Source organism: Pygocentrus nattereri, chromosome 2 (assembly GCF_015220715.1).
Source record: "Pygocentrus nattereri isolate fPygNat1 chromosome 2, fPygNat1.pri, whole genome shotgun sequence".
Classification (NCBI taxonomy): domain Eukaryota; kingdom Metazoa; phylum Chordata; class Actinopteri; order Characiformes; family Serrasalmidae; genus Pygocentrus; species Pygocentrus nattereri.
In genome coordinates, this window is record NC_051212.1 from 9,083,147 (window position 1) to 9,155,235 (window position 72,089).

The 72,089-nt window shown below is 41.6% G+C and overlaps 1 protein-coding gene across 1 annotated transcript; it reads right to left on the bottom strand.

Moving 5' to 3' along the window:
* Positions 1 to 25,948: 25,948 nt before the first annotated feature.
* On the bottom strand, positions 25,949 to 59,161 carry LOC108411289 (macrophage mannose receptor 1-like). The gene is made up of 9 exons (XM_037533693.1): positions 59,065 to 59,161; positions 58,764 to 58,978; positions 58,322 to 58,484; positions 56,493 to 56,855; positions 30,864 to 30,902; positions 30,566 to 30,777; positions 30,004 to 30,166; positions 26,069 to 26,431; positions 25,949 to 25,985 (listed from the first exon to the last, which is right to left on the bottom strand). The coding sequence occupies exons 1-9, from the start codon at positions 59,099 to 59,101 to the stop codon at positions 25,978 to 25,980; spliced, it is 1,563 nt and encodes a 520-aa protein (XP_037389590.1). The 5' UTR covers positions 59,102 to 59,161; the 3' UTR covers positions 25,949 to 25,977.
* Positions 59,162 to 72,089: the final 12,928 nt, after the last annotated feature.

Consider the following 72,089-nt stretch of genomic DNA (forward strand, 5'->3'; position numbering starts at 1 on the left):
CTGGTGAAGACTTACAGAAAACGTTTGACCTCTGTCATTGCCAACAAAAGTTGTTACAAAGTATTGAGTTGAACTTTTGTTGTTGACCAAATACTTATTTTCCACCATAATTTACAAATAAATTCTTTAAAAATTCTACAATGTGATTTCCTGGATTTTTTTTCTCATATTGTCTCTCATAGTTGATGATGAATATTACAGGCCTCTCTCATCTTTCTAAGTAGGAGAACTTGCACAATCAGTGGCTGATTAAATACTTCTTTGCCCCATTGTATGGACATGATTTGCTGCACAGCTCTCTGTGGGCTAATGCACAACAAGGTGCTCTTAAACCCTTAATTAGTAGTAGGGATGCGCCAGGATTTAAATACTGAAATCACTGCTTGGGAACATGTTAAGTTTTACTACAGGAAGGCTAAGAAAATATCCAGAAACCAGGGCTGTAAAATGTGTATTTTCTCTTGTATTTGTGAGTGTGTTATGTTATACTTTGAGTGTTTGAATGTGGGATGTTGACTGAAGGCAAAGATAGCGCAGCTTTTCTCGCTGTACAGACCGGGCTAATATTACTATGTCCAGAAATAGTTTACATAGTATTATTTACTTGAGGATTCAAGTGGTGGGCAGGGCTGTCGCCTCATAGCAAGGAGGGATGGGTTCGAGTCCCTGACCGGGGTCCTCTCTTTGTGGAGTTTGCATGTTCTCCCCGTGTCTGTGTGGGTTTCCTCCAGGTTCTCCGGTTTCCTCCCACAGTCCAAAGACATGCAGTCAGGCCAACTGGACGTGCTAAATTGCCCCTGGGTGTGAGTGACTGTCTGTCTGTCTGTCTGCCCTGTCTGGCGACCTGTCCAGGGTGTATCCTGCCTTCCGCCTGATGACCGCTAGGATAGGCTCCAGCACCTCCCCGTGACCCAGAAGGAGAAGCGGCTTAGAAGGTGTGTGTGTGTGTGTGTGTGTGAGTATGCATACCTGTATACAGCTGCCATATATAGTATTAAACCCTCTTTTGAAAAGGGAATAAAGACCCTCATCGTGGTCAAACCGCTTATCCTTCTAGGTCATGAGGGATGCTGAAGCGTATCCCAGCTGTCATCAGAAGGAAGGCTGGGAGCATTAAAATCACGTTAGGACCGATTACTGATTGGCTGTTGAAAATGTGCCTATAACCTAATCCGAAGGATCGCTGCATTAAGGGAACATAATCTGAGAACTTTTCATGTCTTTGGATCAGTTGTATTTTTAAAGTCATGGGCTTATGTGTGTTTACACTCAATAATGCATGTAAACAGGAAATTTAAAAATAAAAAAGAACTGGACTAAGAAAGGAAAGTGCTGTTGAGGGTCGCTTGAAAAAAATATTTTAGCACAGATTACAGATTACCTGTTAAAATGTGTCTGTAATTTAATCCAAATAAACATACTGTAAATAAAGTAACATATTCTGACTACTTTCCGTGACTTTTGGATCACTTGTCTTTTTAAAGTCACATGTTTATATGCACTTATGTGCATATTGATTAATACATATAAACAGGAAATTGCAAAATTTAAAAAAAAATTGAATAAAAAGGAAAAATGCCACTCAAATCAAGTACAAGTATAAAAACAGTCACCTATGACTTTTTAAAGCCAACAGCATTTGCAGAAACGCTCTACAAAACGTGCCACATGAGGTATAAAATGAGCTCACATTAGCGCTACTGGTGCTGTTGATATTTAATGTTAAATGGCTCAGTGGTGCAGTGGTCCAGTCAGATTTTGACCAGGTCAGCCTCTAAAATACAGCCCTAATTTAACTACGACTGCTGTATAAATACGTGTTTGTGTGTTTATAGTATGTAGTATTCTAAAAGTAATTTTAAACTAGAGAATAAATGACGATCCACATTAGTGGTGGACTGAAGAGCTATGAAGATCACTGTGCAAAGTGACCGCAGTGTCTGTAGGTAAAACTGAGTGAACCTGAAAGTCAAATCTATATCTTCGTTTTTATATTATATGTTTCATTTCAATGATTTTGAGAGGTAAAACCAGCTGTTTTCTAGTTTCCAGTCGTGGGTAAGAAAATCATGACTGTATATTTACAGCTTTCACTTCTTTATGGTGTATGACTATAAATGTTACAGCTATGTCTTAAGCTGAAAATGAAGAATCCAGGCTTTTGACTAAGTGTTTCGAGTTTTTAAAGGTGTTTCTTACCTGTTACGGCTGGTAAAGCTGCTTTGTTTGTGTCTCCTGCGGTTGATTGTGTCTGTAACTAAAGAGGAAACTAAAGCCAATAAGGATCTCTTTGTTTTGTGCTCCTCCTTTTTTATGATGATTTACATGACAGCTCTCTGAACAAATGCAAATCAGTCCATACATACAGCAGATCTGTACAGTAAAGCTGTGCAGGAAACCCTTGAAAATGCTTCAATTTTAATGTATTTCCCAAGTTTTGGATAAAGTGCTTGAAAATGCTTGAAATTGTATCTGTATTGCTTTCACGACAAATAACTATCTGACTGAATAGTTTGATTATTAGATGGAGAAACAAAATAAATCGCAAAGCCTAAAATGAAAACGGCTCCTCCTGTGTTTGCTTGTGTGTCTGCGTGTGTGACAGTGATGGAAATTTCGGCTCTTTTTGGTGAACCAAGATCATTTGGCTCGGCTCACCCAGAAGTGACGACTCTTTCGGCTCCCAAACAGCTCTGCATTATACCCTAATATTCTGCCATGTATTATGTTTCAAAGAAAGAAAGAAAGAAAGAAAGAAAGACATCTCTTGGACGGGAGCCGGCTCCGTCACTCATTTAAAACAGGGAACGGCAACAAGCAGCTCCTTTACTGCCCTGTTGTATGTGTTTTTTTTTTCTCTCCTGGCTCATTAATGCTACTTCTTTCAGTTTTAACAAAGAAGTCTAGCTAGAGCAGCTTTAAATGAAAAGCATATCATCCCAACAATCCAAAAACCTGTAATTGTTTTCTCTTCCTGAAATAATAATGAATGAATTTCCTGATTTGTCTGACTGGTTGAATTAATATGTCTAATATATTTCAGAAAAAGTTGTTTCTAAGATCATTTTTTTGGTTAAAAACGTATTTCACAAAGCAGTAGTGCTCTATATTGTACAGTAAACATAGCTGAAAATAAGTTAACGTCCTTAACTAGTGCGTTTCAATGCACATCTTCTGATTATTTACTCAAAGTAATACACTGTGAGCTTTTGCACTGGCTGCTTTTTTTTATAGGACCAAAGTTTTGTATGTGACTCTGTTTATATCCTGATAACGAGAGACAGCTTGTTGCCCTTTAATGTTACACATACAGGTACAAGGAGTTTTTACATTTACTTTCACATTTACAGCATTTAGCAGACGCTCTTATCCAGAGCGACTTACAAGAAGTGCTTTTGTCTGTCTAGACAAAGTATCTTTGCTACTTATCAATAGGTTAGAGAGAGAGACGGTCCTGAGCTGAATGTGCTATACTCTCTGAACACTAGGTGGCAGCGCAAGCAGGGAAAATGTAACGGAAATAATCTACAGACACAAAGGTGATGTTCATCAGACATATCAATGCAATCAGTGAGTCGGCAACGCAGTGGACAACATACAATAAAAACTTTTAACACTGTGTTGAAATACTACATAGCCAAAAATATGTGGACACCTCTTCTACTTATTGAATTCATAAATACATACATACATACATACATCTCCATAGACAAACATTAGCATTAGAAGAAGTTGTACTGAAGAACTCAGGGAGTTTAAACATGACACTGTAATAGGATGCCACCTTTGCCAAAAGTCAGTTTGTGAAATTTCTGTCCTGCTAGATCTGCCCCAGTCAACTGTAAGTGCTATTACTGTAAAATGGCCATGTCTAGGTGCAACTACAGCTCAGCTCAGAGCAACAGACCATGCAAACTCACAGAGTGGAGCTGCTGGTTGGATAGTGTAGTGGGTAACACCTCTGGCTTCTACGCTGTACGGTTCAATCCCCCACCTGGGTAAGTACCCTACACTATACCAATAAGAGTCCTTGGGCAAGACTCCTAACACTGCCTTTGCCTACTTGTGTAAAATAATCAAATTGTAAGTGCATAAGAGCGTCAGCCAAATACTGTAAATGTCCTGTATATACTGCATGAAGCTCTCTGTGGTAGTTTACTGTACAGTTTTCAGGCTGTTCCAACAGGAGGCTGAAGAGCTGACTGTTTGCCCAAGACTAACTTTAGTAAGTTGTTGTTTTAGTTAACTTTAAGTAGACAAAGGAATCAAACCCACCTCAAAAACAATAAAAAGAAAACTGATAGCACTTCAGTACTGGAGAGAGTGCAGCAGGATTTAGAAAATGTATTTCATTTTGCTGTTTTTAATGTATGGAAAGACTGAATCCAGGGCTATTATAAACATCTAGGCAGTTGTGTCCTCCTGAAATGACCACGTTGCATTTTGGGATGCAGTATATTGTGGAGATAGTTCTAGTTGTGTACTGGAATATTTGGCCAGATTTCATCATCTGGGTGTCTTTGGCGTACTGGAGAAATTCATATTCATCACATACTGGATACTGCTTACTTCCTCTGGGCTCAGTCAGTAGGTGAGGAACATGTAGTAGGCTGTTTCCAACACAGACTAAACTCTGCAGATCTTTTTTTTTCTTTTACACCAAGTACTAAATACAGAGAGAATATATAAACACAACTCAGAATTGAAAGTATAGCTGGATCACTCGCCGCTGGTCCATCTTCTCTGGAAATGCTGTAAAAGTCTTCATGGGTAGCACACAGCAGTGTATCCTCTAATAAAGACTGTCTAATAAAAGATGCAGATGTTTGGAGAAGCCTCTCTCATCATTTTCAGTTTTCAGACTGCCAGTAAGATGGCATCACAAAATTGGTTTCTGGTTCATGGAGGAAAGGAAAAGGATCGCGAGGATGAAGCAGTAACTTACGGTTCACTGATGTATTCTAGGTTTTCACAGTATAGGTTTTGGAGGAACGTATGCTGCCATCTGGACAACGTCTTTTTCAGGGTTGGCCTTGCTTATTTTAGCAAGACAACGTTGTGGCATGTGCCTGCTGACCACCACGAGAGCCACAACAAAAGGCAAGATATACACTAGACTCAATGAGGAACACCTGGGAGAAGAAGATGGGAAGTCCACACAAGTGGAAATAGTAATGGGAGAGTTGGAAGCGCTTGGCACAACAGCCAGGACAGAGGGGCAGAAACAGGTAAACATGGGGAATGTTTTGGGGAATCGGTGTCACCTCACGTTGTACTGCTGCTGTTAAGTATGTTTTCTTTCATGCCAACTCTACCGCTCATGAAAATGGAAATATGTGGAGGAAATATATGGAGGTTCATGTAAAACAACATCAAAAGAGAAACACAAACAAAGAGCTGTACTGTATTTTCATCTGTCATCAGAATGCAGGCTGGCGGAAACAGATACAAAGTCGGGGCATGTGGGGAGTGGGGTGTTCAGGGCTGCACCTCCAAAAGTGGAGGGGAAGACTTTTTGGGAAAAACTGCGGCTGTCTGAGTAACAAAATGCAACCAGGCCAATGAGTGACAAACTAAAATCACCTTTCATGTCATGGTAATGACAAAAACCTCAACATGAACACACACTCACACACACACACACACACACACACAAAAACATTTTCTAAACCGCTTATCCTCCTGGGTTGTGGGAGGGTGCTGGAGCCTATTATATATAAACAGTGTCAGCGTTTGTTTTGACCCCGCACTTCACTGGGTTCAGCTTCAGAGAGCAAACTCTGCTAGCTCACATCTCTGAAGGACATCAAGTTGTTTTATACCTGCTTCATTTTCTGACGTCCCAACCAGAGTTTGGTTTTTGGGACATTGTATAATTTTCATTTAGCTCGGTTGGTTTCACCCTGCAGGGGCTAAGGAGGTATAAACTGTATCACAGTAAATGTTGAAACTGAGACAGTTTATTGTTTTATGAAAAATATTGTACCCATTTTGAATTTAATGCCAACAACACATTCCAAAAAAGTTGGGACAGGGGCCTGAGTACCACTGTGCTGCACCACCTCAACAACACCCTGTAAGCATTGGGAACTGAGGAGACCAGTTGCTGTAGTTTCAAAGTGAAATGTTTTCCTGTTCTTGCTTAATAAAGGATTTCAGGGATTTAACAGTTTGAGGTCCACATTGTCGTATTTTTCACTTCATAACCGAACACCCAGTGTTGACGAACCTCGGGGAGGACGGCAGGGAGAGAGCCAAGTGTGGAGGGGGCGGAGCACAAAATCAGTTCTTCAGGTCATTTTCATCAGGCAGTGAGTGAACTGAGAGAAAAAGCTTGGAGGGCTTTCTTTGTCATTGTCACGATTGGCCCCTCCCAGTCCTGTCCATGTGCGTTGTCTAGGTTTAAGTCCTGCCCCTTGTTTGGTGACTCCTCCCCGATTGTTTTCACCTGACCCTCATTATCCTTGTATATTTAAGCCCTGTGTTTGCCTCTTGTGTTTGCTGGTCTTTGTTTGATGTATTGGTCTCTGTTTGCATCTCTGTTTGCTGTGTTGGTGTTTGTTCTGGTTTAGGTTATGTCTGTCCCCCGTTCTATCCGTGTTGGCTCTATGACCCTGGACTGGACAGCACATGCATCCGCTACCTTGCTCCTCATCACAGTCATATACCGACATATTTTGTAGAAATTCCAATCAGAATTTGGATAAAAATATTTGAGTCAGTAATTGAACCAATTGCCCTTTCCGTCCAGTGACCGCTGGGATAGGCTCCAGCACCCCCCTGCGACAATGAGGGAGAAGCAGCAGTGAAGTGTGGGGTCCACTAACCAATCAGGAATTTCACAAATGGGACTAACATCCGACTGAGACTCTGCATGCAGAGTTTTGCAAAAACATTTTAAAAGTACACAGAAACCCCACCAACAATGCATGCAGAGCATACAGTTAATACCACCTTAGCCCTTGCAGTGTGAAACCAACTGAAGTAAATGAAAATGATACAATATCACAAGAGCCCAAACTCTTTTTGGGACTTCAGAAAATAAAGCAGGTATAAAACAACCTGATGTTCTTCAGAGATGTGAGCTAGCAGAGTTTGCTCTCTGAAGCTGAACCCAGTGATGTGTGGGGTCAAAACAAACACTGACACTGTTCATATATTATAGGCTTCAGCACCCTCCCATGACCCAGGAGGATAAGCGGTTTAGAAAATGTGTGTGTGTTCATGTAGAGGTTTTTGTCATTACCATGACATGAAAGGTGATTTTAGTTTGTCACTCATTGGCCTGGTTGCCTTTTGTCAGTCGCAGTTTTTCCCAAAAAGTCTTCCCCTCCACTTTTGGAGGTGCAGCCCTGACCACCCCACTCCCCACATGCCCTGATTCTGTATCTGTTTCTGCCAGCCTGCACTCTGATGACAGATGAAAATACAGTACAGCTCTTTATTTGTTTCTCTTTTGATGTTGTTTTACATGAACCTCCATTAAGCAAATTAACAACGATGCACAGATATATTGAACATGAAGCAGATTCCAGTCTGTCATCTAATTCAACATTTACATCTTAACATTTTCATGAGCGGTAGAGTTGGCATGAAAGAAAACATACCTAACAGCAGCAGCACAAGGTGAGGTGTCACTGATTCTCCCAGGTGTTCTTCATTGTGTCTAGAAGATATCTTGCCTGTTGTTGTGGAGGAGGGACAATGAGGCTGTTTTTCCGGGTTCAATGAAGGCTAATGACGCAGCAAAGACATTTTAGACAGTTATGTTTCCATCTTTGTGGCAGCAGTTTCAGGACGGCCCTTTCCTGTTCCACCACAACTGCCCCTGTGCACAAAGTGAGTTGCAGAGTTTGGTGTCGAGGAACTCCAGTGGCATTCGCTGAGCACTGACCTCGACTCCCCTGAACACCTTTGGGATGAATTGGAACATCGATTGTGAGCCAGGCCCTCTCATCCAACATCAGTGCCTGATTATACACTCTTTTGTCTGCATGGAAACAAATTCCCAGAGACACACTCCAACAACTTGGGGAAAGCCCTCTCAGAGGCTGTTATAGACACAAAGGGGGGCCATTTCCACATTAAAGCCCATGGTTTTGCAAGTGAATATTCATCAAGCTCTTAAAGGTGTGATGGTCAGGTGTCCACATACTTTTGGCCAAATGGTATTTTTTACTATCACTGTTAATGTCTTGGGTTTAAATAAGCCATAACATGTAAATATCCAAAGTCTGAGTACTGAATTGAGCTTTTTCTTGCTCTTGCACTTACTGGACAATTATTTATTTATTTGTCTGATAAAGTATCTTACAAAGTTGGCAAAATTGAATGGCATTTCTAAACCAGTGTGCGCAGTGGATATATCTTAAAGTATCTGAACTCACTCATTAGAAGGGGTGTCTAGATACTTTTGAGTATGTAGTGTATCATTCTATGTACAACTGGCTGCATTAGTATCCCACTTAAAGCCATTTTAGCCATTTCAAAATATAGTTTACTAGGATTTCCACTGAAACAACTGCTGAAAATAGTACAGGATAAAATCCAAACCAGAGCCCAGAGGTCAGTCAGGGCAGCTTGTGAAGAATCAGTCTATGTTCTGATAACAGACGAAACAGTACAGCTCTTTGGTTTTGTTTTTTTGGTTCTGCTTTACATGAAGTTCCAGTCAACGAAAGCAAATGAACAAAGATCCAGTGTTACAGTAAACAGGCAGCACGCTCAGGTCTGTTACCTCATCCTACAGAACCTGGAATTTACATATCACTATTTTCATATACCTGAAAGCTGGTGCTGACTAATATGTAATCAAATGTCACAAATAAAACGAGAACATAAGTGGCCTGTTAGTTAGTAGGCTTTGTTAGCTTGAGGTAGACTATTGCCTTTAGCGTCTCAAGCTGGATGAAGTACACAATCCATGTACTTGAGTTAAAGTAGAGACACTCAAGGTAAAATATGACTCCAGTAAAAGTAGAAGTTCCTCCCTTTAGACCTCCACTTGAGTAAAAGTACTAAAGTATTTACCTTCAAATGTACTTAAGTATAAAGTAAAAGTACTGAAAGAGTAATTCTGGCTCTGATGTCCTGTTATCATTTTTATAACAAGTTATGTTACTGTTATGGCGTCTATTAAAATGATCATAAGCACAAAACACTGAAGGTAAACAGTTTCCATCAGGGAGAACCGAGTGGCTCTGAAATCACTTTTTACACACAAGCAAAGTTTCAGTTTAAGATTTATTTACAACTTAGTTCCAAGTTTAAGTTGAATAAAAACTGGCTTTAAACTCAGGATCACAGATGAGCTCCTTTACTATGTTGATCTGTAGGCCTCTGTTCATAAACATAAACCAGCCCAAACTAATTTACTATAAAATGAAATGGTGTTTGTAGAAATTCAGAAAAAAGCCGCGTCAGTCTCGACTGCATATGTGGACATATTTCTATATTGAGCTCTATTTACACAAAGTTAGGTTAGTTCATCATTTATGTTGAACAGACTCTCCCAAAGTTTTACGCTGCTGCGCTGACGTTGAACCGTGTGCTGCACTGGGTCGGTATGACCAACAGGTCAAAACCAGCTCTAAACAAAGTGACCGCTGGGCCCTGATTGGTGCTCTGGCTTTGCCCTTCTTTCGTTTTGACATGTTACGTTTTTATACACACAGAAACCAAAAGGAGCGATAGATTTCTCAAAATGTAGCAGAGTGAAAAAGTCAGATATTAGACTCTGAAATGTAGTGGAGTGAAAGGAAAAAGTGACATAAAATGGAAAAACTTCTTTTTCTATACTATTTTCCTTTCTTTATCATTTGTTTTATTCTGTCTTTCTTTTCATTATTTATTTGGCAGTAGAAACCAACATGCCGTCATTTGTAGTATCAGAATCAACAGTGTTGGGGTTTTATTTTAGGCCATTTTGATGTTATTTTGTCTGTCACTGTTTCTTTAAAGAACTATCGAGCTGTTGCAGTGCGACTTTTCCAGCAGGTTACTTCTGGACTAACAGGTCATGGGGAGTAGTAAGAACATAAATTATGGCTGCATGCTGTTCAATAGGACCTTCCACCCAGTGACTGCTGGGCTCGGCTCCAGTTTCCCCTGCGACCTAGAATGGGAAGAGACTTAAAAGATGTGTGTGTGGTCAGTAGGTGTGTAGTCTTCAACACATTATTTATTTATTGGGACAGTCAAGAATAATTACAAGGCACAATCCAGACAATAGGGAACAAGCTCCCTATATTGATACCCTTGATTTCAGAAGAAATGCTGGACGAGCAGGTGTCTACAGACTTTTGGACATCATCAACATCATCATCATCATTAACCGCTAGTCCACATAGGGTCGAGGTAACAGTTGAGAGTGCAGAGAATTCCAGATGACCCTGTTCCCCACAACTTCCTCCAGCTCATTCCTGGGGACCCCAAACCACTCCCAGGCCAACTTGGAGATATAATCCCTCTAGTGGGTCCTAGGACGACCCTGGGGTCTTGTCCAGGTAGGTTGTGCCTGGAACACCACCACCGGGAGGGGTCCGGGGGGCATCCAGATCAGCTGCCCGAACCACCTCAGCTGGCTCCTCTCAATGCGGAGGAGTAGCGACTCTACTCCGAGCTCCTCCTAGATGACCGAGCTCCTCACTCTATCAAATAGCATGCAGTCCGCCACCCAATGAAGAAAGCTCATTTTCGCCGCTTGCATTCGCGATCTTGTTCTTTCGGTCATTAGCCACAGCTCATAACCATAGGTGAGGGTCGGGATGTAGATCGACCGGTAAACAGAGAGCTTTGCCTTTTGGCTCAGCTCCCTATTCACCACTAAGTCCAGTACAGTGACCACATTACTGCTGCTGCCTGTCCCAGCCTGTGGCCAATCTCACGATCCCTCTTCCCGTCACTCTTGAACAAGACCCTAAGATACTTAAACTCCTCCACCTGGGGCAGGTCCTTTTCCCTTACCTGGAGTGGGCATGCCATCCTTTTCTGGGCTAACCCTGGCGAAGTCCAATGCTAACACTGAAAGGGTCTAACTTAATGCCAAGTATATGGACACAGCTCTCACTCCGGGAGTACGGAGATTGGATGGCCTGGAGTAGTAGCCCTGACACCCCATACTCCCAGAGGACCTCCCACAAGATATCTTGAGGAACACAGTCGTAAGCCTTCTCCAAGTCCACAAAACACATGTAGACTGGGTTGGCAAATTCCTATGCCCCCTCAACAATCTGTGAGAGGGTGAAAAGCTGGTCCACTGTTCCACAGCCAGTACAGAATCTGCATTGTTCCTCCCCAATCTGATGTTCAAATATTGGTCGGAGTCTCCTTTCCAGCACCTTGGCATAGAGTTTCCCATGGAGGCTGAGCAGTGCAATACCCCTATAGTTGGCACACACCCTCCAGTCCCCCTTTTAAAAAATAGGTACCACCACCCTGGTCTGCCAGTCCAAGGGTACTGTTCCTGAGGTCCATGCAATATTGCAGAGGCATGTTAGCCATGACAGCCCTACAATATCCAGAGCCTTAAGCATGTCTGGACAAATCTCATCCACCCCTTGCCACTGAGGAGCTTACCAACTACCTCAGTGACCTCCACCAGGGAAATGGAACTTGACACCCAGCAGCCTCTGTCCCTGACTCCTGTGAGGGAGGCATGTCTCAAAGTGCTCTTTCCACTGACTAACAATATCCTCATTCGAAGTCCGAGTTTCTCCACCCTTGCCAAATACAGCTTGGGCGTAGCCACCCTGACTGCTCCTGAATTGTCCAGAACCTCTTTGGGGCCAAACAAAAGTCTTTTTCCTTGGCCTCACCAAACTCCTCCCATGCCCTTGATTTTGCTTCTGCCACAGTTGCAGCTGCCACCTTTTTAGCCTGTCGGTACCTGTCTGCTGAATCAGGAGTCCTTCGGGCGAACCAGTCCCTAAAGGCCTCTTTCTTCAGCTTGACAGCCTCCCCGACTACCTGTGTCCAACAGGAGGTTCTTAGGTTACTGCCCTGACAGGTACCCACAAGCTTTTGGCCACAGCTATGCCTGGCAGCTTCCACAATGGTGGTTTTGAACAGAGTCCATTCAGACTCCATGTCCTCTACCTCCCCTCCTCCAGGACATGAGAAAAGCTCTCCCAGAGGTGGGAGTTGAAATCATTCCGAACAGGGGCCTCTGACAGTTGTTCCCAGCATACCCTCACTATTCGCTTGGGCCTACCGGGTCTGACCATCAGTCTTCCCTGCCATCAGATGGTGATCAATTGACAGCTCAGCACCTCTCTGCACCCTAGTGTCTAGAACATACAGTCCAAAGTTAGAAGAAATGACAACAAAGTCAATCATTGACCTTTGACCCAAGGAGCTCTGGTACCATATACACGTATGAACATCCTTGTGCTTGAACTTGGTGTTTGTTATGGACAATCCATTCCTGGCACAAAAGTCCAATAACAATTCACCATTCGGGTTTAGATCGGGCAGGCCGTTCTTCCCAATCACGCCTCTCCAGGTCTCCCAGTCATTGTCAACGTGAGCATTGAAGTCTCCCAGTAAGACTATGGAGTTTGTAGGTGGGACCCTTTCCAGAACCCCGCCCGTTCACTCCAAGAAGGCCTAATACTCTGACCTGTTGTTTGGTGCATAAGCACAGTTTTCCTCTCTGCGATTTTAATTTGCATTGAAGTGACCCTCTCGTCCACTGGGACAAACTCCAACTGCATGGTCACCAGCCGAGGACACGTGAGTATCCCCAAACCCACCCGGCACCTCTCACCATGTGCAACCCCTGAGTAGTAGTGAGACCAACCCCTTTCCAGGAGTTTGGTTCCAGAGCTGACACTGTGGGTGGAAGTGAGCCCTACTGTATCTCTCAACCTCCTGCACAAGTTCTGGCTCTCCCCAACCCCCGTTGAGGTTACATTTTATTTAAAATAAATAGATGTAAATTAACTTATAGAATGAAAAGGGCCACCTAGGGGACATTAATTGGAATGTTTTTGAAAGGATTCTTATAGATTGCTAATGGATTTAATGAATATGCTAATATCACAGAGAACAGTCAATTTCAGTAAAAGCAGTCAAAGCATAATAATTGTAAAGAAAAGAAAAGGCACACTACTATGAAGTACAGTGTGTAGACCCAGCTTCATTGATGGTTGCCTGAATCCTCAACTAAAGCTCTGAAAGAAGCAAACAAGAAATGTTAATCTCATATCTGAATATGGACATATGCTATTAAATTATACAGAAGTCTTGCTCTCACCCTCAGAGGTGGTGCAGATGAAGTTGAGTCTCCGATCCTCTGGTAGACTGACCCACTGCTTACTCCCAGACTGCACTGCTCCTGATCTTTCTCCTCTACTGCAGTCTTCCACCCGTGTCCCGTTCCCTGGAGCCCAGTTCTGGTAGCAGATGGTTGATCCACTCACCCAGAACCAGAAGCTTTGACCACAGGTGTGACGCAGACCCATCCACACATTAGCAGTGGAGGCATAATAAACAGCTGTTTCTACCCATTTCTGAATTTTCTCAGTGTGAACAGAAACCAGATCCACATGATTCTCTCTGCAGTAGCTCAGAGCTTCCCACCATGTCTTCTTCTGATTAATCAGGATGAGTGGAAGATCTTGAGGTGAGAAAGAACAAGACGTTTCACATTATATTCGATTAATCACTTGGTTTTTCTGTACACACTATTCACTGTAGATTCACTATGTATCACCTCTTGTTCTCTTAGTCTTTTCAGTGTAGCCTGTATTCTACGTAAGTTTTAAAAGGTCTGGCTTCTGAACTGACCTGTAAAAAACAATGCTCCACCTGTTAGTCATGTAACAAACACAAGTGTCTTCCGTCTTTCATTACAGTTTTTTTTTTAATCGTAAAGAGTCTGTGTTTGGTGAATTTCAGGAGAATGTTACCTGCCTGACTGGATTGAGTCAGCTGTAAAGTTTGGTGGAGGAGGGATAATGCTATGGAGTCATTTTTCAGGGGACCTTAAGACCAAGACATTTTGGACAATTGTATGCTTCTGCTGAACAGCTTGGGGAAGGCCCTCTTCTGTTCCAGTGTGACTGAGCCTCAGTGCACAAAGGTCCATAAAGACATGCGTGTGAGTTTGGTGTGGAACAGCTTGACTGGCTCTCACAGAGCCCTGATCACAACCTCATCAAACCTTTGAGGTGAACTAGAACAGAGACTGTGAGTCAGGCCCTCTTCGTCCAACAACAGTGTCTGACCTCACAAATTATCTTCTGGATAAAGGCACCAATATTCCCACAGACACTCTTCAAAATCTTGTAGAAAGCTTCCCAGAAGAATGGAAGCTGTTAGAGAGGCAAAGGGGGACCAAATCCATATTAGTGCCTATGGATTTAGAATGGACTGTCATAAAAGCTCCTGTAGGTGTTATGCGTAAGTGTCCCAGAACTTTTGTCCATATAGTGTAGCGATTTTGTGTGGGCATTTTTTTTCCATTTCAAACACAACTCAGGAGTTTATTCTGTGTGCTGTTTATGTCTTTATGTCTATGAACTCTGTATATATGATTGCTCTTTCTCCACTGCTAGAATATCTCTACCCTACTGCTTTAATGCTTGGTCGTGGGCAATGATGGGTTGTTGGGGAGGTTCTTAGGAGGGAGGATAAATAAAAATGTGTCAAAGAGAAAAATGAAATGTATCCTCTCAAATTTCTGTAACTTTAATATAACTTCATATAGGTATGGCTGCTCAGGGGTAAAAAGCACATTCATCACCCAGAGATGAAAAAAAAATGTGCTGGTAGTAAAAAAAAAAAAAAAAAACTGTTTATATAATAACCTAAGAAATAAAACAGCACAAATGAATAGTAGAGTAGAACTTTTATACCATTTCTAATTATATGGGGGCTAGAATTATCAAGCAATTATCTCTACGAGTTTTATAAATAATGATGATTATTAATCAGTAATAATTAATACATAAATAATATTCTCTAACTGTCTGTTCTGACTCCTTTACTTTTTATTTCTTCTATTTATACTTGAAGTAAATTTGAATTTAATTCAATCTTAAATTGTATGCAAAGGTTTGGGCACCCTTGATCAAATGAGGTGTAAATAAGTCAACACAACCTTTCCAGAGAAATCAGAGAACACAAGAAAATATATACTAAAATATGATGTTTAATTTTCCTGTAGAAACAGGTCAAATCTATGATTTTACACACAATTATATGAATCTGATTGTAGTGGTATTTATAAAAGTGGTCATTTTAAGAAAATGCCAGATTTATTTTTTGCTTTTTACACTGTAAAGAAAAAAAAACATGTTTGGGCTGCTTTTCCCTGCAGTGTGAACACAGCCTATAATTCACTATTTAGATCTGCTTACATCAAAGCACTGAGTCAGTGTAACTGCTGCAAAACACAGACATTAGAAGTGATAATCTGGACGTGTAACAGATGTTCTGCAGTTCAACGTCTGACATTACTCACCTTTATAGCAAATAAATGGATTTGAGTGAGTGCAGTATTCATCATTCCACCTGTATTCAGGGCTGTACCATAACTGCACACAGACATCACCCACAGGGTTGTTTGGCTCTCCAGTGTTCCAGTATCTGTATGAGGAGTTACTCCCATCTGACCAGATCCAGACCTAGAAACACATTAATACCTGATCAGTGAACTGTTTAAACGCTGACCTCTCACATGAATCGTGTAGAGAGTAAATTAGTAAATTGATCATATATTCTACTGATTTAGTCTCTTCTCAGTTATGTCCTCTAAATTTACATTTCTTACAGCAGGGCTCTGTTGAACTTTCTGTCTCAGTCCTATCCAGGAAAGGCCTCCTGTCCCGTTGAGAAAAGCTATCAGAGCGTTCATCTCCTCTTGGCTCTCAATGGTGGCCAGGCCAGTGTATTTCTCTCTGCAGTAGTTTTGAGCATCGATCCAGTTTTTATTTACATTCACCACATAAAACTGACGAGTCCCACAGAAGGAGAGCGTCCACAGAGCTGTAGAGATGAAAGCTCTCGTCAGCATGACAGTACAGTAATGAAGCAGCAGAGAGTTTTACAGATGATCATGAAGCTACACTGACCTGAGAAAAGCAGGACCAGATACAGAGCTGAACTCATGACTGTGGAGAACAAGAGAGACACGATCCACACATTAAACACCTCAGCAGTCTTTACCACCAGCACATTTAAGTAATCAGAGTTCTTTTCAGCAAACTAATTAAATTAAGCAAATGAGATGTCCCTTCTCTATTTGTATCAAACAAGCTCGCTGTGGGCTTACCTGATAATGCTAATACACAACAAGGTGTCTTAAACCCTTAATTAGTAGTGGGGATGTGTCAGTCTGTGAATATTGAAATCATTATTTGAGACCTTGACATGTTTCATTGCAGGACGATTGAGAAAATATACAGGCTACCAGGTCAGTGAAACATTGATCTTATCTATATGTTTTCTTGCATTTGTGTGTAAATGTGTTGTACTCTGAAATGTGAGTGGATGTTGACAGACGTCAAAGACAGCACAGCTTTTTTTTTTATTATTTTTTTGCTTAAATGGGCTGAGCTCATGTTAGCTAGGTCCAGAAACAGCTCAAATATATTTGGCTGACAAACTAACATGTTGGCACATCGTCTAAGAGGATGAACAACTGTAAAAGAGTCCTCATCAGAATCAGGTGTTGTGCTGTAGCTCTTACTGTAGGTTTAACCCACCTGAGGCCGCCTCTTGTATGTTACCCAGCCAACACAAAAGTGTACTGATTTCCCTCTGATCTCTTCAAATAATGAAGCCTGTTGACGTGGGTTTTGCTCTGTGTGCTACTAAATTTTTTGTGCAACACCAGAACTGTTGTCTAAATAGGTGTGAACTACAGTTCTACATTCATTTGATCCAGAATCTATTTTTATTGCATTTTTGTCCTGCTATTTTTTGTTCCTTCTCTTACAGTTCACTGAATATCAAAATTAGTCAGAATGCGCTTCCCTAATTAACATCCCTGAACTGTCACGATTGGCTCCTCCAAGTTCTGTCCATGTGCTTTTGTTTACCTTCCAGTCCTGTCCATGTGCTTTTGTTTACCTTCTAGTTCTGTCCATGTGCTTTTGTTTACATTCTAGTCTTAGCCATGTGCTTTTGTTTACCTTCTAGTCCTGTCCATGTGCTTTTGTTTACATTCTAGTCTTAGCCATGTGCTTTTGTTTACCTTTTAGTCCTGTCCATGCTCTTTTGTTTACATTCTAGTCTTAGCCGTGTGCTTTTGTTTACATTCTAGTCCTGTCCATGGGCTTTTGTTTACCTTCTAGTCCTGTCCATGTGCTTTTACTTTCATTGAGTTCTTCCCAGTCCTGCCCCCTTGTTTCCAGACCCTGTCCTTGATTGTTCTCACCTGTGATTAGCCACCTGTATCTTGTTTGCCCATTGTATTTAGTCCTGTGTTTGTCCTAGCTTGTTGCTGATCTTAGTATTCTCATGTAGTGAATTCCCCTACGGTTTTTTGTTTAGCTTTGTTCTTCCAGCCTCTGTTCTGTTTTTTCCCAGGGTTAATTTTAACGTTTAATGTGATCCGGCCTTTTCTGTAACTGTCTGAAGATGATGGAGCATTTGTTAGTTAAGTTATCTTTATTAATTCAACAACAGGGAAATTTACCTTCACATTTAACCCAACTGTGCAGTGAAACACCACATACACACTAGTGAATGCACACACACTAGGGGCAGTGAGCACACTAGCCCAGATCGGTGAAGTTGGGGGTTAGATGTTTTGCTCAAGAGCATTTCATTCATGTCCTGTCAGCCCGAACCCGCAACCCTCCAGTCACAAGGCTGGTTCCCTAACCTTCGGCCCATGACTCCCCCAGTACAATAGATCTCAACTGTGAAAACCTGTTTATTCACTAAGCACTCGGTCATCTGTTCTGTCCTTGTTTGTTCTGACCCTGAGGACAAAGGAGGACAAACACACAAGAAGTGACACTTCTAAGCACTGTTTACACTACACAGCCCACCCTCTTCAGACACAATTAAAATATGAACAGCAATTCTAATGTCGACATCAGCAACAACAGCAGCGCTAATAATTGTCCTTTTAACCCGAGAACATGGTGCACTCTGAGAGACACTTTGCCTGGCCACACTGCCAAACCCCAAGCACTGCGGCCCATGGAGGACCACATAATATTCATATTTATGCTGAGTATTGAACCTTCTGTTGAAAAATGAATTAATACCCTTATAATGATAATCCAATGATGTTGATAATCCCATACAAGTACTGAAATTAGCATTGAGCTTGCTGTGGAAAGCGGATAAACAAAAGATATTTACAAAGTTTTCCATATAAAACCGCATGACTGCTGATTATAAGAAAACATGATTATATGCAAGGCTGGGAGGGTCACTTTAAAAAAATATTTTAGCACAAATTACAGATTACCTGTTAAAATGTGTCTGTAACTTAATCCAAATAAACATACTGTAAATAAAGTAACATATTCTGACTACTTTCCGTGACTTTTGGATCACTTGTCTGTTTTAAAGTCATAGGTGTTTATATTAATGAATAAACTGGAAATTTCCAACTTTTTTTCCAACAAAAAATTGAATAAAAAGGAAAAATGCCACTCAAATCAAGTACAAGTATAAAAACAGTCACCTATGACTTTTTAAAGCCAACAGCATTTGCAGAAACGCTCTACAAAACGTGCCACATGAGGTATAAAATGAGCTCACATTAGCGCTACTGGTGCTGTTGATATTTAATGTTAAATGGCTCAGTGGTGCAGTGGTCCAGTCAGATTTTGACCAGGTCAGCCTCTAAAATACAGCCCTAATTTAACTACGTCTGCTGTATAAATACGTGTTTGTGTGTTTATAGTATGTAGTATTTTTAAAGTAATTTTAAACTAGAGAATAAATGATGATCCACATTAATGGTGGACTGAAGAGCTATGAAGATCACAGTGCAAAGTGACCGCAGTGTCTGTAGGTAAAACTGAGTGAACTTGAAAGTCAAATCTATATCTTCGTTTTTATATTATATATTTTATTTCAATGATTTTGAGAGGTAAAACCAGCTGTTTTCTAGTTTCCAGTCGTGGGTAAGAAAATCATTACTACAACATTACAGCATTATGGCAAAATCTTAAGCTGAAAATGAAGAATCCAGGCTTTCGACTAAGTGTTTCGAGTTTTTAAAGGTGTTTCTTACCTGTGACGGCTGGTAAAGCTGCTCTGTTTTGTGTCTGTGTCTCCTGCGGTTGATTGTGTCTGTAACTAAAGAGGAAACTAAAGCCAATAAGGATCTCTTTGTTTTGTGCTCCTCCTTTTTTATGATGATTTACATGACAGCTCTCTGAACAAGTGCAAATCAGTCCATATATACAGCAGATCTGTACAGTAAAGCTGTACTGTGTAAGTGCTGAGGCCCTCTGTGGTGGAAATATGTAACTGCATGCAATGCGCAGAAGAGCATTTTGTAATGTGGGTTGGTCTTCAGACCCCCTCCCCCAGCAGAACAATCTGACGACCGATTGCATTAAAAGAGCTTTCGAAGAGAACTCTGGGTGAAGGACGTGTCTGACCATCATATCTTCATCATTTGAGACCTAAACATCAACATCGTGTGTGTGATGTTAATATGTAAATTCGTAGGAGGTTAAATGATTATTTCAGGCTTTACAGGGCGACACGCAGCAGCTCACACACTGTATTTTAGTTGTGTGTTTTTTCTCTCACGATTCATTAAGATAAGATAAGATAAGATAAGATAATCCTTTATTAGTCCCACAGCAGGGAAATTCACAATTATTAATAAGTAATGCTACTTCTTTCATTTTTAACAAAGAAAATCAACTGGAGCAGCTTTAAATGAGAAGCATATCATTTCACCAATCCAAACATCGCTGATTGATTTGGCTAATGAATGAATCGACTTATTTGTCTTATGTATTTGGAAAAACATAAAACAGAAAATAGAAAATATTACATATGCCTTCCGCCTGAAGACTGCTGGGATAGGCTCCAGCACCCCCCTGCGACCCTGACGGAGAAGTGGCTTAGAAAATGGATGGATGGATGGATGGTTTCCCCCAGTAAGTTAAATTCAGCTTATAAGCAATAATCGTATATTAAACCATGTCATTTGACCAGTGACGCCTAAACCTTTGCATGTAATTGTACATTTTTAAGTCAGAAGATACAATAACTCACATCTGTGTTTATGTGCACTTTGGGCAATGAAAAGTTGAAAACAAAACGTGAAAATTGGCCTCATTAATGTGCATTATTCTATCAGGACTACATCGTCTATAAGCGAGTGAAGGAGCAGTGTGCAGCAGGTTTACTTCCACTGATTGTGATGAGTGCTCTCAGAACACTAGGTGGCAGCACAAGCAGGGAAAAGGTAACATTAGGGAAATAATCTTCAGACACAAAGGCGATGTTCATCAGATGTATTGATGCATTCAGTGAGTCGGAAGCGCAGTGGACAACATACAATAAAATTTTAACCCTTAGTTGAAACTCTATACAGCCAATACTGCATGAAGCTCTCTGTGGTAGTTCACTGTACAGTTTTCAGGCTGTTCCAACAGGAGGCTGAAGAGCTGATGCTGAGTGGACTGTTTGCCCAAGACTAACTTTAGTAAGTTGTTGTTTTAGTTAACTTTAAGTAGACAAAGGAATCAAACCCACCTCAAAACCAATAAAAAGAAAACTGATAGCACTTCAGTACTGGAGAGAGTGCAGCAGGATTTAGAAAATGTATTTCATTTTGCTGTTTTTAATGTATGGAAAGACTGAATCCAGGGCTATTATAAACATCTAGGCAGTTGTGTCCTCCTGAAATGACCACGTTGCATTTTGGGATGCAGTATATTGTGGAGATAGCTCTAGTTGTGTACAGGAATGTTTGGCAAGAGTGTCTTTGGCGTACTGGAGAAATTCATATTCATCACATACTGGATACTGCTTACTTCCTTTGGGCTCAGTCAGTAGGTGAGGAACATGTAGTAGGCTGTTTCCAACACAGACTAAACTCTGCAGATCTTTATTTTTATTTATTTATTTATTAAAAAAAATTTTTTTTACACGCCAAGTACAAAATACAGTACTGTGTGAAAGTCTTAGGCACCCAAGACACATTTTCAAAATATATTGATTCGTGTAGTTGTATTTATTATAAATAAATATATATATATAATTGATGATATTAACAAGTCTCTGTGGTGGCTGTGAAGGTGTCGAGGAAAAATATGGACCCAAGAAATTCTTGTTAATTTGTATTATTTTTATGTTTATTTGAATTATGAATATGACTTGACTCTAATGTATATTGTAATAAACTCAAATTGCCTAAAACTGTCACACAGTACTGTCCACACAGAGAATATATAAAGACATCTGGATCACTCAGTGCTAGTCCGTCATCTCTACTGTAGTGCATCCTCTGTTAAAAGACTCATTTTCAGTTTTCAGACTGCCAGTAAGATGGCATCACAAAATCAGTTTCTGGTTCATGTAGCAGAGGAGAAGTCTCGAGAGGATAAAGCAGGATAACGTACGCTTCATCTGGACAACATGTTTTTCAGGGTTGGCCTTGCTTATTTTAGCGAGACAATGTCAAACCACATTCTGCATGTATTACAGCAGAATGACTCTGTAGTAGAAGAGTCTGGATGCTAAACTGGCCTGCCTGCAGTCCAGACCTGTCACCACTGAGAACATTTGGTGCATTAGGAACCGAAAAATATGACAAAGTGGACCTCAAACTGTTAATTCCCTGAAATCCTATATTAAGCAAGAACGGGAAAACATTTCACTTTTTTTAAACTACAACAGTTGGTCTCTTCAGTTCCCAAACACTTACAGGGTGTTGTTGCGGTGGTGCAGCACAGTGGTACTCCGTCCCAACTTTTTTGGAATGTGTTGTTGGCATTAAATTCAAAATGGGCATACATTTTTCATAAAACAATAAAATGTCTCAGTTTCAACATTTACTGTGATACAGTTTATACCACCTTAGCCCCCTGAACACCTTTGGGATGAATTGGAACGTTGATTGTGAGCCAGGCCCTCTCATCCAGCATCAGTGCCTCATTATACACTCTTTTGTCTGCATGGACAAAAATTCCCACAGACACACTCCAACAATTTGGGGAAAGCCCTCTCAGAGGCTGTTATAGACAAAAAAGGGGGTCTTATTAAAGAATTGGATATCCATCAGGCTCTTAAACGTGTGATGGTCAGGTGTCCACATACTTTTGGCCACGTGGTATTTTTTACTATCACTGTTAATGTCTTGGGTTTAAATAAGCCATAACTTGTAAATATCCAAAGTCTGAGTACTGAATTGAGCTTTTTCTTGCTCTTGCACTTACTGGACACTTATTTATTTGTCTGATAAAGTATCTTACAAAGTTGGCAAAATTGAATGGCATTTCTAAACCAGTGTGCGCAGTGGATATATCTTAAAGTATCTGAACTCACTCATTAGAAGGGGTGTCTGGATACTTTTGAGTATGTAGTGTACCATTCTATGTACAACTGGCTGCATTAGTATCCCACTTAAAACCATTTTAGCCATTTCAAAATATAGGATAAAATCCAAACCAGAGCCCAGAGGTCAGTCAGGGCAGCTTGTGAAGAATCAGTCTACGTTCTGATAACAGACGAAACAGTACAGCTCTTTGGTTTTGTTTTTTTGGTTCTGCTTTACATGAAGTTCCAGTCACTGAATGCAAATGAACAAAGATCCAGTGTTACAGTAAACAGGCAGCACGCTCAGGTCTGTTACCTAATCCTACAGAACCTGGAAATACATATAACTATTTTCATATACCTGAAAGCTGGTGCTGACTAATATGTAATCAAATGTCACAAATAAAACGAGAACATAAGTGGCCTGTTAGTTAGTAGGCTTTGTTAGCTTGAGGTAGACTACTGCCTTTAGCGTCTCAAGCTGGATGAAGTACACAATCCATGTACTTGAGTTAAAGTAGAGACACTCAAGGTAAAATATGACTCCAGTAAAAGTAGAAGTTCCTCCCTTTAGACCTCCACTTGAGTAAAAGTACAAAAGTACTTGCCTTCAAATGTACTTATGTATAAAGTAAAAGTACTAAAAGAGTAATTCTGGCTCTGATGTCCTGTTATCATTTTTATAACCACACTGGCTTCATGAACTCATTTCAGGTGAAAGTCCTCCAGCGTCTCTCTTGGTAAACCAGTCTTTTAATAGAACGTCATTAATTAGTGACGCTGACGTCTATTAAAATGATCAGAAGCACAAAACACTGAAGGTAAGCAGTTTCCATCACGGAGAACCGAGTGGCTCTGAAATCACTTTTACACACAAGCAAAGTTTCAGTTTCAGATTTATTTACAACTTAGTTCCAAGTGTACGTTTCATAAAAAAAATAGTACTAAGCCTTTATCGTTACATAGTCACTGAAGTAACCAGCAAAATTAGCCATCAACTCGTCCGAGGGTGAGGGGTGAAGACGAACCCAGCACAACAAGCAGCCATCCGGTTCTGCAGCCATATTCGGCGCTGATCAGACCCGTCATGCCACACCAGCGGGGGTAGAAGTGGCGAAGATAACACAGCAAATTGGCACGGAGACAGCCATGATCGGGTCCCAGGCAGAGTCAACAATCAGCAGGAGTCTGAGGAAATGGGGGAAGGGATAAAAGAGCGCCTCGCTGCAGTGTTCTTCTGGAGGAATTTGTTGTTCCAGCAGTGGCGTTGGCCAAGGCTTCTGGTGAGTAGTCCCATTTTCACAACAACTCACCAAGTCCGTTTTGGTGTCCCAAACAATCCATTTTCCTTTGCAAAGCTGCCAGCTTCTCCATCATGTTTTCCTTTGTGCGATTTGTGGTCACAGTCTGAGTGCTGACAGCTCTGCCCACCATGTCAATCATGTCGGGCAGCTTTAAGGGGCCGTAGACAGCTGTCCTCATTTCTCAAATCTCGCGATAATCCAGGGCAATGCCTAAACCAATCAGCAAAACACCTGTAATCATGGTTCCGAATAGATAGACGTCCTCAATATCCTCCACGGAAAGAGCCGCCAGGCACATGACTCGCTACCTCTCCCATGAGTCCATCGTGTAGCCAGCTGCAAACGTTCTGGCAGAACAGGCTGGTTCCCCCGTACCCAGACCTCTCGTTGAGAAGATGGTGTCAATTGTGTTGAGAGACCACTTGCTCAAATCCATTTTCTTTAGCTTGAAGAACAGCGCGGAGGAAGTCTCTCTAGTAAAGACTGTAGACTAGACAAGACTAGAAGTGAAGCAGGAGAGATAAAGGAGAGGAGAGGGAGAAAGTGCGACTGCCTTCATTGAGAGCCAGAGAAGAAAACTGGCTTTAAACTCAGGATCACAGATGAGCTCCTTTACTATGTTGATCTGTAGGCCTCTGTTCATAAACATAAACCAGCCCAAACTAATTTACTATAAAATGAAATGGTGTTTGTAGAAATTCAGAAAAAAGCCGCGTCAGTCTCGACTGCATATGTGGACATATTTCTATATTGTGCTCTATTTACACAAAGTTAGGTTAGTTCATCATTTATGTTGAACAGACTCTCCCAAAGTTTTACGCTGCTGCGCTGACGTTGAACCGTGTGCTGCACTGGGTCGGTATGACCAACAGGTCAAAACCAGCTCTAAACAAAGTGACCGCTGGGCCCTGATTGGTGCTCTGGCTTTGCGCTTCTTGCGTTTTGACATGTTACATTTTTATACACACAGAAACCAAAAGGAACGACAGATTTCTCAAAATGTAGGAGGAAAAAGTCGGATATTAGACTCTGAAATGTAGTGGAGTGAAAGGAAAAAGTGACATAAAATGGAAAAACTTCTTTTTCTATACTATTTTCCTTTCTTTATGATTTCTTTTCTTCTGTCTTTCTTTTCATTATTTATTTGACAGTGTAAACCAACATGCTGTCATTTGTAATATCAGAATCAACAGTGTTGGGGTTTTATTTTAGGCCATTTTGATGTTATTTTGTCTGTCAATGTTTCTTTAAAGAACTATCGAGCTGTTGCAGTGCGCCTTTTCCAGCAGGTGACTACTGGACTAACAGGTCATGGGGAGTAGTAAGAACACAAATTATGGCTGCATGCTGTTCAATAGGGCCTTCCACCCAGTGACTGCTGGGCTAGGCTCCAGCTTCCCCCGTGGCTCAGAATGGTAAGAGACTTAAAAGATGTGTCTGTGGTCAGTAGGTGTGTAGTCTTCCACACAGTTTATTTACTTATTTATTTATTTATAGGGCCATCTATCTATATAATAGCGTCCGTCCGATGCTGTAAACATGGCTACCTAGAGGCGCATCGAATGCTGCCACAGATATTCAGCTTGTATAATCTCTATATCTCTAAATCATTGAACAATAGAATGGAACACTCTGGAGCAGCTGTACCTGAAGGGGGTATAAAGCCTCACAACACTGGGCTGTGTTGGGAGGCTTTATGTGGTTCTGTGAGATGATGGAGCTCCATCAAATACCTTTGGGCTGAGTTGGAGTGATCCAGAACTAACATCATCCTAAATACCATCACCCAGCATCCACATGACCTCACTAATTCTCTTGTATTCCTCACAGGAATGTTTCAGTGTCCAGTATAAAGCCTTCCTATAAGAGTAGAGGCCGTTACTGTGGCAACAGGAGACAATCTCCCTATCAATACCCTTGATTTCAGAAGAAATGCTGGATGTATATATGATTTATTCAAATGAATAGATATAAATTATCTTATAGAATGAAAAGGGCCACCTGGGGCCATTAACTGGAATGTTTTTGAAAGGATTCTTATAGATTGCTAATGGATTTAATGAATATGCTAATATCACAGAGATTAGACAATTTCAGTAAAAGCAGTCAAAGCATAATAATTGTAAAGAAAAGAAAAGGCACACTACTATGAAGTACAGTGTGTAGACCCAGCTTCATTGATGGTTGCCTGAATCCTCAACTAAAGCTCTGAAAGAAGCAAACAAGAAATGTTAATCTCATATCTGAATATGGACATATGCTATTAAATTATACAGAAGTCTTGCTCTCACCCTCAGAGGTGGTGCAGATGAAGTTGAGTCTCTGATCCTCTGGCAGACTGACCCACTGCTTACTCCCAGACTGCACTGCACCTGATCTTTCTCCTCCACTGCAGTCTTCCACCCGTGTCCCGTTCCCTGGAGCCCAGTTCTGGTAGCAGATGGTCGATCCACTCACCCAGAACCAGAAGTTCTGAGCACAGGTGTGACGCAGACCCATCCACACATTAGCAGTGGAGGCATAATAAACAGCTGATTCCACCCAGTGCTGGATTTTCTCAGTGTGAACAGAGACCAGATCCACATGATTCTCTCTGCAGTATCTCAGAGCTTCCCACCATGTCTTCTTCTGATTAATGAGGATGAGTGGAAGACCTTGAGGTGAGAAAGAACAAGAGATTTCACAACATTACGTTCGCTCAATTACTCTTTATACGCTATTCACTGTAGATTCACTATGTATCACCACTTGTTCTCTTAGTCTTTTCAGTGTAGCTTATATTTTATGTTAGTTTGAAAAGATCTGGCTTCTGAACTGACCTGCAAAGAACAATGCTCCACCTGTTAACAAACACAAGTGTCTTCCGTCTTTCATTACAGTTTTTTTTTTTAATCGTAAAGAGTCTGTGTTTGGTGAATTTCAGGAGAATGTTACCTGCCTGACTGGATTGAGTCAGCTGTAAAGTTTGGTGGAGGAGGGATAATGCTATGGAGTCATTTTTCAGGGGAACTTAAGACCAAGACATTTTGGACAATTGTATGCCCTCTTCTGTTCCAGTGTGACTGAGCCTCAGTGCACAAAGGTCCATAAAGACATGTCCTGGTGAGTTTGGTGTGGAACAGCTTGACTGGCCCTCACAGAGCTCTGACCACAACCTCATCAAACCTTTGAGGTGAACTAGAACAGAGACTGTGAGTCAGGCCCTCTTCGTCCAACAACAGTGTCTGACCTCACAAATTCACTTCTAGATAAAGGAATTAAAAAAATTCCCACAGACACTCTTCAAAATCTTGTAGAAAGCTTCCCAGAAAAGTGGAAGCTGTTAGAGCTGCAAAGGGGGACCAACTCCATATGAATGCCTAAGGGGTTTAGAATGGATTGTCATAAAAGCTCCTGTAGGTGTTATGTGTAGGTGTCCCAGTACTTTTGTCCATATAGTGTAGCGATTTTGTGAGGGCAGAAAATAAATGAAGTTTTCAAAGAACCCTGAGCAGGCCTGTGAGCATTAACACACTAGCCAGTAGGTATAATAAATAAGTATAATATTACAGAGCCCTGGAAGGGACAGAGGTAAAAATAAAAATTAATTCGAGTGAATGTTTTGCAATTCTTATGCACGTTTTCTTGTATTTGTAGTCACAATTTCTTAATATGTTTCCACGATCAGTAGTTTGTTCTTGTGTTTTCTGTTAATCCTGTGCATATTTTCTTGAATTTATGGACATCTTTCTAATTCTAGATTCACTCTCTCCTTTTCTTTTAATTGTGCTCATTTATTCTTTAGAATAAATAGTTTCTTTTTAAAACTTTTTTTATTATCCTTGCACAAAGAAAATACATCACATGTTCAGGCTGTTTTATTTGTTGTCTGCAAAATAATGCTAACAGCTCCCTGAAACTGTCTGGTGGGTTTTGATGTTCTAGATTGATGTGATCGTGGACACAGATGCCCATTAGCTTTGACTTTGATTTGGGGGTGTTACGAGGCCACTGTAGCTCCTCTTCACAGCCGAGCTGCAGAATCAGCAAACGGCCTCTAATTCATCAGCGCAGCTGCAGTTTGGTGGTAAAATGAAGGAAGACCATAAATCACAGCTACAATCTCCACTGAATTCCACTCACTAATATTTCTATTTAACAGATGAAGACGCGGTGCGGCCACTTGGCTCTGTCTCTGCTCGTGAGTAGAGCTGCAGTGTTAGAGACCATCAAGCAATTACAGGAAGATGTGACGTGGAGCGATGAGGCGGATGTACGTGCTGAGATAAGCGAGTTTTATTTTGGGCAAATCCAGGGTCGTAGTCAGAACAGTCCAGGTTCAAGTGGCCAATACGAACAGATCAGGGTACAGACATGATGAAACCGCAAAACAGACAGACAGCTCAAAAAACATGCAATCATACAAACGTACAACTCAAACAAAGACCAACACAGACAGGGCAAATACGGGGCTATTATAACACAGGGATGGGGCAGTCGTGGGCTGGAGGTTAGGGAATCAGCCGGTTCGATTTCCAGAGCCGACAGCACATGACTGAGGTGTCCTTGAGCAAGACACCTAACCCCCCAACTACTCCCCAGGTGCTGCGGATTGGCCTGCCCACCACTCTGGGGAAGTGTGCTCATTGCCCCCTAGTGTGTGTGTGCTCACTAGAGTTTATGTGGTGTTTCACTGCACGGATGGGTTAAATGCGGAGGTGAAATTTCCCTGTTGTGGAACTAATAAGGGTAACTTAATCTTAATGATGAGGGACAGGTGGGAAACAAGTGGAACCAATCAGGGGAGGAGTCACTAAACAAGGCCGTTGGACTAAGAACCAAAACAAAGAAAATGTGGTCTAGACCAAAACACAACACGAACACATGGACCGGACAGGTCTTTATGTCTGTAAACTCTGTATATATGATTGCTCTTTCTTCACTGCAGGAATATCTCTACCCTACTGCTTTAATGCTTGGTGGTGGGCAATGGTGGCTTGTTGGGTGGGATTTTGGGTGGGTTGTTGGGGAGGTTCTTGGGAGGGTGGATAAGTAAAAATGTGTTAAAGAGAAAAATAAAATGTATCCTCTCAAATTTCTGTAACTTTTATATAACTTCATATAACTCTGGCTGCTCAGGGGCAAAAAGCACATTCATCACCCAGAGATGATCACATGGTCAATGTCATCGCTCATTAAAAAAACTGTTTATCTAATAACAGAAGAATTAAAACAGCACAAATAAATAATAGAGTAGTACTTTTATACTGTTTCTAATTATATGGGGGCTAGAATTATCAAGCAATTATCTCTAGGAGTTTTGTAAATAATGACGATTAATTAGTAATAATTAACACATAAATAATATTCTCTAACTGTCTGTTCTGACTCCTTTGCTTTTTTTATACTTGAAGTAACTTTAAATTGAATTAAATCTGATTTTCAGAATATATATTTTGTAAACACACAGTCATTTGCAAAGGTTTGGGCACCCTTGATCAAATGAGGTATAAATAAGTCCACACAACCTTTCCAGAGAAATCAGAGAACACAAGAAAATATATACTAAAATGTGACGTTTAATTTTCCTGTAGAAACAGGTCAAATCGCTGGGGGTTATAATTTTGCACACAATTGTATGAATCTGATTGTAGTGGTATTTATAAAAGTAGTCGTTTTTAGAAAATGCTGGATTTAACTTTGGCTTTTTACACTGTAAAGAAAAAAAAAACAGTTTTGGGCTGCTTTTCCCTGCAGTGTGTCACGATTGGCCCCTCTAAGTCCTGTCCATGTGTTCCTGTTGTGTTTTGGTTTAGCCCGCATGTTCTTTGTTTTGGTTTTTTAGTCCAGCCCCCTTGTTTTGTGACTCCACCCCTGATTGTTTCCACCTGTGTTCCCGCCTGTTCCTCCTTTACCCTGTTATTATTTAAGCCCTGTGTTTGTAGCTGTTGCTGGTCTTTGTTGTTTGACCTGTTTGGATGTTTAGGATTTTTCGTCACCCGAATTTATCCGTATTGGCTACTTGACCCTGATTTTGGCTTTGCCCACAATAAAAGGTGCTTATCTCCGCATATGCATCCACCTCCTCGCTCCCTGGTGTTTGTGTGAACACAGCCTATAATTCACTATTCAGATCTGCTAACATTAAAGCACTGAGTCAGAGTAACTGCTGCGAAACACAGACATTAGAAGTGATAATCTGGACGTGTAACAGATGTTCTGCAGTTCAACGTCTGACATTACTCACCTTTATAGCAGATAAATGGATTTGTCCATTGGCAGCCTGCATCATTCCACCTGTATTCAGAATTTTGCAATAACTGCACACAGTTATCACCCTCACCGTTGTTTGGCTCTCCAGTGTTCCAGTATCTGTATGAGGAGTTACTCCCATCTGACCAGATCCAGCTCTAGAAACACAATAATACCTGATCAGTGAACTGTTTAAACACTGACCTCTCACATGAATCGTAAAGTAAATTAGAGTAAATTAGTTAATTGTTGATGTGGATATTTAAAAAAAATATTTTAAATTGTATAGGAATGTGTGCTGAAGTGATGAAGTGAACACAGTATCATTAAAAAATGTGAAAAATCATAAACATTTGGTAATAAATATTTAAATGATCATAATACGGTTTAGTGAAAACATAAATAATATTTATTGAAGTAATATATGTTGAACATAGACTGATACAGAACATGAGTTATATACCAAATATAAAAACCCCAATTTGGAGCAAATTTGATCATATATTCTACTGATTTAGTCTCTTCTCAGTTCTGTCCTCTAAATTTACATTTCTTACAGGAGGGCTCTGTTGAAATTTCTGTCTCAGTCCTATCCAGAAACGGCCTGCTGTCCCGTTGAGAAAAGCTATCAGAGCGTTCATCTCCTCCTGGTTCTCAATGGTGGCCAGGTCAGTGAAGTTCTCTCTGCAGTGTTTCTGAGCGTCGGTCCAGTTCTTATCTTGATTCACCACATGAAACTGACGAGTCCCACAGGTGACCGTCCACAGAGCTGTAGAGATGAAAGCTCTCGTCAGCATGACAGTACAGTAATGAAGCAGCAGAGAGTTTTACAGATGATCATGAAGCTACACTGACCTGAGAAAAGCAGGACCAGATACAGAGCTGAACTCATGACTGTGGAGAACAAGAGAGACACCATCCACACATTAAACACCTCAGCAGTCTTTACTACCAGCACATTTAAGTAATCAGAGTTATTTTAAGCAAGCTAATTAAATTAAGCAAGTGAGATGTCCCTTCTATTTGTATCATACAGGATATATGGACCAATTGACTGCACAGCTCTCTGTGGGCTTACCTGATCTGCTAATCACAACAAGGTGCTCTTAAACCCTTAATTAGTAGTGGGGATGTGTCAGTATTTGAATATTGAAAACACTATTTGGGACCTCGACATGTTTCATTGGAGGGCGATTGAGGAAATATACAGGCTACCAGGTCAGTGAAACATTGATCTTATCTAAGTTTTCTTGCATTTGTGTGTAAGTGTGTTGTGTTATACTTTGCACCTCTAAAATGTGAGTGGATGTTGACAGACGGCAAAGACAGTGATGTAAATTAAAGATTCTCAAAATTAGAATGCCATGTATTATGCAGGATAAACCATAAATAAAGGCCTAGCACATTGGAGCAAGTGCCCTAAAACAAGCTTCCTCAGTAGGGCGTAAGAGAGAAGACAGACACTTTATAGGGAGCGAGTGAACTTGTGAACTTCTCAAGGCCAAAAACCGAGATGGAGAAATGCCAGCGATTATGCTAGAATGTGTTTGGCACAATGTTCTTGGCATTTGGCAAAATGATTCAGACTAGACTTGGAGATAATGGTTCACACAAGACCCTATATGATAGACGTATGAAGGCCAATTTGGATATAATGGTGGAATCAGGAGATGACAAAAAGAGGTGGGGCGATGTCACCCCACCTTCACCGAGGGTATAAAACATGTACAAACTCTGTATATTTGTGAATGTCGCCCCAGGGCCCATTGGGAATACACTCTCCATGCTCAAGAAATAAAGGACCTGCACTTCTGAATTCTTCTCGTATTTTTTAGTTCATTCGATTCTTTTTATTTTCTTTCAACAAACAATTGAATTTGTTTTATTTTACAAACCATAAATAATACTTAGGCGTGGTGGTCAAACAAGTGTCGAGCCACGACAGACAGCACAGCTCATCTTAGCTAGGTCCACAAACAGCTCAAATATATTTGGCTGGCAAACTAACATGTTGGCACATCGTCTAAGGGGATGAACCACTGTAGAAGAGTCCTCATCAGAATCAAGTGTTGTGCTGTAGCTCTTACTGAATCAGAATCAGAATCCTTTATTGATCCCAGAGAGAAATCACAGATGTTACAGTTGCAAGCATTTATGTAAAAGAATAAACACTTTAATAATTTAAAACAAAAGATAAAGAGAAATTTGCAGTATGTACACGAGATTGAAGTTCTTATGAATACAGTAAAGTGGCGGTGACTGTGATGATAAATATTAAACATCTAGAATGAGGCAGTTCAAATTATTGTACTGTCGGGACTCAGAGCGCCTCGCCCTCCTACCCCGAGTCCTGAACGGTGTGGGTGAAGCGGGTGTTGCTACCTATCAGTTAATTCTAAGTTAAGTTTTAGTACGAATTTATTCTGTTCTCTAATGCAAAAAAGGATGATTAAAATCAAAGGATTCTTGCAAAATGCAAAAAAGGTAATGTAGTCATAAAGATGAAAAAGCATTCTTGCAGAAGGTTAAAGAAAAATGAAAGCCCATCTTCAGCCGGTGGTTCTGTTGAGGAAGGAGAAGGCCCTCTTCATTTATTAAGTTTCAGGTGACAAGTTGGCTCCCAGGTCGCTTCCTCTTCTTCTTTCGGCTGCTCCCTTTAGGGGTCGCCACAGCGGATCATCTGCCTCCATCTTGCCCTATCCACTGCCTCCTCTACTTTCACACCAACCATCTCCATGTCCACCTTCACTACATCCATAAACCTTCTCTGAGGTCTACCTCTTCTCCTTCTACCCGGCAGCTCCATCTCCAACATTCTTTGACCAATATATCCACTATTCCTCCACAACACATGTCCAAACCATCTGAACCTGGCCTCTCTGGCTTTATCTCCAAACTGCTCCACCTTCACTGTCCCTCTGATCTGCTCATTTCTAATCTTGTCCATCCTCGTCACTCCCAACGAAAATCTCAGCATCTTCATCTCTGCCACCTCCAGCTCAGCCTCCTGTCTTTTAGACAGAGCCACAGTCTCCAAATCAAACATCATAGCAGGATGCACTACTGTAAACCTTCCCTTTCACTCTTGCTGCTATCCTTCTGTCACACATCAGCCCTGACACCCGTCTCCACCCACCCCATCTTGCCTGCACCCTCTTCTTCACTATCCATTGCTCTGGATGGTTGAGTATGTAACTGATTAAATCTCTTACTGGAAACAAGTAATGTCCTAATTCTGGAAACAGATTGTTTGTAAAGTCTACACTAAATCAGAGGTGCGTATAGGCCAATCAGAAGAAATCCAGGATCGCTACTGAGCTCGGACAGTTACCCCAAAACGACTCCGCACTCTGTGGAACATGGACTGGAAATGCCTTGATTCCCTTTTAATATAAAAACAGGCAAGTAAACAAAACCAACAATACAAAAACACAATTTTATTACTACTACTACCCGGGTAGAAAATAAATTATTAACTTAAGTGTACCCTGTAGCAATCATCAGCGTGTACTTAAAGTAACGTGATAACAGTTCAGTGTTTAGATAATGGATCCAAGCTTTCAAATGACAATACACAGTTTATGTATGTATTTGTATAAATCGATGTCTTTGTATCACACAGGATATGGAACCTTTTGGAACGTCCAGTCCGTGGAGAGTGCAAATCGGTAAGTGTTCCTCCTACCAGTTCTTGAAGGTATACAGTTCAACAAAAGGGATCAATACGCTTCAATTTAAGCGATGTCCAGGATACAGAAGAATCACCCTTTAGGTTAGAGTTTGGGAGGCTCGCCATCAAAGGAAAATTGAATCCACCACGACCACCAGGACAAAAAAAACCTGACTGATGCAAAGGTTTCAGTTCAGCAAATAACTTCTCGTTCTCTAATGAAAAGCTTTCCCCATATATCTGTCACAAACTGCTTCACACGAGGGGCAGGAGTCAAGTGCAAGTTTAATTCCAGATGCAAGGTAGGTAATAACAAGCAGGGGGTCAGAAATCCAAAAAAGCAGGCCACAGAAAGCAGACAAATCCAAAAGAGTAGTCAAAAACAAAGCAAGAGGCAAGGTCAAAACACCAGAAAACCAAATCATAAACATAAACGCTCAGAATTGCAGAAAAACCAAACAAGACTTCGCAATCAGCACCTGCAAAAGCAGGGTATACATACACAAGACGGCAGTCTAAAGAGGTCAAAGGATCAAGAAATGCCTAGTATTCGGGAGACGGTGACCTCCTGTGATGGGGAGGAGAATGGCAGGTGGCAGATGTAACAATATCTGCTCAGCGATAAGTTTTTAAACACTGTTCCACAGTGTTTTGTCGCGTAATTCAAACTTTTAGCTTTTTTTGTTTGTTTGTTTAATCTCTTTACTGCAGGAGAACCTTCCGTCTCGTCTGTTGGCTGGACGCAGAAGCAAAGAAAATAAAACCTGCGCCTGAGTGAAACTAACGTCCACATCTCCCCAACCAGCCACCCTATTGGCCGGCTGGATACTACATAAACAAACAAACAAACAAACAAACAAATAAATAAATAAAAGTCTTTTTTTTATATCCATGTACTTATTTATTGTGCACTGTTTCTCAGTCTACTTAGCTTAGTTTTAGTTTAGCTGCCATGACAGTTAGTAATATGATATTCTGGTTCTATAACCTGGGCTACACTAGGGTTCCCATTGGCTTTCATTATATTCCCTATGTTAAATTTACTTTTGGACACCTGTATGCTTTGTCTGACAAGGACCGTTTTCACGACTCTCCATAATGGCTCTCTCAACTCCAAGATGGACATCTTCTTAATTCTTTAAGAGTTATAATCCCTTCCTCGCTGCTTATCTATCTCCTCACTTAAAGCTAGCTTGCTTTTAATAAAAAGGCCGTATTTCTTACAGCTCATATATGCTCATCTCTCAAGGCTTTCTAGCGCTGGTAATGCCTGGTACAGACCCACTCTGGCCTAGAAGCATTAGACGTTGTGGTGAATTTGACCTTATTAATTCTATAGTCGTAACATTATTTTCTATCATATTGATTATTAGACTGTGTAGATTCTGGTTGAGTTTATCCTGTGGGCCTCTGACTGAAATATGGTGGAGCTTATTCAGGAGGCAGCTGCACAGGATGGGCCCCCCCTGAATGTAAACAATGCTATATATTAGACTGGGGCTACTCTGGACAATAACGTATGTTTATACCAAATTTGGCTAAAGAAGATCCATACATCGAAATTGAGGACAGAAACCAGATGGCCACACCGGTATAAAACCTGGAGTTGTAAACGGACGTGTCAGAGAATTTTGGCTCTTCTCTCCAAGCTCTTTCGCGAAGGCTTGTCTGTGACTTCGACCTCTCAATGCTAATAAACATCTTTATATGCAAGAGACGAGTGTCACCGAAGAGTTTGTTCCTACACCTTTACAGCATTGCAACTAAAGAAACCACAACGTGTTTTCCTACCTAAGGACAGCCTGGGCCTTAGTTACAATGACTCTATACTCGATTTTAATAGTTTCTAAATGAATAATTGCTGCAAACCTTTTATTAATGATTACTCAAAGATATATTTTGTCAATAAATCTCATCAGTCAGTACCTCTGAGTTTTTGCTCACATAATTATTATTATTACATATGAACAGTAAAATTTGGTACTGACTTTTTCACAGATGATCCACAGTATCACACACTGAGGGAGGAGTTATGGAGTTTGATGGCCACAGGTAAGAATGACCTCCTGTGGTGCTCTGTGGTCATTTCAGTAGAATGAGTCTTGCACTGAATGAGCTCCTGTGTCTCATCACCGTGTCGTAGAGTGGGTGGGAGCCATTGTCCATAATGGCCTGCAGCTTAGACAGCGTCCTCCTCTCTGACACGGCCGTCAGCGAGTCCAGCTCCACACCCACAACGTCGCCGGATCAGTTTGTTGAGTCTGTTGGCATCTGCTACCCTCAGCCTGCTTCCCCAGCATGCAACAGCATAGAGTATAGTGGTCACCACCACAGACTCATAGAAGATCCTGAGCATAGTCCGGCAGATGTTGAAGGACCTCAGGCATCTCAGAGACGACCTTGGCCCTTCCTGTAGAGGGTGTCAGTGTTCTTAGCCCAGTCCAGTTTATTGTCAATATACACACCCAGATATTTTTAATCATCCACAGTGTCCACACTGACCCCTCCTATGGACACAGGGGTCACCGATGCCTTATCCCTCCTCAGGTCCACCACCAGTTCCTTTGTCTTTGTCACACTGAGCTGCAGGTGGTTCCGCTCGCACCATGCGACAAAGTCCTTCACCGTCTGACTTTACTCTTCCTCATCACCCTTGCTGATACATCCAACTATTGCAGAGTCATCAGAAAACTTCTGAAGGTGGCAAGTTTCTGTACAGTAGCTGAAGTCCGTGGTGTAGATTTAACTCACCTGAGGCCACCTCCAGTATGTTACCCAGCCAGCACAAAAACATTCTGATTTCACGGATTCCCGTGTGTTTTGCTCTGCATACATGGACATGAAGTGAGGAACTGAGTAGGCATTAATTAGAGTAATAAAGTCCACCCAGCCACAGATCTGCTTAATGGGAGGTGGAGATGAGCCATGAGACCAGGTGAACGTGGTTAAGCAGGCAATGCTGAGCACTGTTAGGCCGTATTGGAGAAAAACACTGGTGAGTGTGTGACATGAAGATGGTGGTCCATTCACACAAAACCTACTTCATATAATAACAGTACTTCTGAGTTCTGAATTCAGAGCCTTGTATTTCCCTTTACTGGGTCTTATGATTTTGTAATTTTGCATTGCTTTTTCACACAAAATACAAAGATTTGGCGAAACAATTGAATATACTAGTTTCTCTGAGAGGGCTTAAAGCCCAGTGTAATTTAGCAACCTATTGATTGACAGTCTGTGTTTAGTGCAGAATAAAATTAGTGGTCATTTGTGCTTTTATTTTATTTTTTATTTAAATGACTTTTGAAAGACACTGTACTTTTGGGACTTGTCTTGCCTGCAGTTGGTCGGAAATGAGCTGCGGGGCTCTTAACAGGTACCAAAAAAGTTTGAGAATTACCCCCAAACTTTACTCTCTGCCGTGGTTACCAGATGGATACAGAGTTGAATTTAAGGGTTTTATTTTTATTATTGTTAAAACCCCTACATATATCTCTATATTGTCTTTCTGATCTCCTCTGTCTCCGCTCTCTCTCTCTTTCTTTCTCAAGCCCTACGATATTCCAACCTGACGTTTTAGCCATTCCACAGTCTCGGATGGAAGTTTAAATGTGATCCGGCCTTTTCTGTAACTGTCTGAAGATGATGGAGCAGTTTCTCATGAAGGCATTTGTTAGTTAAGTTATCCTTTATTAATTCAACAACGGGGAAATTTACCTTCACATTTAACCCAACTGTGCAGTGAAACACCACATACACACTAGTGAATGCACACACACTAGGGGGCAGTGAGCACACTAACCCAGAGCGGTGGAGTTGGGGGTTAGATGTTTTGCTCAAGAGCATTTCATTCATGTCCTGTCAGCCCGAACCCGCAACCCTCCGGTCACATGGCTGGTTCCCTAACCTTCAGCCCACGACTCCCCCAGTACAATAGATCTCAACTGTGAAAACCTGTTTATTCACTAAGCACTCGGTCATCTGTTCTGTCCTTGTTCTGACCCATCTGACCCATTACTACTCAGGTTTTAAGTCTCTTGATTTTCACATACTTAAGTCCATACATTTTATTTTAGCTGGTTTAATTGTGCAGCACATTGTTTGACACATGTTGTGTTTTAAATGTGCTACATGAATAAAGGTGACGACTAACCCCGAATATTTGATCTCAAAGAGAACAGAGATGGAACCTGAACAAGGGATGAGTTTGGTAGAGGAGAAACACACAAGAAGTGTTGACACTTCTAAGCACTGTTTACACTACACAGCCCACCCTCTTCAGACACAGTTAAAATATGCACTTATGTGCATATTATATGCATATTAATTAATACATATAAACTGGAAATTGCAAAATTAAAAAAAAATGAATAAAAAGGAAAAATGCCACTCAAATCAAGTACAAGTATAAAAACAGTCACCTATGACTTTTTAAAGCCAACAGCATTTGCAGAAACGCTCTACAAAACGTGCCACATGAGGTATAAAATGAGCTCACATTAGCGCTACTGGTGCTGTTGATATTTAATGTTAAATGGCTCAGTGGTGCAGTGGTCCAGTCAGATTTTGACCAGGTCAGCCTCTAAAATACAGACCTAATTTAACTACGTCTGCTGTGTAAATAAATAAATAGTATTTTTTAAGTAATTTTAAACTAGAGAATAAATGACGATCCACATTAGTGGTGGACTGAAGAGCTATGAAGATCACGGTGCAAAGTGACCGCAGTGTCTGTAGGTAAAACTGAGTGAACCTGAAAGTCAAATCTATATTTATTTTTTATTTTTATATTATATGTATTATTTTATTTAACCCCAGAGGTAAAACTAGCTACAGTTTTCTTTTCTAGTTTCCAGTCGTAGGTAAGAAAAGTGTATATTTACAGCTTTCATTTCTTTCTGGTGTATTACTATAAACATTATTGCTGTGCTTTAAACTAAACCATGAAGCCATGCTTTGAATTTCACAAAACATTTAAATCTTTAAAGGTGTTTCTTACCTGTTACGGTTGGTAAAGCTGCTCTGTTTGTGTCTCCTGCGGTTGATTGTGTCTGTAATTAAAGAGGAAACTAAAGCCGATAAGGATCTCTTTGTTTTGTGCTCCTCCTTTTTTATGATGATTTACATGACAGCTCACTGAACAAATGCAAATCAGTTCACACTTACAGCAGATCTGTACAGTAAAGCTGTATTGCGTAAGTGCTGAGGCCCTCTCTGGTGGAAATGTGTAACTGCACGCAACGTACAGAAGAGCATTTTGTAATGTGGGTTGGTCTTCGCAGCGGCGGGGCTTCCCCTGGCTGGGAGGACGGCACGCCCCCGGGCCCGGGCCTAGAGGGGGCCCGGATGGGAGAGAGGATAAGATTTCAAGTAGCCGGGCGTCTATCACGTCCAAAGAGAGCTGGAGAAGGCGGGCCCTCTCCTGATTGTATCCGGATGAGCCCGGTATATGTCCAAAAGCACAGCCTACCTTACATCACCCATCATTCAAGTCTTACACGGGGCTTTTAAAGGTCGCCACAGTCAGGACTGAGTCATGGTTTCCAAAAACTTTACAAGACCGACTGACTTTAGTGATGTAGTAGGTGTGAAACACTGAATAAAATGTTGTTCTGCATGACCGGCTTTATTTTCACTCTTAAATTTTACTTTATGACACGCAAATTTTCAAGTGGATCGCCGATATTTGGATCGGCAATAAGCAAAGCTTGTAAGCCCCGCTGTTGCGGGCATGTGTATGTTGTAAAATGATGTAATGATGAGCTTTATTAAATAATAAAGGGTATAAAGGGCCCGGTCATTTGCCCCGCCCACGGCCCGGCTCTGATTTGTTCCGCTAGTGGGTCTTCGGCCCCCCTCCCTGAGCAGAACAATCTGATGACTGTGATTATGTTAAGACAGTGTTCAAAGAGAACTCAGTCAAAACTGGGTGAAGGATGTGTCTTTTCTACTATGGCCACCATATCTTCATCAGTATAATGTTGATTTTGATATTATTTTAGACCTAACCATCAACATCACAAAGCAGTAGTGCTTTTCTATTGTCTTTTTATTTTGTTGCTAAACGTAACACACTGGAAGAAAATAAATAAATAAATAAATAAATAAATAAATAAATAAAAAATATGAACGTCTGCACTGGCTACATTTTGTTTTATTAATTCCCCCCAGTAAATAAAATTCAGCTCATACGCTGTAATTGTACATTAAAATGTGCAGATGTTCTCTGTAGAAATACATGCAATTTGTCAAGGGATTTTTTGTGAAAATGCCAGTCACATATAAAAGTTTGGGCACCCCTTTGGTCCCATGTTTCGTTGCTTATAGACGATGTAGAAAGCCAGTAAGATGGCATCACAAAATCGGATTCTGGTTCATGGATGTGAGGGAAAAGGATAAAGCAGTAACGGTTCATTGATGTATTCTAGGTTTTTTACAGTACATGTTTTGGAGCAACACATGCTGCCATTCAGACAACACCTTTTTTTAGGGTTGGTGTTGTTTATTTTAGCGAGACAACGTCAAACCACATTCTGCATGTATTACAACAGCATGACTCAGTAGTAGAAGAGTCTGGGTGCTAAACTGACCTGCCTGCAGTCCAGACCTGTCACCACTGAGAACATTTGGCGCATTATGAAGTGAAAAACACGACAATGTGGACCTCAAACTGTTAAATCCCTGAAATCCTTTATTAAGCAAGAACAGGAAAACATTTCACTTTAAAACTACAGCAACTGGTCTCCTCAGTTCCCAAAAACTTACAGGGTGTTGTTGAGGTGGTGCAGCACAGTGGTACTCAGGCCCCTGTCCCAACTTTTTTGGAACATGTTGTTGGCATTATGCCATATTATTGTTGGCAAAATGGGTACAATATTTTTCATAAAACAATAAACTGTCTCAGTTTCAACATTTACTGTGATACAGTTTATACCACCTTAGCCCCTGCAGGGTGAAACCAACCGAGCTAAATGAAAATGATACAATGTCCCAAAAACCAAACTCTGGTTGGGACGTCAGAAAATGAAGCAGGTATAAAACAACTTGATGTCCTTCAGAGATGTGAGCTAGCAGAGTTTGCTCTCTGAAGCTGAACCCAGTGAAGTGTGGGGTCAAAACAAACACTGACACTGTTTATGTATAATAGGCTCCAGCACCCTCCCATGACCCAGGAGGATAAGAGGTTTAGAAAATGTTTTTGTGTGTGTGTGTGTGTGTGTGTGTTCATGTAGACGTTTTTGTCATTACCATGACATGAAAGGTGATTTTAGTTTGTCAGTCAATGGCTTGGTTGCATTTTGTCACTCAGACAGCCGCAGTTTTCCCCAAAAAGTCTTCCCCACCACTTTTGGAGGTGCAGCCCTGACCACCCCACTCCCCACGTGCTCTGACTCTGTATCTGTTTCCACCAGCCTGCACTCTGATGACAGATGAAAATACAGTACAGCTCTTTGTTTGTGTTTCTCTTTTGATGTTGTTTTACATGAACCTCCGTTAAGCAAATTAACAAAGATGCGCAGATATATTGAGCATGAAGCAGATTCCAGTCTGTCATCTAATTCAACATTTACATATTTCCATTTTCATGAGCGGTAGAGTTGGCATGAAAGAAAACATACCTAACAGCAGCAGCACAAGGTGAGGTGACACCGATTCCCCAACGTTCTCCTATGTTTATCTGTTTCTGCCCCTCTGTCCTGGCTGTTGTGCCATGCACTTCTGTAACGGTAGGTGATACTGGAGATCTCGTGTTAAAAAGCGACGGGCACACAGAAAATGACTGACTCAGTGTCTTCCCTCTCTGGCTCTGTCTTTATTGTTCCTGCATACACACAAACACAATCCGTTTTTAAGATTATGCTTGCTGCAACTGCCCATAGCTCTCCAGCATAGGATAAAGCGCTACTGGGGGTAAGGGAAGCACGGAGGGACAAAATTGACAGAAAACGCAAGCTTTGGCAGTTGCACACGTGTCAGCAGGGAATTGTAGTTCAAACTCACACACTGAACTTATATGTAGTATTAATACATCAAGAGAGTATTTTTTTCAAAGTATATCAAAGTATTTTTAGAAAAATTAAATATAAAAACAATTTAGCTCAAAGTAACAAGAAATATATAACAAAAGATGATTTCCTATGAACAATAACTTTGGAAAAATTCACACAACTAAAGGCTGCAATTATTATTACTAGTTCTTTTCTTTTTGTTTTAGCTCTGTTACACCTCCCACTCTCCCATTACTATTCCCACTTGTGTGGACTTCCCTTCTTCTTCTCCTAGGTTTTCCTCATTGAGTCTAGAGTATGTCTTGCCTGTTGTTGTGGAGGAGGGACGATCGGGCTGTTTTTCCGGGTTCAGTGAAGGCTAATGACGCAGCAAAGACATTTTAGACAGTTATGTTTCCAACTTTGTGGCAGCAGTTTCAGGACAGCCCTTTCCTGTTCCACCATGACTGTCCCTGTGCACAAAGTGAGTTGATGAGTTTGGTGTCAAGGAACTCCAGTGGCCTTCACAGAACACTAACCTTGACTCCCCTGAACGAACACCTTTGGGATGAACTGGAATGTCGACTGTGAGCCAGGCCCTCTCATCCAACATCAGTGCCTGACCCCATGCTCTTTGATTGAATATGCACAAATTCCCACAGACGCACTCCAAAATTTTGTAGAACGCGTTGCCAGAAGCTGTTAGACAATAGGTGGTGGGGGGGGGTATTTCCATATAAGGCTCATAGGATATCCAACAAGCTCATATAGGAGTGACGGTCAGGTGTCCATATACTTTTGGCCATATAGCATATTAAGCTTTTACTATCTTTATTAACTCATTGGGTTTAAACAGCCTCTCCATGGATCACCACCTTATCGTGGTGGAGGGGTTTGCGTGCTTGAATGATCCTAGGAGCTATGTTGTCAGGAGCAAAAGCTCCTGGTAGGGTGTCCCATGGCAAACTGGTCCTAGGTGACAGGTCAGAAAAATTGTGATCCATAATAACCCCTATGAAAAGACAAAAACAGGACTTGTGTACCCTGCCCTTAACAGGGTTACCGGGGTCCCACCCTGGAGCCAGGCCTCGGGGAGGGGCTCGCCAGCGAGCGTCTGGTGGCCGGGCATTTACTCATGGTGGCCCAGCCCGAAGGAGTTACATGAGTCCCCCCTCCCATCGACGCACCACCAATGGGAGGGGCAGTAGTAGGGGTTCGGTGCTTTGTGGATCGGGCAGTGTCCGAAGGGGTGGGCATTGGCGTTCTGATCCTCGGTTGCTGAAACTGGCTTTTGGAACATGGAACGTTACCTCACTGGTGGGGAAGGATCCTGAGTTGGTGCGCGAGGTTGAGAGATACCGGCTAGATATAGTTGGGCTCACCTCAACACACAGCTTGGGCTCTGGGTCTAATCTCCTTGAGAGGGGCTGGACTTTATTCTTTTCTGGAGTTGCCCATGATGAGCGGCGGCGGGCAGGTGTGGGCTTTCTCATAGCCCCTCGACTCAGTGCCTGTATGTTGGGGTTTTCTCCGGTGGATGAGAGGGTAGCTTCCCTACACCTTTGGTTTGGGGAACGGGTCCTGACTGCTGTCTGTGCTTACGCACCGAACAGCAGTTCAGAGTACCCAGCCTTCTTAGAGTTCTTGGGAAGGGTGCTTGAAAGTGCTCCTCCTAGAGACTCTATTGTCCTACTGGGGGACTTTAATGCTCACGTGGGCAACGACAGTGAGACCTTGAGGGGTGTGATTGGGAGGAATGGCCTCTCTGATCTGAACCTGAGTGGTGTTCAGTTTTTGGACTTCTGTGCAAACCACAGTTTGTTCATCATGAACACCGTGTTTGAACACAAGGATGTCCATAAGTGCAAATGGCACCAGGACACCCGAGGCCGCAGTTCAATGATTGACTTTGTAGTCGTGTCATCGGACTTGCGGCCATGTGTTTTAGACACTCGGGTAAAGAGAGGAGCTGAGCTGTCAACTGATCACCACCTGGTGGTGAGTTGGATCAGGTGGTGGGGGAAGATGCCGGTCAGACCAGGCAAGCCCAAACGTATAGTGAGGGTTTGCTGGGAACGTCTGGCAGAAGAACCTGTCAGATTGATCTCCAACTCACACCTCCGTCAGAACTTTGACCAGATATCGGGGGAGGTGGGGGACATTGACTCAGAATGGGCCATGTTCCGTTCCTCCATTGTTGAAGCGGCTGACTGTAGCTGTGGCCATAAGGTAGTTGGTGCCTGTCGGGGTGGTAATCCTCGAACCTGGTGGTGGACACCCCAGGTGAGAGAAGCCGTCAAGCTGAAGAAGGAGTCCTACCGGGCATGGTTGGCCTGTGGGACACCAGAGGCAGCTGGCAGGTATCGACAGGCCAAGCGATCTGCGGCTTCAGTTGTCGCCAAGGCAAAAACCTGTGTATGGGAGGAGTTTGGTGAGGCCTTGGAAAGTGACTTTAAGTCAGCTCCGAAAAGATTCTGGCAAACCGTCAGGCGACTCAGAAGGGGAAAGCAGTGTGCCACTAGCACTGTATATAGTGGAGATGGTGTGCTGCTGACTTCGACTGAAGACATCATTGGGTGGTGGAAGGAATACTTTGAGGACCTTCTCAATCCCACCGACACGTTCTGCAGTGAGGAGGCAGAGTCTGGGGACATGGGAATAGTCTTGTCCATTACTGAGGCCGAAGTCGCTAAGGTAGTTAAGATGCTCCTTGGTGGCAAGGCTCCAGGGGTGGATGAGATCCGCCCTGAGTCCCTCAAGGCTCTGGATGTTGTGGGGTTGTCTTGGCTGACACGCCTTTTCAACATTGCGTGGACATTGGAGGCAGTGCCACTGGATTGGCAGACTGGGGTGGTGGTGCGTTCACCGGAGGGTGTGTTCCAACTAAAGGGGAATCACACTCCACAGCCTCCCTGGTAAGGTCTATGCAGGGGTACTGGAGAAGAGAGTCCGGCTTATAGTCGAACCTCAGATCCAGGAGGAGCAGTGCGGGTTCGTGGAACCCTGGACCAACTCTTCACCCTCTCCATGATTCTGGAGGGTTCATGGGAGTTTGCCCAACCAGTCCACATGTGCTTTGTGGATCTGGAGAAGGCATTTGACTGTGTTCCCTGGGGTATTCTGTGGGAGGTGCTTCGGGAGTACGGGGTACATGGCTCTTTGCTACGAGCCATTCAGGCCCTGTACAAACAAAGCTGGAGTTTGGTTCGCATAGCCGGCAGTAAGTCAGACTCGTTCCCAGTGAGAGTTGGACTCCGTCAGGGCTGCCCTTTGTCATCGATTCTATTCATAATTTTTATGGATAGAATTTCGAGGCGCAGTCAGGGCATGGAGGGTGTCCGGTTTGGTGACCTCAGGGTCACATCGCTGCTGTTTGCAGATGATGTGGTCCTATTGGGGACACCAGGCCGTGAACTTCAGCTTTCGCTGGATCGGTTTATAGCCGAGTGTGAAGCGGCCGGGATGAGAATCAGTACCTCTAAATCCGAGACCATGGTTCTCAGGCGGAAAAGGGTGGAGAGCCCTCTCTGGGTCGGGGATAGGCCCTTGCCTCAAGTGGAGGAGTTCACGAGTTATGGTACAAGGGAGCGGGAGATTGACAGGCGAATTGGTGCTGGGTCAGCAGTGATGCGGGCTCTTTACCGGTCTGTTGTGGTAAAGAAAGAGCTGAGCCTCAAGGCAAGGCTCTCGATTTACCGGTCGATCTACGTTCCCACCCTCACCTATGGTCATGAGCTTTGGGTAATGACAGAAAGAATAAGATCACAAATACAAGCGGCTAAAATGAGTTTCCTCCACAGGGTGTCTGGACTCTCCCTTAGAGATAGGGTGAGAAGTTCGGTCATCCGGGAGGGACTCGGAGTAGAGCCACTGCTTCTTCACGTTGAGAGGAGCCAGCTGAGGTGGTTCGGGCATCTGGTTAGGATGCCTCCTGGACGCCTCCCTCGGGAGGTGTCACAGGCAAGTCCACCTGGGAGGAGACCCCAGGGAAGACCCAGGACATGCTGGCGTGACTATATCGCCCAGCTGGCCTGGGAGTGCCTCGGAATCCCCCTTGGAGAGCTAGTGGAAGTGGCCGGGGAAAGGGAGGTCTGGGCCTCATTGCTTAGGATGCTGCCCCCTGCGACCCGAACCCCGGAGAAGCGGAAGATGCTGCACATCAGCTAACCAGCTCAGACGTTTGCCACTCTGTTTCACGCTTGTTTGAGATTTCGCTCATACTGAATTGATGAATTGTCTAGTTCATTTTGCTCTCGTCTGTTGTTAGTTCACTAGTGTTATTAATTTTGTCCAGTGGTTTTTGTTTACTTATTGTGATACTGTTGTTTTCTCCGTCTAGTGCTCTCTCTCTTCCTTTTCCTCTCACTTTGCTCATGCTAATCCCCTCGGATTGAGAACAAGTTAGATTGTGTGCCCACCTACATTCCACCATATAGGTAAACTGCTGTCTAAGGCACACTAGGTTAGAAGGCAGGTGCCGCCACCTGTATTTTTGTGAAGGTTAGCCAGTCTTTTCATGCACAACCATCTCTAGGGTTTACAGAGAACGGTCCAAAAAAGAGGAAATATCCAGTGAACGGTCAGTTGTGTGGATGAAAATGCCTTGTTGATGTGAGAGGTCAGAGGAGAATGGGCAGACTGGTTCCAGATGATAGAAATCAGTCAATCAATCAATCAACCTTTATTTTGACTTGGAAGTACATTGAGGGCATCCCTCATTTTCAATGTAGCTGAGCATTTACAAAAACAGGGATTGACATGACAAAGAAAATAATAACTACATTTAATCAATTTAAATTAAAAGAAAATTTAAAATAACAGTGAATAAAAGATAAAAGTAGCTAAAAAATAGAACTTGAGATTTAAATGATAAGAAATTAAGATCAAAAGTAGATAGGAAATTAGTAAGGTAATAATACAATATCACAAATTAAAAAAGTAATGATAAAAAACTATTAAAAATAAAATGAGAGGAAATAAATAAATAAATAAAAAGAGATAAAGAACTAAGAACTAACACAAACATAAAAGTTACGAATAAATATGATTAAGTAAAACAGGTACAGGCAGTCTGTAGGTGGTTTGATATTAAAAGTTTAAAATGACCAAGTGACACCAGTGAGCCGAGTTTTAGTGTGTCCTGTAGTGAATTCCAGCTGGTGCTGTGACTAAAAGCAGATTTTCCCAGTTCAGTAAATACTCTTGGTACCTGGCAGCTGATCCAATTACTAGAGTGAGTCTGATAATTACTGTTATTTGTATTCATCAATGAAGTGATGTATTCTGGCAAATGACTAGAGAGTGTCTTATAGATAAAAATCAACCAGTGTGTTTCCCTTCGAACCGTTAAAGAGGGCCACCCAACTTTTGCATAAAGCTCACAGTGGTGAGTTCTGTACGGATCTCCAGTGATGAACCTCAGGGCAGAGTGATACACTGGGTCCAGTAATTTGAGAGAGCTGGAGGGAGCATATTTATAGATAATGTCGCCATAGTCCAGCACTGATAGTAAGGTTGCTTCAACTAGTCTTTTTCTGGCGTGCATGGGGAAACAGGACTTATGTCTATAAAAATAACCCAGCTTCTGTCTGCATTTACTGACTTATTTATGTGTGGTTTAAAACTGAGTTTATCATCCAGCCATGTGCCAAGGTATTTATATTCCGTGACTCTATCAATAGTGGATCCTGCCAGGGTAGTAATATTTACAGTACTAAATCAGTATTAAAAGATCTGGAAAACAGCATGAACTTAGTTTTCGTGGCATTTAAAACTAATTTGTGCTTATATAACACCACCTGTAGAGCATTAAATGAGCTCTGTAATTTTCTTGTTGCAGCATGAATAGAATCAGCTGAGCAATATAAAATCGTGTCATCTGCATAAAGGTGAATTTTGCAGTCTGAGGTTGAAGCAGAGGTAGCAATATAATTTATGTAGATATTAAATAAGACTGGACCCAAAATTGAACCTTGTGGTACACCTTTAGATACAGATACCAACTCTGATTTATAATTATTCAATGTCATGCATTGATTTCTGTCAGTGAGATAGTTTTGGGTCCATTCCAGAGCAGTTGCATCAAAGCCAATCTTTTCTAAGTTCTGTAAAAGAAGAGTGTGATAGACTGTGTCGAATGCTTTTGTTAAGTCAATAAAAACAGCTGCACAATGTCTTCTTGTCTATGTCTGAATAAAGATTGTTTAAAACCAGTGTCGTAGCAGAGATAGTGCTGTGACCTTCTCTGAAACCAGACTGATATTTAGATAAAACAGAATTTTCATGAAGAAATTATTTCAATTGCTGGTTTACTAGATATTCTAACGTTTTTGCTAAACACGACAAGTTTTAAGATTGGCCTATAATTATTCAGATCTGTTGTCTCACCACCTTTATGCAGAGGAATTACATGAGCTGTTTTCCAGACCCTGGGAATTCTGCAAGATAAAACTGAAAGATTAAAAATGTATAAAATGTATTCTAAAATAATCTCCAGTGGCTTTTCGTGGATTCATTTTAGCCAGGGCATTAGCAACTAAATATGGAGAAAATGGCTGGAGTGAGAAAAGACCATGCATTTTAGAAACAGTAGAGTTGAGTTTAGTTTTATTCAATAGGTTTGTGCTATTCTTATCAAAGATGTGGCCGGCTGCAGCAAAATGTGAGTTAAAGGCTTGATATTTCCTTCTGGGCAGAAATCAGCTGATCGTCAACTAAAACGCTTGTTGGAAAAAGGGGGGAATTATTTTTTTTAGAGAATTTACTATTTTCCAGATGTTTTGAGGGTTTTTAGTGCTGGTGATTAAGCTAAAGTAATATTCTGATTTAGCTTTTCTAACAGCAGAAGTACATTTATTTCTCAGCTGTCTAAAGGTAAGCCAGTGGTCTCTCTCCCCTGAGCGTCTAGCAGTTGACCAGGCTTTATTTCTGGCCTTAAACAATGAGGAAACTTCACCCGTAAACCAGGGACTTGATCTGTCTCTGATTCTTGACTTTTTGAATGGGGCATGTTTGTTTACCACTGTTAGGAAAGTTTTACTGAAGTGGTTTAGTGCCCCATCAACATCTGAGATTTCTAGTGTAAGGTGGATTTCACTCATTGCTAAGTCAGAAAGGAAAGCTTGCTCATTAAAATTGTTAAAATTTCTTCTAACCACCAACCAAGAGCCTGTTTTTTTTTGTGCAACTGTTTCTAATGCATCCGATGGGACAATGATCACTTATGCCAAGTTCAAAAACTCCTGAGGCAGTAATTTTGTCAGCTTTATTGGAGAGTATTAGATCTATTAGGGTTGACTTGGTGGGTTCGTTCAGATTTGGGCGAGTTCATTGATTAACTGTGTTAGGTTAAGATTGCCACATATTTCCTTTAAGTGATCGGATGCATTAGAAAGCCAGTTGATTCAGCCAGCACTAAATTTGGATAAAAGATCCGCTAGTTCCTCTGACTGAGTGTGGGGCAGAGGGAGGCCGGTATATCCCAATTAAAACAAGAGTTATTTTTTTCCAAGTGAAACCTGGAGGGCTAAGAACATTTTTCTTTGGATACTGCACATAAAACATTAGCTTGTAAATTTACACTGGTATAAATAGCAACTCCCCCTCCCCTTGAAACTCTGTCTTTTCTATGGAGGATAAAATTATTTAAAGCTATATCTTCATCAGTGGTACAGTGTCTAAGCCAGGTCTCTGTTAAAACAATTATATCAGGATCAGACTGATATCTTTTTGTAGTAGGCTTCTAATATTCAGATGGATTATACCTAAACCTTTTCTTTTCTTAAAACTCTCAAGACTACTCATTGAGTTATCAGTACAGTTATCTTGGGGGTTTATGGAAATTAGAGATGGCTTAATGCTGATAATCTTATCACGATTAATAAAACGTTAAAATTCTGAGGATTCTTGGCATTTCGTGTAAAAATGCTGGTCCCAGGTCTCCTACTATTAATGACTACTGGTATAATTGAACTTGCATTGTAGGTCTTGAGTTGTCATTTCAAATTAAAAACAGAGTAAAACATATTATGTCCTAAAATCTGAGCACCCAGCCTATTGGGATGAATCAGATCTATAGAAGGAGGGGCGATTCCAGAAGAGGTTGTAATTGTCTATAAAAGTCAAACCTTTGGAAAGGCAGGTATTCTGAAGCTAGGTATGAAGGATTAAAAGTCTACTAAAATGACCTGAGCCTCTTCCTAGAGAAGGAATTGGTCCAGAAATAAAAACAGATTTACCACAGTATTGTATGGAGGACAGCAGGCACGTGAAGTCCTTTTTAACAGTTCTGTGCTCTGGTTTCTGATGTCGTTACATCCCACGTGGATTATCCCACTCTCCACTGAATGGTGTTTCTTTAAAAGACTGGGAAGCTGCAGCATAATGTCAGAGACCTTTGCACCAGAGACTGAGTGGACAGCAGCTGAGCGATGCCGAATGTTCCTGACGATTGAGTCGCCAACTATGAGGGTGGTTTGTTGAGGCCTGTGGGTCTGTCGCGGGGGTAAACGATGAGGTTGTGGCTCGGTGATCAGTGGTGTTTGATAGTCAGTTTCTCGTGGGGGGAGCAGCGTTCAGGCTGATCGTTCAGGGTGTGGGTCTGGGAGGGAGCTTGGCCGGATGGTCTTCTGGAGGTGGGGATGTCCCTCGGAGCTAAACCACACTTCTGCAGGTCAGGTGCGCCCCACTGCGAGTTTTTGGATGGAGCGGGGGTGAAGTTGATGGAGAGCTCACTCTGATGGGTGTTGTTGGAGTGGCGTCATCCAGCTCTTCCAGTACGGAGAACCTGTTGTTTACACAGATCTTCCTAATTGTCAGGTGGCAGGTGAACGTCCACCTGTAACGGACCATGGCTCGGCCTGGCTCGGCATGGAGCAGTACACCTTCACGGCCTTAGGCTTAGCTCCGAGCCGAGGCCAGTGCTCCTCATCCCCCGCAGCCGAAGCAGCCGCTTGAGGTAGACTACCGTCTAACCCAGCGCTGATCGCCTGAGATGTTGCCATCATGGAGTCAAGGAGATCCTCATCGTCTTTAATCTGGTGGAGCACCGAGATTCTTCCCTCGAGTTGCGCGACCTTCTGGCTCAGCCACAGACAGCTACTACAACCAGCTGGAGAGCTGAGTGGGGCCATGTTATTACACAGTCCGGTAGGTTAAAAATAAATAAATAACAAATTAAAAATAAATAACTAAAATTAAAATAAATAAAATAGGATTAAAAGTCAACAGGCTAGTCAGCATTGTGTTTGGCTAAGATAGCAGACGTGCTCTCTTGGTCACTGGCTCTGACGTGCTCTCTCGGTCAACAGGAACTCAAATATTCAACCAAAATCTCTGAGGAACGTTTCCAACACCTTGTTGAAAGTGTGCCACGAAGAATTAAGGCAGTTCTGAAGGCAAAAGGGGGTCCAACCTTTAACTAGCAAGGTTAAAGTGGCTGGTGAGTGTGTGTGTGTGTTAAGATATGGTTAAGATATCTTAATCTAGTGAATTTGACATCGTCAATAGCCGAGTGCATGAAAGAGAACGCTACATTACTTTGAGTTGAGAAGATGAGCTGGACCTCTATTTTCCAAAATGTTCTGCTCCACCACTTTTCCAGGTGTAGCTCACCCCTGTTTTGAGTCTCTCTCTGTTAGCCTACATTCTAATAACAGGTGAAACTAAACTCAGTACAGCTCTTCGCTTGTGGTTCTTTTCTGATGCTGCTTTACATGAAGTTCCAGTAAACAAATCAAGAAAGATGCACAGATATGTTACAGAAACAGATTCCAGCCTGTTATCTAATCCATCAGACCATGAAATTTACATATTTCTATTTCCATGACCTGCTCAATGCAGAGAGTGGTAGGGATGGCATGAAAGAAGATCTACTTAATGAAACCAGGGCAAGGCGAGACGACCCAGTGTTCCCTTTTGCGTGTCTGTTTCTGTGCTCTTCTGCCATGCACTTCTCATGCAACATCAGTGCCTGACCTCACAAATATGATTTTGACTAATTCCCACAGCGACACTCCCACAGCCTTCTCAGATGTTGTTATAGCTGCAAATGGAGGCCATTTCCGTGTCAGTGCTCATGGTTTTGGAGGTTTAGGACAACCAAGAAGCTCAAACAGATGTCAAGTGTCAACATACTTTTGGCCATATAGTGTATTTGGCTTAGCAAAATGCATAATTGCTTGGATTTAAATATATCCTAATATAATCCTTGCAAATATCTAAGGTCTGAATACCTAATTTTTTATTAATTTATTTACATTTTTATAGTGACACTGCACTTTGAACAAATTTGGTACGGTGCTCCATACATGACTGGAAATGTATTTATTTGTCTGATAAAGTGAGTCGTAGTGGAAACCCGTGTGCGTGATATATGCATCCTAAAGCACCTGAACCCACTCATTAGAAGGGGTGTCTGGATACTTTTGAGTATGTAGTGTGCCATTCTGTATACAGCTAGGTGCTGTAGTTGTGTCCCTCTTAAAGCCCTTTCTAAATATAGTTTACTAGGATTTTCACTGAAACAGCTGCTGAAAATAGTAGAGGATAAAATCCAAACCAGAGCCCAGAGGTCAGTCAGGGCAGCTTGTGAAGAATCAGTCTACGTTCTGATAACAGACGAAACTCAGTACAGCTCTTTGTTTTTTTTGTTTTTTTTAGTGCTGCTTTACATGAAGTTCCAGCAATGAACAAAGATCCAGTGTTACAGTAAACAGGTCTCACATTCAGGTCTGTTATCTAATCCTACAGAACCTGGAATTTACATACTGCTGTTTACATATGCCTGAAAGCTGGTGCTCACTAATACAGCGCCCTCCACAATTATTGGCACCCCTCGTTATGAACCTTGTTAAAAACCTTAAAATAAATCCAATTTTTATTTCAGAAGCATAATCTCACACTGAAAATTTGTAGAAAAATGTAACCTTTAACTCAAGTGAATAAAAATCGATGAATAAATCCCTGACTAAGAAATCATTATTTTTCATAAAATCACCTGTTCCACAATTATTGCCACCCCTAGCAACTCCTAGAAAATAAATGTAATTTAAGCATTTCTGTCATTTCTACTGTAGTTTATAAAGTTGATCAGAGTGTCTAGGGACCTTTAATTAGTACTTCATCACTTCCTGTTTCCCTGGGGTATAAATATGAGGTGACACAGAGGCCTGTTTCCCCTTTCCACTCGTCAACATGGGAGAGACAAGAGAACACACCATTCAGGTAAGGCAGATGTGTGTCGACCCTCATAAGTCAGGCAATGGCTAAGAAAGAAAATAGCCACTCGCCTGCACCTGCCCATATCTACGGTCAGAGGAATCGAGCCTGGACGAGGATGCCAGTTTATCTCACCCCCACGTCCAGTGAGGAGGACGGTAAGAGCTCACTGTTAGAGAATTACATCAAAGAACAGCATCTTGGGGTCACAAAGTCTCCATAACAACCACCAATCACCATCTACATGCCAACACGCTGTTTGGGAGGCATCCACAGAAAAAGTCTTTTCCCACTCACAAGTATAAACGTACATGTCTGGAGTTCGCTAAGCGGGACTGGGACTTCAACTGGGACCTTGTGCTTTGGTCAGATGAGACCAAGATAGAGCTTTTTGGCAACAAACACTCTAAGTAGGTCTGGCGTAACACAAAAGATGAGTGTGGAAAATCAGCTCATGCCCACTGTGAAGTATGGGGAGGATTGGTGATGCTGTGGGCCTGTTTCTCTTCCAAAGGCCCCGGGAACCTTGTTAGGGTGCATGGCAACTCTTTGAAATACCAGGACATTTTAAATCAAAATCTGGTGGCCTCTGCCCGAAAGCTGAAGATGGGTCATCACTGGGTCTTTCAGCAAGATAATGACCCTAAACATGTGGCCAAATCTACACAAAAATGGTTCACCAGACACAAAACCAAGCTCCTCCCATGGCCAGCTCAGTCACCAGGCCTCAGCCCAATTGAAAACCTGTAGGGTGAGCTGAAGACGAGAGTGTATAGGAGAGGAGCCAGGACTCTGGACGATTTAGAGAGATTGTGCAAAGAGGAATGGTCGAAGATCCCTCTCTCTGTATTCTCCCATCTTGTGAAATGTTACAGGAGAAGATTAAGTGCTGTCTTGTTGGCAAAAGGGAGTTGTACAAAGTATTAGCATCTGGGGTGCCAATAATTGTGCCACAGATGATTTCTCATGTAAAAGATTTATTTCTTAATGTGGGATTTTTCCCCCACTGAATAACTGCACTTGAGTTAAAGGTTGGATTTTTCTCTTTTTTTTTGCATTGTTGTCCTATATTATCAAAAAAAGAAAGAACAAATTTATTAGAAGCCTAAGAACACATCTTAATGAGGGGTGCCAATAATTCTGAAGGACGCTGTATGTAATCAAATGTCACAAATAATACGAGGACATAAGTGGATGTCAACACATATAATAATACGGTAACTTATTATCTTTGCTGAATTTCACAGCCTACACCCTGCTTTACCTTCAGGTAGGCTACTGTCTTTAGCTTTACATTTACATTTACGGCATTTGGCTGACGCTCGTATCCAGAGCGACTTACAGTTTGATCATTTTACACAAGTAGGTGAAGGTGGTGTTAGCAGTCTTGCCCAAGGACCCTTATTGGTATAGTGTAGGGAGCTTGAACCCCAGTCTACAGCATAGAAGGCAGAGGTGTTAACCACTACACTAACCAACCATTAGCTTCTCAAGTTTATTAGTTTGTACCTCAGCTCCTAGCTGACATAGTTCATGGACATTTACAGTGGCTAGACAATGTTAGCTACTTCTCCACTGCACTGTTAGACTGAGATGTTCTGCAGAACAGTTACCGATTTAGAGCACCTGTTACCTTTCGCACCATTTAACTACCTTGGAAAGCTATGCAGAGACAGTGTGTCCTTGTTTTAGTTTATAATTTTGTCTTCACGATTTCTTTTCTTTTGTCTTTTTTTGGCAGTGCAAGCCATCATGTTGTCATACTTGGAGTCAGAATCAGTACCGTGTTATATAATATTAAGATTAGGGCAGTGGTGGGGAACTGTCATCCTGGAAGGCCGAATTCCTGCACAGCTTGGGGAAAATCACTTTTTTTTAAATTAAATTATATAACTTTATAACATCCTTAAATTGCTTGTAAATGAGCCAAATAACCTTGTAATTATGGTGTTACTGGAAGATTTAAATGAAGATAGTGTAGCATCATGCATAAGAAGTCAGGTGAGACCATCATTTCTGCTTGAAACTGCTCATTTATTTGGAAAAAGGCAGTGAAACCACTGAAAAACAGCCAGAATAGGAAGAAGGTCACTAAATGCCACACAAAATCCTCGCCCAAGTAACTCACAGAATAACAGAATAAGGCACGTCCAAACACAATCTAAGCTAACATCAAAAACTGAAAAAATCTGATCATTTAAATGCAAATATCAATCAAGTTATTCAAAACCCTTCACCTTAAAAAAAACAAAAAAAACAAAATTAAAAACAGCAGCCATCTGATTGCTTTTGAAAAGGTAACAGGACATAAATTGAACCCCACCCAATACAAATACGAGGCCTTGAGTAAGACCCCTAAAAATACATTCGTCTGCATGTGTAAAAATTGCTGTCACAGGTTTTTCAGCTTGTAGAATCTAAAGGATAGAATGAGATGCTCTGCAGCAGCTGTACACGAGCTTTACACCAGTACTGGGGTATAAAGCCCCCCCAACACTGCACTGTGGCTCTGTGAAATATGGAGTACATCAAATACTTTTGGGATGAGTTGGAGTGATAACATCATCAATGCCTTCATCCAACACCTGACCTCACTAATGCTCCTGCAGTCCTCACAGCAATGTTTCAACATCTAGTGTAAAGCCTTCTCAGATGAGTAGACGCTGGTACCATAGCAAAGGGGGACAAACTTGCTAATAAGGCCCTCAATTTCAGAAGAAGCACTGGATGAATAGGCGTCTACAAACTTTTGGACATATAACGTACATACGTTTTTTTAAATTAAATGCATTTCAGTTAACTTACAGAATGAAAAGGGCCACCTAAAGGCCATCAATCAGCAGCTGCTAAATATTGATGTTTTTTTTAAAAAAAAAAGGTTCTTATGAATTGCTCATCTTCTTCTTCTTCTTCTTTCGGCTGCCCCCTTTAGGGGTCGCCACAGCAGATCATCTGCCTCCATCTTGCCCTATCCACTGCCTCCTCTACTTTCAAACCAACCATCTCCATGTCCACCTTCACTACATCCATAAACCTTCTCTGAGGTCTACCTCTTCTCCTTCTACCCGGCAGCTCCATCTCCAACATTCTTTGCCCAATATATCCAATATTCCTCCTCAAGACATGTCCAAACCATCTCAACCTGGCCTCTCTGGCTTCATCTCCAAACTGCTCCACCTTCACTGTCCCTCTGATCTGCTCATTTCTAATCTTGTCCAGCCTCGTCACTCCCAACGAAAATCTCAGCATCTTCATCTCCGCCACCTCCAGCTCAGCCTTCCGTCTTTTAGACAGAGCCACAGTCTCCAAACCGTACATCATAGCAGGACACACTGCTGTCTTGTAAACCTTCCCTTTCACTCTTGCTGCTATCCTTCTTATGAATTGCTCAGAGTTAATAAATGTTCTATTGTATTACAGAAAACAGACAAATTCAGTAAAAAGAAAATTAGACTGAAAAGGCACACTACTGTGAAGGACAGTGTGTAGATCCAGCTTCATCGATGGTTGCCTCAATCTTTAATCTAAAGGTCTGAAGAGAAACACAGAAGTCATTTCATATCTGAATATGAATATATTTGCTATTATACTATACAGAAGTCTTGGTCTCACCCTCAGAGGTGGTGCAGATGAAGTTGAGTCTCTGATCCTCTGGCAGACTGACCCACTGCTTACTTCCAGGCTGCACCGCTCCTGTTCTTTCTCCTCCACTGCAGTCTTCCACCCCTGTCCCGTTCCCTGGAGCCCAGTTCTGGTAGCAGATAGTCGATCCACTCACCCAGAACCAGAAGCTCTGAGCACAGGTGTGACGCAGACCCATCCACACATGGGCAGTGTATATTTTGTTAGTAATCATCTCCACCAAGTTCTGAATTTTCTTAGTGTGAACAGAAACCAGATCCACATGATTCTCTCTGCAGTAGCCCAGAGCTTCTCTCCACGTCTTGTTCTGAGTAATCAGGATGAGCGGAAGGTCTTGAGGTGAGAAAGAACAAGTGGTTACCCAGCTTTACATTAGATGAATCACCTTGTTCTGTACAGAGTATTCACTATGGATTTACTATGCATCACTTGTTCCCATTGTCCTTTCAGTGTAGCCTGTATTCTACATTAGTCTGAAAAGGTCTGGGCTCTGAACTGACCCGCATGTGCAAAAGACCAACTGTTATGGTCATATAACAAACAAAACTGTCCACCATCTTCCCTAACAGGTGCAACAGACCGATGACTGTGATGGTGGCATTCGGATGGTGTACTCGTCCTCCAATTGGATTTCAGCTGCCCTACTTTCATCCTCTAATCGGAATGGCTGCTGACTGAATGGGGTTGGTGTTTCGAGATGAAAAGGCCCACCTGGGAATGGGTAAATATGGGAGAGCATTGTGTGTGTCTGTGAGGCCTTAAGGTTACTGCCATGGCCTCACTTTGTTACTCTCTCTCTCTCTCTCTCTCTCTCTCTCTCTCTCTCTCTCTCTCTCTCCTTATAGCTTGATGTGTGGGAAGGCCGTTTGAACACTGTAGTATCACTGTGTATAGACATTGAATAACACTCTGGGAGTCTACATATTTCACAATATCCCCACTGACGTAATAATTTACAACGTAGTTATACAAGATGAGATGTTTTTTAGTTTAAACTCAGTATAAACGTTAGTTTAGAACTTTTCTTCAGTGTATGGGGTCTAGGGAAATAGCCAGGAGATCTCAGCATCTGTACAGGTAACACATGGCTACAGTGTCCAGTGTCATCCAGCCAATTTTAGCTTCGTAAGAAACGCGATTTTTATATTTATTAGTTGAATATTTTCTGAATAGCTCCAGTTTCTTCCCACAGTCCAAAGACCTGCAGTCAGGCCAGATGAAGTTGCTAAATTGCTCTTACGTGTGAATGTGTGTGTATGTGTGCATGAATGTGTACGTTTGTCTATCATCCCTGCGATGGACTGGCGACCTTGTCCATAGTGTTTCCTGCCTTCTGCCCAGTAACTGTTGGGATAGGTTCCAGCACCCCTCCCATGCCCAGAAGGATAAGCGGCTTAGTAAATGTGTGTGTGTGTGTGTGTGTGTGTGTGTGTGTGTGTGTGTGTGTGTGTGTTTATTTTCTGAATTTTCTATTCTGATCCTTTACTTTTTAAATATTATTCACATTTGAAGAATCATTGACTTAATTGAATCTGCTTTTATATAGTTTTGAGCCAGTTTGCTGCCCATGGTCAGTTTTCGTTTTGCTGACATCATGCTTTTGTTGATTGTGAAAATAAGCTAACACACGTTATTTGACCGAAGTTGTTAAAACTTTTGTTCATCACTGTACGTACTGCACTTCAGTGCCAAGGGCCAAATCAGAACTGGAAATGTCTTTTATACTGTAAAGAACAAATCGCAGCCTTTAATTCACTTTTCAGATCTGCTTGTGCATTTCATCATTTTATATTGCTCACCTATATGGCAGATAAACTGATTTGACCAAGAACAGTTCAGGTCATTCCATTTGTATGCAGAGTCACCCTGTAATACCACACAGTTGTCACTCCCAGTGTTGTTTGGCTCTCCAGTGTTCCAGTATCTGTATGAGGAGTTACTCCCATCTGACCAGATCCAGCTCTAGAAACACAATAATACCTGATCAGTGAACTGTTTAAACGCTGACCTCTCAGTGCTCGTTATTATGAACATGTCCATAAAATCACATTAGAAATGACTAATAAGTATTTAAATGATTATCATAATGTAGTTTAGTAAATAAAGTAAATAAATAAATGACATTTAGATGAGATGCAGTGAACATGAATCGCTGTTGCTGGTTTTGGAGCATGTTTGATCGTGTACTCCACTGATTTAGTCTACTTTTCAGTTCTATTCTCTAAATACAACATTTCTTACAGTGCTGTTCTGTTGAACTTTCTGTCTCAGTCCAATCCAGAAATTGCCTGCTGACCCATTGAAATAAGCTTTTATACTAGCCATGTTCCCGTTGCTCTGAATGGTGGCCAGGTCAGTGTATTTCTCTCTGCAGTATTTCTGAGCGTCGGTCCAGGTCTTATTTACATTCACCACATAAAACTGACGAGTCCCACAGAAGGAGAGCGTCCACAGAGCTGTAGAGATGAAAGCTCTCGTCAGCATGACAGTACAGTAATGAAGCAGCAGAGAGTTTTACAGATGATCATGAAGCTACACTGACCTGAGAAAAGCAGGACCAGATACAGAGCTGAACTCATGACTGTGGAGAACAAGAGAGACACGATCCACACATTAAACACCTCAGCAGTCTTTACTACCAGCACATTTAAGTTCTTATTAGTACTTTTAAGCAAACTAATTAAATTAAGCAAATGAGACGTCCCTTCTTGGTCTCTTAAAAATGATATATTTATAAATGGTATTAAACAAGATATACAGTGGGGCAAAAAAGAATTTAGTCAGCCACTGATTGTGCAAGTTCTCCTACCACAACCTCAAACAATCACACTCCAAACTCAACCATGGCCAAGACCAAAGAGCTGTCGAAGGACACCAGGAAGAAAATTGTAGCCCTGCACCAGGCTGGGAAGAGTGAATCTACAATAGGCAAGCGGGTTGGTGTGAATAAATCAACTGTGGGAGCAATTGTAAGAAACTGATAGACATACAAGACCATTGATAATCTCCCTCGATCTGGGGCCCCACACAAGATCCCATCCCGTGGGGTCAAAATGACACCATCCACACGTTAAACACCTCAGCAGGCTTTACTACTGGTACGTGAGTTGCCCCTTTCTCTTCTTCTTTTACATGAGATAAAAATATTCCATTGTATACAATCAAAGTGTTACGCATCATTGCACAAAGACTGAGAAAATATACAGGCCAACTATTCCGTGAAACCCTATTTAAATGTTTTAACAGAGCTGTAAAATGTAATGGTTTGCTTTTTGTGTATATCAAATCTAATCACATTTACTGTCACATCACATTTATACAGGTATGTTAGGTGCATAGCCCCCTTATAAAATTAAAATACAAATAAATAAATAAATAAAATTACAGTGTGTATACACACCTTGTTGATGGGCAGACTGGTTCCAGATGATCGAAAGTCAACAGGAACTCAAATAACCACTTGTTACAACCAAGGAATGCAGAATACCATCAACACGTCGGACCTTGAAGAAGATGGGCTACAGCAGCAGACCACCAAACCGGGTCACTCCTGTCAGCTAAGAACAGGAAACTGAGACTACAATTCGCACAAGCTCACTGAAATTGGACAATAGAGGATTGGAAAAATGTTGACTGGTCTGACAAGTCTCGATTTCAGCTGAGACATAAGATAAAGTTTTGATAAAGTTTTGATCTTTAAAGGTGTTTCTTACCTGTTACGGCTGGTAAAGCTGCTCTGTTTGTGTTTGTGTCTCCTGCAATGTAATGGTGTCTGTAACTCCTGCTTTGTTTATGATGATTTATATGACAGCTCACTGGGCACATGCAAATTAGTTCAGAAATACAGCAGATTTGTACAGTAAAGCTGTACTGTGTAAGTGCTGAAGATTAGGAGCCCTCTCTGGTGGAAATGTGTAACTGCATGCAATGTGCAGAAGAGCATTTTGTAATGTGGGTTCAGACCCCTTCCCCAAGCAGATGAATCTGATGATTGAATACTCTCTTAATGCAGTCACAAAGAAAAATGGGTGAAGGACGTGTCTTCTGAGGATGTGAGTGAATTATCTACTATGGCCTTCGTATCTTCATCAGTATAATGTTGATTTTGAGATCATCTGAGACCTAAACTTCGAGCTAAAACTTGAGCCCAAGCATTGTCCATATGTATATGATAATATGTAAAGACATAGGTGGTGGTCTGAAAAATTCCTGACCCGACGCGTCTGACATTTAAATGATACAGGGTGACTAACAGCTCTGCATGCTCACTATATTTTCGTTATGTTTCTTCTTTCCTAATTCAGGAATGCTACTACTTTCAGTTTTAACAAAAATCTTACTAGTGCAACTTTAAATGTAAAGCATATCATTTCAACAATGCAAAAATCCTTGATGTGGCTTACTGAAATAAAGATGTATGAATTGATTTTGTCTGATTGAATTCATTTGTCTGATATGTATTTCTGTGAAAGTTGTTTTTTTTAAATAACATTTGTTGAAAAGTTAAAAAGAAACTTAAAATCTCTGTGGAATCAATCTTAGAAGGGGATGAATGGAAAACAGCTTTCATTACCGCTAGAGGGCACTATGAGTATTTAGTAATGTCGTTCGGGCTTTCTAGTGCCCCTCTTTGCGCCTATTTATTAACAACAGACTGAGACACATGATTGGACAATTTGTGATAACCTATATTAACGATGTCCTTGTCTACTCTCCTGTTGTCACCATGCACACAACATGTTCGCCAAGCTCTCTAATGTCTCTTAGCCAATAACTTGTATATACAAGGCGAGAAGTGTGAATTCCACCTCCAGTACATTTCATTCCTAGCCTATATGATTATGGAGCCATCATGGATGATTACAAAGTGTAGGCAGTAATCATTTGGCCCAGGCCCTATTCAGTCAAAGTTACAGTGATTTTTAGGATTTGCTAACTTTTACCAACATTTAATCTGGACATCAGTAGTATTGGTGCACCATCACTGCTGTCCTGAAGGGTGCCACTAGGAGACTGGGTTGGTCTGACTGGATCCGGTGCAAGACATTGGCCGATCATTGTCGAGGAGAGACACTTGTGTACCAGCCTAATGACCAAGTATGGCTGTTGACCAGGGACTTCTGGTTCTGGTTCAGTCCTAAGTAGATAGGCCCATTTAAGATTCTTTAAAAGGTTAATAGATAAAGGCTTACTTACCAAGTAGACATACCTTCTCATTACTGCTGTTCATCAGTTGCTGAGCTCCAGTATTTTGTGGACTGGGAGTGATACGTTCCAGAGGAACAAAGCTGGATCTCAGCCTGTGATGTCCTGGATCTGTGGTTAGTGGGTCATCCACTGACATTGAATCTTGTGGAAGGACGTTGTTGCGGGAGGACTCCATCAGTCGAGCAACACTGTAGCTTTGAGGTTTCGCCTGATCATGCCTCTAGTCACGAGTGGTGGTTGTCGCAGTTACTCAGTCCTCGGCCATCCCAGACTGCTTGACGGAGGGTTCTTACATTCTCAGCACTGATTCTTTCCTGGACACCAGCTCCCAGAACTCCCTGGGAGACCATGTAACTTGCCTGGTAAAATCAGTGCCGTTCCAGCCCATACTTGCTGGTCTGGAGCCAGGCAACCTGTGACACAAGTGGCAGGAGGACATGGTCCTGCCATCTTCATGAAAAGTTGTTGGCACCACCATTTTCCAAAATCTCCCGTCGAATAATGAGCGAAAATGGCAGCAAAATGAATCATTCCCATGAGAACATTTTGGATGAACTGCAGTGAGCTGAACATAGGAACAGTCGTATCCTACCAGTGATGTGCTTGTGGATGAGACCATACAAAAAGAGGCATCCATCTTCTAATGAGCCACAAGGCTATTGAATGAAAATTTGATGAAAACAGATCAAAGAAAACAAAACATGTACTTGTCATAATCGCTGTCTATGACAATCCCTCTGCACTGTGCACAGGAAAAGGATTCTGGATGGTAATAAAAAGTTACATGTGCAAAATGCCCACATCCAGATATGTAATGGCATGACTGTCAAACCTTTGGAAACCCATGCTTAAAAGGTTCGCCATTTCCTGGGAACCAGCACCAGCTCTAGCACAAACACTGGCACTATGTTTGTGGAAAAGTATGAATATGAGAAAGGTATGAGTGATTTTATCTGCAAGCATCTGACAAGTTCTGTTGAGTTACATTAGACTAGAGTGTTTGTGGACCAAAGTGCCATAAATTTGATTGTGCTTTATTCTATTATTTATTACCAAGTATTAATAAATAATTAGCATTAGGCAAAGATGTTTTTATGATGTTCTTCCCTCTTGGAGCCATGCCGAGTACTAAAACTTCGATATCCAGTAAAGTAGGCCTTAGAATAGGCCTTGAAACCCAGTGGTCCGTCAAAAGGTCCACATAACCTGTCCCTTTCAACATTTTAATCTGTACAAATGCTCATGCTTTTCTTGCAACATAAGCTGCTATTGATAATCAAAAAATAGCAAAGTCATTCATTTTGGCACATGGATTGTGGGGATTTTTTGGGCTGAGCATCTACAACCTCATTAGATACATTTAAACTAGTGACTAATCATAAAGAAAAAGATTTGTATTAGTTATTATTGCTTTGTTTGTGACCTTTGTTTGTGATATACGTAGACATCTCTATTTTCAAGTTTTTGATGGTCAATGTGAGTGTAACAGAGCACCTGTATCCCTGAAACATATCTGACCAAGTGAACACTCACTCGAGTCAACTTGAGCCTTTTCAGCATGAAACCAACCAAATGAAAAAGATACAATATCCCACAACCCCAAACTCTGGTTGGGACTTCAGTAAATGAAGCTGTTATGGAAACAACCTGGAGTTCTTCAGATATGTTATCTAGCAAAGTTTGTTACCTGAGGCTGAACCCAGTCAAGGGCAGGATCAAAACAAAGACTGACACTGTTCATCAGTAGGTTTGTTATGAGCATGACACACAAGGTCTTTCTCTGTTAGCCTACATACTGATAACATAAACTAAACTCAGTTCAGCTCTTTGTTCTGATGCTGCTTTACATGAAGTTCCAGTAAACAAAGATTTACAGATATGTTGAACAACAAGCACCTTTCCATTCCATCATCTAATGCAACAGCGGCCAAAATTTACATATTTCTGTTTACATGATTACACAAGGCAAAGGGTGTTAGTTTAGATGACCTACTTAATGGAAGCAGTGCAAGGCCAGGTGTTACAGATCTCCCAATGTTCCCCTAGGTGTACCTGTTTCTGCCCCTCTGTCCCAGCCATGTGTTGTTTCGTCATTCACTTCTGTTTTTGTTTTGGTCCTTGTCTTCATCCTGTTCCTGTTTTCCCATTAGGATTCCCACTGGTATGTAGTTCCACTTTTCTCCCAAGTGTTGCCTATTGTATATAGTGTACATCCGGGGTTAGGATGTAATGGAACACAAGTAGTGGGAATACGTATTAAAAATACAGAAGTATCTGTTTTCAGTCCAAGTAACATAATATTTGTTTATTAACTATTTTAAAATCACAGTGTGTAAACTGTGAGTAGACTGATAAATCACTGTGATGATCAGTGTAAGAGTGAAAGAGTCGCAGACGCATGCAGATCGGAAATCAGCGTGGTAAATTAAACGGCACAATTATTGATCGACAAAAGAGTAAGACAAAAGAGTAAAACAAAGTCGTGATCCCAGTCCGAGCTAAGGTCAAAAAGGTATATATCCAACACGACAAAGACAGAGGTATCCAAAAAGGGGCGAGGCAAAAAACGAAAGTCAGCAGAGCAATACGAAAGTCTAAACAAACCCCTTCCATCATCTCACCGGTGGCAGGGGCGTGATGTCTGGTGTCACCTCGTCCAATGGTCCTGCAAATACAGGTTTCGAAAGCGACACATGAAATGAGTGTGATATGCGATATCTGAGGGGTAAGTTCAGTCGATACACAACATCATTGACATGTTTGACGATTTTAAATGGGCCTATGTATTTGGGTAGCAGTTTGTGACAACTTCCCTCAGGCACCCGGAAATCCCTTGTGGATAGCCATACTTGGTCCCCGGGTTGGTATACTGGCGTGGGCCCCCGACGCTTGTCAGCCTGATGTTTGCTGGTGTGTCTGTTCCCAGACCTCCTCACTGCATTTCATCCACTCATCCACAGCTGGCATATTAGTTTGTACACCTGTCCAGGGTGCTAAGGGAGGTTGAAAACCTAAAATGCACTGAAACGGGGTTAGTCCTGTAGTGGAGTTACACAATGAATTCTGGGCTATCTCAGCCCAACTCAAAAATTTAGCCCAGTCCTTAGGGTTGTCATGACAATATATCCTCAGAAATTGACCAAGTTCTTGGTTAGCCCTTCACACTGGCCATTAGTTTGTGGGTGGTATCCCGAAGACAGGCTAAGGGACACCCCTAAATGTTCAAAAAATGCCATCCAGACTTGGGAGGTGAATTGGGTACCTCGATCCGATACAATATTCTCGGGTATTCCAAAAAACCTAAAGACTTGTTGAATGAGGACCTCTGTTGTCTGAAAAGCCGATGGTAGATGAGCATAAGGAACAAAACGAACCCCTCTGGAAAATCTATATATCTATTATTGTTAACAGGGTGGTATATCCCTGTGTTTCAGGTAGGTCTGTTACAAAGTCTACTGCTATGTGACTCCAGGGTTGCTCAGGAGCAGGTAGGGATATTAGCTTTCCAGCTGGCAAGAGTTTAGGAGTCTTGCATTGAGCACATGTGGAAAAAGATGCAATTACCGAATGAATGTCTTTATTCATAGTTTCCCACCAATACGTAGGGGTCAGAAGGCTTTGGGTGCGAGTCTCTCCAGGGTGACCTGAAGTCAAGGACGAATGCGCCCACGTGATGAGAGGTGTTCTGAAAGATGGGGGAACATACAGTTTCTCTGGAGGACATTGCATGGGGATTTGTGTGTGAGAAAGGGTCTCTTCTATTTCTGCGTCTATGTTCCATCTGATAGACGAAATCTTGACTTCGGGAGGAAGGATTCTTTTTGGTTCCATTTCCTCAGGCGTGCGATTCTCTGGTACTTCCTGGAAAGAGCATCGGCTTTAGTGTTGCGGGAACCTGGTCTGTACGTGATGCAGAAATTACATTTGGAAAAGAACAGAGACCATCTAGCTTGTCGTGCGTTAAGCCTCTTGGCGGTGCAGAGGTACTCCAAGTTCTTGTGGTCGGTTAGCACAACGAATGGATGGTTGGCCCCTTCTAGCCAATGTCTCCATTCTTCTAACGCTAGTTTTACAGCCAGTAATTCTCTGTCCCCAATCCCATAATTTCTTTCAGCTCCTGTGAGTTTATGGGAATAAAATGCTATTGCAGTTTAGCTGGATCTCCCTTTCTTTGTGACAATACCGCACCTACCCCTGTCTCCGATGCATGAACTTCCACTACAAAAGGTTCATTAGGATCAGGATGTACGAGAATGGGGGCTGACATAAAAACTGTCTTAAGTTTTTGGAACGTGTTGTCAGCTTGTTCGTTGCAGCAGAGTCTCTTAGGGTTTTTCTTGAGAAGCGATGTCAGAGGTGTGCTATCAAGCTAAAATTTCTGATAAACCGATGATAGAAATTGGCGAATCCCAAAAAACGTTGTAGTTCCCTCACTGTACTAGGTTTTACCCAATCATGTATAGCATCCACCTTCCTGTCATCCATAACAATTCGCTGTTTGCTGATTACATAGCCTAGAAATGAGACTGACTGTAGATGAAATTCACATTTCTCTCCTTTGAGAAACAGATTATTCTCCAGAAGTCTCTTCAGTACTTTTCGGACATGTCTGACATGAGTCTCCCAGGAGGGAGAATAAACAAGGATATCATCTAGATAGGCGATTACAAATCTACCCAACATGTCCCGGAGCACGTCATTGATAAACGCTTGAAAGACAGAGGGGGCAATAGAGAGCCCAAAAGGCATCACTAAATACTTATAATGCCCCCTAGTGGTTGGAATGCTATTTTCCATTCATCCCCTGGTTTTACCCTTATTAAATTGTAGGCACTACGAAGGTCCACTCCAGGTACACTTAGTGAATTACTGAGCCCCCTTAAGTTGCTCTAAAGCCACTGGAATGAGAGGAAGCAGGTATGGGTAAGCCTTGGAAATCTGGTTTAAGGCCCTATAATCGATGCATGGTCGAAGTCCTCCATCTTTTTTCTTAATGAAGAGGAAACTTGAAGCGATAGGGGACATAGAGGGTCTGATAAAGCCTTGATCAATAGCTTCCTTGATGTACATATCTAGAGCTTGTTGCTCCTCCTGAGTCAAAGGGTAAATTCGAGCTTTGGGGAGAATAGGATCTTTGATCAGCTCGATTGTGCAATCATAAGGTCGATGTGGCGGGAGTTTGGTGGCATTTTTCTTGTTAAAAACTTCTTGCAAGTCAATGTATTCTAAAGGAATCTGGAAAGGTGAATCAGAGTTGGGGCTCTCGATAGTGGTTGAACCTAAGTAAACCAATGGCAAGTTAATGCAATGCTTTAAACAGTAGGGGGACCAATGTACAATAGTGCGCTCTGTCCAGGAAATTGTGGGATTGTGCTTTTCTAGCCATGGTAGTCCTAAAATCAAGTCAAAGTCTGACTGTTCTAATACCAAAAATGAAAGTAGTTCTGTGTGTAATGCACTAGTATGAGTCTTTATTGGAATTGTGGCCTTGTCAATGGGCTTTGTTCCTACTTGGTCTCCGTCCAATGCTGTCACTGATTAGGGGGTTTGTAGATCTTGAACGGGCACCCCCAATCTCTCCACAATGCAGACATGAATGAAATTTCCTTATGCTCCCAAATCTATCAGCGCTGAAACGACAAGAGAGTTTAGGTGAAAGACAACCTGGACTGTGAGTAATATGGATCTGGTTACCAACCCCTTTGTGGGAATACTCACCACATTAGCACGCAGAGTGAACTCCATGTGCTGTCAAGGGGTCGGCTCCTTGTTCTTTTGTGGTAGTGAACAACAGTCTCGAAGTTGGTGTCCGGCGTCACCACAATAAAAACAGACGTCTTTCTGCTTGTGATAACCTTGAGGAGTCACACACCATCAGTTCTGGGGTTTCTATCTCTTCAGTAGAATTGGTTCCTGGTGTTTTGTGGCCATCGAACATGGCATTTCTTTAGCCTAGAATTCAGGAGATGATTGAGCTTCATAGCTAAGTTGATAAGCTGAACCAGCATCAGATCATCATCTTTACTGGCCAGTTCATTGCGAATATCGGCATTTAATCCCTGCCGAAACATGACCAGCAGTGCGGGTTCATTCCAGCCCCTGCTGGCTGCCAACATGCGAAACTTGAGTGCATAGTCCACCACAGATCGATTAGCTTGCCGCAATTGTGAAAGTAATTCCCCACTAATATTCCCTTCATATGGGTGATCAAATATGGTTTTAAATTCTTTCACAAATTGGGCGTATGATAGGTGACGTAATGAAGGCTAACTAGCTGTGGCCCATTCAAGGGCTTTATCTGCTAAGCGAGATATGACAAAAGAAATCTTAGCCTGGTCAGAGCCAATAGGTTAGTTCTCAAAAAAGACCGAAGACTGCAATAAGAACCCTCGACATTTATCTGGGTTTCCCTTGAACTTATCGGGTTTACTAACCAGAAATATCGTGGTGGAGTGTTCAGCCACAGCGGCAGCCTCAGTCCGTTCCGTCAGACGCACAGACTGGAACTGTTGGGTCATCTCTTTCACACTGTTGACCAGTTGCACCAACTGTGCCTGTTGGTCTGCTTGTTGATGGGTCAAAGATTCCAAGGAGTGGGTTACACCTTCTAAGAGTTGCTGGTGTCTACCCAAAAGTTGACCCTGTTCCGTGATAGCCTTCTTAAAGGCTTCCTGATCCGCCGTCTGCATATTTGGTGAAGTATTCTGTAAGAGTGAGAGAGTCGCAGATGCACGCAGATCGGAAATCAGCGTGGTAAATTAAACGGCACGATTATTGATCAACAATCAGTTATTAATCTCTGTGTTACTGAGCTCTGCTAAAGCCTGAGTAGACTGATAAATCAATGTGGTGATCAGTTATTAATCTCAGTGTTACTGAGCTCTGCTAAAGCCTGAGTAGACTGATAAATCAATGTGATGATCAGTTATTAATCTCAGTGTTACTGAGCTCTGCTAAAGCCTGAGTAGACTGATAAATCAATGTGATGATCAGTTATTAATCTCAGTGTTACTGAGCTCTGCTAAAGCCTGAGTAGACTGATAAATCAATGTGATGATCAGTTATTAATCTCAGTGTTACTGAGCTCTGCTAAAGCCTGAGTAGACTGATACATCAATGTGATGATCAGTTATTAATCTCAGTGTTACTGAGCTCTGCTAAAGCCTGAGTAGACTGATAAATCAATGTGATGATCAGTTATTAATCTCAGTGTTACTGAGCTCTGCTAAAGCCTGAGTAGACTGATAAATCAATGTGATGATCAGTTATTAATCTCAGTGTTACTGAGCTCTGCTAAAGCCTGAGTAGACTGATACATCAATGTGATGATCAGTTATTAATCTCAGTGTTACTGAGCTCTGCTAAAGCCTGAGTAGACTGATAAATCAATGAGATGATCAGTTATTAATCTCAGTGTTACTGAGCTTACTCAGCATTTTTGGACTTATTTCGTTACACAATGCCATTAACTGAAAATCACAGCTACTTCACAGTCAATGGACATCAGTTCCAGTAGGTCACGAAATAATGGCCTTGAATATCCAAACAAACAAACATAGCTTCCTCTTCTTCAATATTCCTCAGTTCCATTGCTCCACAGCCCAGTGCTTTATGTCCTTCTAGCTAATGCTTAGGATTGAGCATGGTGGCCTTAGTGCAGCTGCTCCAAATGTGATTGGACTGTATTGAATTGAATTAATTAATTCAAATGATTTATTGTTTTTGGAATAATTTTTTAATACATTGAAGTTCATCAGGAGGCACTTCAGGTAAAAATGTTCATCCAGAAGAAGACCTACTTAATGTAAAAGTTTGGGCTCCCCTCAAAAATGATATGTTTTATTTACATTCAAAGTGCAAAATATGTTAACGCATCCTCTACAGAGAACTTACCCCTGAATATTTTAATGTAATTAATGACTGTTTATTACTAAATTAAGAATACTGGTGGGAAAAAATGTGGCCTATGAAAATGACATGTTATACTTTGTTTCTAACATGTCAAATTCAGCAAATAAATAGAAATTGTGCACTAAAATCAGCAGAATGCAATATTTAAGTATGTTCTCTGTAAAGGATGCGTTAACTGTGGAGGAGTGTGTCACCATTACACTACAATACCTTTCCAGCTCAAATTTTCTTTAAAAAAAAAAAAAAGTACAAAACATTGAATATTGTTGGAAATTGAGGGCTTAAGTTTTGTGATGGACACCTTCCAATAGAATTTTATAATTGCTGAAATTGTGTAAAGCAGTGTTTCTCCACCTTGGTCTTGGAGGCCCACTGCCATGCAATTTTTAGTGTTTTCCTCAGCTCATTAATAGCATATCACTCAGTTAAAGTGGGTGTCTTACAGCAGAAAATGCAGTAAAATGTGCAGGGCAGTGTGCTTCCAGGACCAGGGTTGAGGAACCCTGGTGTACAGGACGCTGCCACAGAGCATCAAATCATGCTCCACTATCTGGCAGTCTAATGGATGCTCTTGGAATGCATACTGCCAACAGTAAAGTTTGGTGGAGGAGGGATAATGGGCTGGGGATGTTTTTCACTGTTTGGGCTTTTTGGTTCCAGTGAATGGTGGTGTCAATGCTACGGCATAAAAATACCTTTAAGAGAATTATTTGCTTCCAACTTTGTGGTAGCAGTTTCAGGAAGGCCCTCTCCTGTTCCAGCAGGACTGAGCCCCTGTGCACAAAGCGAACTCTAGAAAAACTTGGTTTGATGAGTTTGCTGTGTAGGAACTCCAGTGGCCTGCACAGCGCCCTGACCTCAAGCCCACTGAACACCTTTGGGATGAATTAGAAAACTACATTTTGAGCCAGGCCTTCTCATCCAACATCAGTGGCTGAGCCTACCAGTACTCTTTTGACTGAATGGGCACAATTTCTGACAGACACACTTAAAAATTTTGTGATAAGCCTTCCAAGAAGAGCAGCAAAGGAGATGCCAATTCCTTATTAATAGTCAAGTCAAGAGGCTTTTAACTACATTACAATACATTTAGCAGACGCTTTTATCCAAAGCGACTTACAAATAATGAGGTACATAGAACAAACATAGTCAGGCCTTAAAGGAGGCCAAAGGGTAATAGCGGGGAAGAGAAGGGAAGGAGGGCAAGAAGGAGATGAGGTTGGTAGTGGTAGAGCTCTGTCTTCAGGAGTTTCTTAAAAATATCTAGGGACGCCCCTGCTCTGACAGTGGAAGGTAGCTTGTTCCACCATTGGGGAATTACTATATTAATTACTAGCATTATCACTATTAACGCTGTGGAAACCTGTCTGCACAATGGATACATCATGAAGTAGCTGAACTCACTCATTAGAAGAGATGTTTGAATATGTAGTGTACCATTCTGTTCAATCTAAATGAGAGCCCAGAAGTCAGTCAGGGCAACTTCTAAAGAATCCGTCTATGTTCTGATAACAGATGAAACTCAGTACAGCTCTTGGTTATTATTTCTTTTCTGGTGCTGCTTTGCATGAAGTTCCATCAAACAAATACAAAGAAACAAAGGTCCACAGTGACATTAAACACATAGCACGTTCGGTTCCGTTATCTAATCTAACAGAGGCTACATATTTCATATTTCATATGCCCCAAAGCTAGTGCAAACTTAGATGTAATAGATTATCACAAATAACATGGACATAAGCAAACATAACACAGATAATAATCTGTCATTCAGAGCCTACAGCCTGAATGGCTTCAAGTAGGTTACGGTTGCTGTTGATTCATCAGTGTACTCAGGCTTTAGCAGAGCTCAGTAACACCGAGATTAATAACTGATCACATTGATTTATCAGTCTACTCAGGCTTTAGCAGAGCTCAGTAACACTGAGATTAATAACTGATCAAATTGATTTATCAGTCTACTCAGGCTTTAGCAGAGCTCAGTAACGCTGAGATTAATAACTGATCAAATTGATTTATCAGTCTACTCAGGCTTTAGCAGAGCTCAGTAACGCTGAGATTAGTAACTGATCATCACATTGATTTATCAGTCTTCTCAGGCTTTAGCAGAGCTCAGTAACACTGAGATTAATAACTGATCATCACATTGATTTATCAGTCTACTCAGGCTTTAGCAGAGCTCAGTAACACTGAGATTAATAACTGATCATCACATTGATTTATCAGTCTACTCAGGCTTTAGCAAAGCTCAGTAACACAGAGGTTAATAACTGATCATCACATTGATTTATCAGTCTACTCAGGCTTTAGCAGAACTCAGTAACACTGAGATTAATAACTGATCATTACATTGATTTATCAGTCTACTCAGGCTTTAGCAAAGCTCAGTAACACAGAGATTAATAACTGATCATCACATTGATTTATCAGTCTACTCAGGCTTTAGCA

What these genes read in the sequence shown, in the direction of transcription:
- LOC108411289 (XM_037533693.1), bottom strand. Translation starts at nt 59,101, where the DNA reads ATGAGTTCAGCTCTGTATCTGGTCCTGCTTTTCTCAG. An exon ending in TCTGGTCCTGCTTTTCTCAG is followed by an intron (nt 58,979 to 59,064) that starts GTCAGTGTAGCT and finishes TCATCTCTACAG; the next exon opens with CTCTGTGGACGCTCTCCTTC. An exon ending in TCAGTTTATCTGCCATATAG is followed by an intron (nt 56,856 to 58,321) that starts GTGAGCAATATA and finishes TCTCACCTCAAG; the next exon opens with ACCTTCCGCTCATCCTGATT.